This window comes from Anastrepha obliqua, chromosome 1, assembly GCF_027943255.1.
Source record: "Anastrepha obliqua isolate idAnaObli1 chromosome 1, idAnaObli1_1.0, whole genome shotgun sequence".
NCBI classification, from domain to species: domain Eukaryota; kingdom Metazoa; phylum Arthropoda; class Insecta; order Diptera; family Tephritidae; genus Anastrepha; species Anastrepha obliqua.
In genome coordinates this window covers 152802213-152874301 of record NC_072892.1, presented here as the reverse complement: position 1 = coordinate 152874301, position 72089 = coordinate 152802213, and the positions used below count along the sequence as shown (strand labels likewise).

Here is a 72089-nt window from a genome sequence, read left to right as displayed (position 1 = left end):
CTATTCTCAACTTAAAAGCAAAACTAATTAGCTTTTATTTTGAATAAAATTTAATAAAACTGCTCGAATTTTTTACTCAACCTTTACTTATTACACATTTACTTATAAAATCATTTAATAAAATTTCTATTAGCTGCCATAATCTCCTCGATGCGTGTCGGGAAACGATTGCATGATCGAATCAAATGCTTCTTATTCGTATTGACCATAGCGGTATTAATTGCAGTCCTCAGAGAAGAAATGCTGTTATGAAGATGCTTATTGGATTCAAGCTCAACTACGACCCTTGCGTAGTAGGGGAGGTAAGCGGTCATAAGTTCGATGTTGCCTGGTCATGGAAATTTTCAGTCGTCCAATCTTGTGTCGCCTCCGCTTTGTGTGGAGGAGCAGAGTTTTGCCAAAAGATGTATGGGCTGTCAATGGGTATACTATCAATTCAGAGTTTCGCTACTGTCTCTAGAATCCCAATATATGCAGCAGACCTCACTCGGCATCCTTGAGTCAAGAAGTGGTCTTATCTGAAAAAGAGCAAAAAGAAATATAATAGTTTCGGGAAGTTATAGCCACATATAGGCATGTCCTCAAATACCGTATCCACCCTGTATGTGTGTGTATATACAGGGTGTCCGGTGGTAGAATTAGGAATTAAAAGCTAAATTAAAGAAGAATTCCTAACGATAAAAGTTTATTTCAATAACTATTACAAAGAAGGCAGATGCGAATTTAATTTTTTTTTTAGTTATTTCCTTTAAATATACAGCGTCACGACAAATACACTCTTGAAATCTGGTCTCCGTTCTCTTTACCACTCGCTCAAGAAGTTATGTCGAGATGCCATTAAGTTCGCAAACGATGTTTTCTTTTAGGGCTGAGGTGGTCTATGAGTTTGTTTCATAGACTTTACTTTTGAAGTACATCCACAGAAAAAATTCCATTGGCGTACGATCGACAGACCTGGGTCGCCAGAATATGTCACCGAAACGACTTTTCTGTTTGTTAGGGAAGAAATAATGTAGTATCGCCATGGATTTTCTATCATTATTGACCAGAGTTGGGCATTTTCCAACACCACTGAATTGCGCTATCACTAAGAAAGTAATCGTTCAGCATGCGCTAATATAAGACTCCGTCAACAGAACTTGCTTGCCCTCGACGATTTGTAAAAAAATATGATCCAATTATTCCACTGCATGACAATACACACCAAACCGTCACTTTGGGACGGTGAAGTCCCTATTAATATTTTAATAGTGAGTTCTGTCCTTTATGTGATCATTAACGACAATTTTGCTTATTCAAACATCTATTAAAAGAAAGTGGACTTCATCACTCCAAAAGTTAGTGTTTGCCGACGAAATCGCTCCAATATCGTCTCGCAAAGATTCCTACCCAAATTGTAATCGTCAGGTTTACGCGCTTACACGATTTGAATTTTGAAGGCCTAAAGTCTAAGATCCTTCTTTAATATTTCAAGCACAATAGATTTTGGACTTGCGCACGGATTGGCGCGGATTATCGTACAATCTTCTGGCGAGGAATTCAACATTTTCTTTTTTTCTCAATGCCCGTCTAGGTACGGTCGTGGACTGTTTGCCACCGAATTTTCACACCCGTAAGCGAATCAAACCTTCACTTGGGGCAGCACGTAAACGGAATATTGTAAAGTGAGTAAAATCTACGACGAGCAGTTGGCCTTTATTATTATTATTATTAGGCTACTGCGCACTGATCTCTTATGCAAAGCCTACTGAGGTACCCTATATTTAGAGGCCTTTTAAAACTATTAGCACATTCTGGGGTCCAGTGTCCATTTCAGAGAGTCGGAAGATGATGGACTCAGAGAGACCAATTTTGTTGAAGTGGTATCTCAGACACCAGTGGCCTTTAAAGTAACCAGTTAGAGGTCTTAAATCTACTCTGCTGAGTGAAAGTAGCTTATGAAAACATCCTCTGTCCGGCGTTAGGAATTGTTTCTCTTGCTGCTGACCGATAGAACTTCGCCAGTGTTCAACGAACTTCTTCTTCTCCCATCTCCTGAGAAGTTCGTTGATGTGGCCCTTTGTAAATCTATAGAAAGGCTCAGTACCAAAATAGTAGCCTGTTGGTCCTTTTTTTAGCTAGATGGTCCGCTATTTCATTTCCCTCATTATCCTTTGTGTCCAGGACTACGCACCCTAATAATACTGTGTTGAAGTTCCCTAACATGTTAAGAAGGTTCAGGCAGTCATGTACCATTATTGAGGTGATTGTAATTGATAGTAGGACTTTCAAAGCCGCTTGATCATTGGCCTTGAAATACAGGTGATACAAAAGAATGTGTTACTACGCCAGTCACTTCAATTAATAGTCACACCTCGTATACGTATCTTAATTTTGATTAAAGAGAATATCTTTCAAACATTTCAAAAACATTTAAAAAAATATAAATATTTTTACGACACATTGGCGGTGACGTTACACTGTGCAACAGTGGCAGTGCCGGCGCCAGTGACTCAGCTCCAATTGTTGTCATTGAGCTGATGTTTTCTTTTCAGTTGTTATTAATGCCTCACACATGGCAATCGATACGATTTTGCTCGCCACAGACTGCTAACCAAAGCGTTAAAAACATTAATTACCAAAAGCGCAAATTGTACAGATGGTTGCACGTATCGGATGACCGTTGCGGAAAATCGAAAAACTTATATTTACTTTTCTTACTGTATTTTTTAACAATTTTAATTGCTACACTTTCGATTGATAGTAGACTAAAACGATGTTCGCGAAAGTTTTCGGCTCTTCCAAATTACATCAATTTCCTTGGCAATCAGCTTCGCTATGATAAGTACATAATTATGAACTGAAAAATTTTCACGTGTTATTGGAAGTTAATAGGGGCATCTATGGGTAAATTAACACAACAAGTTTGCAGCTGACAGATGCTTGTTAAAATATTTAAATATTGGAGGGACGAAGGTTAAAGGGGGATAAGCATAATAGAGATACCCCGCACGTATTGCATCGATTTTTTTTTTTATTTAATAATCGTCTGAATGGATGTTTCAAGACGTGCCCAGTCCAACAAAAGTTTGTCGCGCATTAAAAACTAAAGAGCACACAATGTTTTTCGATTTATTTATGTCTAATTTATCCGAGAAACACTTGAGAATTAAGAACTATATACTTCTTCTTCTTCTTCTTGATTGGCGCGATAATCGTTAAAGCCATTTTGGATGAGTTTAACGAAGCCCGCCAGTCCTTTCTTTCTCGACCTAACCTTCTCCACTAGATCTTTCCAACGCCTCCTCCTTCCTATTCCTCTGCTGCCACCAGCTGGTACCGGATCGAATACTTTCAGAACTGGATCCTTTACATCCATTGGGACTATATGACCAAGCCAGCGGAGCCGCTGGATCTTAATGCGTTGCATTATGTCTATGCTTCCGTAAAGCTCATACAGCTCATTGCTCAATCGCTTGCGATACTCGGCGTCACCAACGTGCAAAGGTCCACAAATCTTTCTATAGAATCTTTCTCTCAAATACTCCAAGGGACGCCTCATCAGTTGTTGTCAAGGTTCACGCCTCTGCGCCATACGTTAAGACGAGGATGATGAGAGCCTTGTAGAGTGTTAGTTTTGTTCGTCGAGGGAAGAATTTACAGCTCAATTCTCTACTTAGTCCAAAGTAGCACTTATTGGCAAGAGAGGTTCTCCATTGGAGATCAAGACTCATATTATTATCGGTGTTAAAGTTGGTTCCAAAGTCATATAGTCTCATAAACCTGAACACAAAAAATTATATTCAGGTATATTTATCGGAGCATCAGCAGCATAAACTATCCGGTTAAGACCAACAAGAAAAACTTTATAATTATGTAAACTTTTGGAGAAAACGGCAATAAATATTTTTGGAAACGAAACTGACTTGAGAGTCCTTCTATCTGTTAATGATAGTATGATACATGAAGTGTAATCAACTTCAGACCGCTCGCGCAGCTAAATGACAGTCCAGAGTATTGCTTACAATCCCCTACGAAATGTCAATCAAATGGCTGATAATATCTGACCGTAGCATCCACCGCATACTGAAGAATGATCTCAAAGTCAAGGCTTACAAGATCCAAAAGGTGCATAATCTCACACCTACACAGCAACAAGTCAGACTTAAGAGTGCGAAGGAGTTGCTTCGCCTAGCCGAAAGAAGTCAATGTTCGAACGTTGTGTTTTCTGGCTAGACAATTTTTCGAATTGAGCAATTCGAAAGCTCTCAAAACGATAGGACTTATTTGACCGACCGTTTATAGGAGAATTTGAGCCATCGATTGGCCATCAGGAGGCAGCTGTAACCGCAGATGGACGCTCTCCAATCGTTTTCATCGAACCTGGCGTCAAGGTAAATGCGAAAATATTATCGAGAAAGTATTCTGGAGGTTGCTTTGAAGCCGTGGGCAGGCAAACATTTCGGCCCATTTAATTGGTTACACTTCGAGTGCCAGACCCTGTAAACTAGGTATTCAGCAGCGTGATTCGTAGGACGGAATCGGTTGATAAAAATTAAGAGAACGCAGAAAAACCCAGAAGAGGGTGTTTTTGGATGCCTGAAGATGCGATTGATGATAGAGGTGTAAAACTGTGCAAATGCTTGCAAAAGTTTGTTGACCTTCACTTGGAAAATATTAGTTTATTAAAATTATTAAAAATAAATCCATAATTTTCTCGGTAGATAGCTGTAGTGATCTATATCTCGTAAAGTATCGATAATGCATTTTAAAGTTAATGCTGTCAAGGTGGCATTTCACACTTTTCTTTTGTTGTTTTTGCTTGTTCTTTTCAGTTGTGAGTTACAGGGCGTTAATAATGGAAGTCACCAAGAAGAAAATGCAGTACATTTTACAGTTTTTCTTTGATAAAACCAAAAAGCAAGCCAGGACGTGGGCCATACGCTAAATTCAGATCTCTACTATTCACAACTGGACCATTTGAAGCTATCGATTGACCACACATGGCCAGAATTGATCAATAGAAGAGGTGTTGTATTCCATCGGGACAGCGCAAGGCCACCCACGTGTAGTGAGTCGCCAAAAACTTTACGAACATCCACCATATAGTCCGGACCTGGCACCAAGCGATAACCACCTATTTTTCTCATAGCAAAACTTTCTGAGTGATACGAAATTGGTGTCAATAGCAGATTGTAAAAAACGATAACTAAAGTTTTTCGCCAATAAGGACCTCTACGAGTAAGGCATTATGAAGCTGCCCTTAAAAAGGCAATAAATTATGCAACGAACCGGTGCATATTTGACCCAAACATTGACCGAAACATTTGTTTTGAATTTTGCTCAAATATAATGGATTCCATTTTCCCCAAACTAATATTTTGAAAAACAATAATGGCCTTTTCAAATATAAATATTTATTTTCACATGTCTATCCCAGACTTAAACAGCAACCCTAAAAAAAAAAATATACATACAAGGTGAATTCCAAAATAAACAAGACTGAGCTAAAATGGAAACGACAGGAAATTTTGTTCTGATAACTTCGAGTTTATTTATTCAAAATAGTCTCCTCTGGTCTCGATTCACTGTTTTATGCGATCTAAATGCTTTTCGACAGGGTGTTTCAAGTCATTGACCAGAATCCAGAATGTCCTTCAGGATGTCTGTACAAGCCTTTTGGCCTCTACGGGCCCAAAACGTTTTCCTTTCATGGTCGAATACAATTTTCCGAATAGGTAAAAGTCACAGGAAGCCAGATCAGCCGAATATGGTGAGTAATTGGTTAAAATGCGATTTCTAGTCAAAAAATCAGTCACAAGAGTGGATCGATGAGATGTTGCATTAACATGCAATAAGCTTCCTCTTTCGCGATTTTCAGTGCGAATTCGACGAATGCGATGCAATAAACGCTTTAAAACGTCAAGATAGAAAATCGCATTGACGGTTTGGTCCATTAGCACGAACTCTTTGTGGACTATTCCCTTGTAATCGTAAAAAAAATGAGCATCGACTTGATTTTGACTTCTCCAAACGCGATTTTTTAAGTGGTGGCTCGTCTGGGGCTTTCCATTCCGCACTTTGACGCTTAGTTTCACGTTCATTTTGCAAACACCACGTTTTATCGCCAGTTACAATATTGTAAAGGAAGTTCTCGTCTTTTCTCGCCTCTTTAATGAGATCTTTTGAATGTTGAATTCTGAGCAATTTTCGGTCCTCGGTTAACTTGTGCCAAAGGAAACGTGCACAGACCTTTCGTAAACCCAAACGAACAATTAAAATGCGATAAATCGTTGTTCAACTTCGATTCCATGAATTTCAACAATGATTTCGGTTCATTTTGGGTAAATTTGCGAAGAATTTCGATGGAGTTTTCGGTGATTACTGATATTGGGCAGCTCGTATGTTCATTGTCATTTATGTCCTCACAACCATCTCTGAAACGTGTAAACTACTCATGAACTCTGGCAGAAGATAGACAATCGTTGCCATTTACCACCGATTTTAAAACAAAATTTGATATTAGCTCCTTATTCGAAACTCATTTTTGCACCGATGCCACAAATATACTGACACTTTAGACGCAATAACTTCGCTTTCACTGAACCGAATGTTACCAAGCTTTCACTAGAAGTCAGCTAGGAACGTAACTCATTAAAAAGATGGCGCCATCAAAAACATTTTAATGACGCCAGTCTTGTTTATTTTGGACTTCACCTTTTATAACCGCATATTTAAAAAACTAAAATTCCCGTGCCGCATAGAGGAAAAAATTAATAAGATAATTCTTTATTGATACAAATTAAAAACAAAAAAAATTCAGGTATCCTTCAATCAAGCTTTTAGAAATGCATTTTAGAGCTTCTGTATAATAATAATAATAAGTTTCTTGTTACTTTTACTTATACCAATGGGAGCACACATCTCGTTACCTTTGCAACACAACTGCAGAAATTGTTGGGCTTCAGCGAGTTGTCATAGCAACTACTTTGCACTTTTCACTAAGCTCTAAACTCTGGAAAGATCCGCGATAAGAGGATCGATATGCGATGGCCTTCTAAATTACTACAAAATGATTCTATTAACTCTTGTGCGAGATATAATTGATTGAAACCGAGCAATAATTGCTCCAGGCAATGGCACAGGGACCTAGCCAATCATGGCATGCAGTCGCCACGAAGATAAACAAACCTCAGACACATACACCAACTTCATGTACAACTGCATGAATGCATGTATGTTTGTATGTGTATGCATTGTCATTCCACTAAAATTTGTAGTAGTTATTATTAATAATTGTTCTTGTTTTGTTTGTTGTAGTTTTTATGTGGACTGCATTTAATTGTTGGTTTCTACAAAGGTGTACTCTCCAATACGTATACCTGCATATGTCGTATGGACTTGTATGTGTGTGCGATCGGCCTGACGTTCGTGTTTATTATGACCACTTGGCTCGTTTGAACTGAGCGACAGATGACAGATGGACAAGCTCAATGATCATAAAGCAAAGGCTGCAGTGGATAGTTCTATAATTATATTCACTTTCCTTTGTTAATGGGACTAGTCTCATACATACATACGCGTGTAAGTGCATATTTATGTATGTGCTCTTTTGTGAGGCGAATTTTTTCAGCCAGCAAATCGGGAGGCGAAATTTTTTATTGCCGTGGTTTGAGGAGAAATTTATTTTTTTCGTGTATGTACATATTTATGTACTGTGCGAGTACAAGGAAACGCACATGTGTATGTATGTATGTATATTTATGATATACATATGTACATATATGAATGTACAATATATTGTAACCGTTTTTTTAAATAGAAAGATTTCATTTCTGTGATTGAAGTATTTTGAAGATAAATTTTGAACAAAACTTTATAATTTTGAGTTTATTCAAAATTAAATATTTTGTTACACAATTTTACAGTCACATATTTTCGGTTCTTTGAAGCATTTTAAAAATAATTTTTTTCATTAGTTGCTTATGTTCAGTAATAGATTAATCTTAGTTTCATATGCGAAAAAGTTTCATAGCAGGATTCGATTAACTTCTCGAGTAATATACAAATACAGTACTCCCTGGATTATCCGTTAGTCAATGTAACCCAGCTATGACGGATAATCAAAAATGACGGTTAACAGAAACAAACCTCTAGATTATGTACAGAATCGAAAAGTACGCTGAAATTTTGAGAGAAATGAACAAACGGTAAAATTTATATGCATTACATGATTATTTTATTACGAGTTCAGTTTGTTTTTGAAAAGAGTTCAGTTAGTGTATTTTGCTTTAGAGTGGCTTGAGTTTTATTCTTTGCGAAAAGAAGAAATTGGCGCAAACGAATCGTGTCAGCCAAGCCGGCTTCATCTTGCATTTCATACCAGGCGATAAATTTCTCTAAATTTGATGCAGCAATTTTGGCTTCTTGTCTTAGAAATAAAACAGTAGGATTGTGACCATTTTCATTATTGTTATCTGTTCCATCGCAATCATCATTATTTTCTTCTTCATCATTCACTTCATTAACTATTTTTTCGTCAGTCAAAAGCTCATAACCACAATCATTTTTGTCACAATTCAACCATTCATTGATCGTTTCACTATTTTCCAATGGCAAAGCCGAAGATGTACTAGTCACAACATCAGCCTGTGAGGCATCGTCACTGTTATTCGAAGGCGATTCTGTATTTGGCCATAGTTTGTTCCAACATCGACGATAACTCAGACCATGAATCAGCTACATTATCAATTACGTTTTTAATGTTGTAATTCTTCCAATAATCTGCCAAATCAATATGCTCTTGCGAAACGAGGTCCTGAATAATTTTTTTCCGATATCGACGCTTTAAAGTTTCAATTACTGATTGATCCATGGGTTGTAGAACTGCAGTTGAATTCGGTGGCAGGAAATAACAAAAAATATTACCATCATCACTTTTTAAATCTTCAACTGGATGTGATGGGGCATTATCCAGAATTAAAACTGATTTCTGTGATAATCCTTCCGACATTAAATAATTTCGAGCATTTGAAACAAACCTGTTCATGAACCAGTCGCGAAAAATCGTTTGATCCATCCAAGCATTCTTTTGAGCATAATAAGCCACAGGAAGAGCATTCAGGTTTGATTTTGTGTAACAACGTGCACGTTTAGATGGATGAACTACAACTAATGGGAGCCTATAACCACTTGAATTTGCGCTAACCATCAATGTTATTCGTTGCTTTTGCATTTTCAATCCAGGTGCATAGCTATTCACACAAAAATCGAGTGTCTTTTTTGGGAGTGCTTTATAGTTCAGACCCACTTCATCAGCATTGAAAACTTGCTCACGGGTAAAACTATGATTTTCGACGAAAATTTGGAAATTTTTTGTGCATTTTTCGATTTCGTTGCCACCTATGGAGCTCATCTTTTCACCTTGTATCGAAACTTCCTTCACGCCATGTCGATTTTGCCAGCCATACAACCAACCTGACCTAGCTTTGAAATCCTTCGAACCTCCTAGTTTTTCATTAAAAAAGAATGTCTTTTCTTTCAATATTTGATCAGATAATGGAACGCCTTTGCTCCGAATTTGATTAAACCACAGGAATAATGCTTCATCGATGCGATATTTCAGTGAAAAATTAAGATATTTCAGCAAACTCAACGGCATTTAAAAGAGGAAGACTTATAATTTAAAATACCACATCTAGTTTTTTATGAAGAGCAAAATCTTCGTAGCTACATAACCTCAAAAATGGGCAAAAACAGCGTTTTTTGCACTTCTAGGTTAGGATATCTCAAAGTCCTGACGTGATACAGCAATTTAAACCCCGGATTCGGATTCTACGCAAAAAATTACTTCGAAAATGACCCTACACTTTCCTAGAACAAAACGTTGTTGACCTGTGTAATCAATGAATAAAGTGAAAAACAAAAGTATTGCGCAAGGAGTTTTGTTCGAACATGATTTCGACCGTTTCATAACTATTATATTATTGCAATATGTATTGTGGAAAATCTTACAACAGTGACGGTTAACAGAGGTGACGGATAACAGGGAGACGGATAATCCAGGGAGTACCAGATTCTTTAGCTGCAGTTCTCATGCGTCGATATCAAAAACTATGGTTTCACAGCTGACGTTTCTACTCAGTAAGATTCGGCAAGTCATCATAAATCGTTTAACGCCAGAACAACACTTTCAAATTGTGGAAATTTACTTTGAACAAAATAAATCTGGTCGTGAAGTTCATCGAGCGAAATGGTGGAAAATTTTATGTAAAGATCTTGGCTTGCGTGCCTATAAAATATAGCTCGTGCAAGAATTGAAGCCAAGTTACCACTGTTTGCGATGCATATTTGCTGATTGGGCTTACTAAGATTTATTATTCAGATTTTATTGGAAGAAGTAGTCAAAAATTTGGACTGATTGAATGGACCATATGACTCGTAGCCGCGACGGGCATATGCCGGATATCATATTTAAAAACAATATCATGAAATTATTTATCAGATTATAATAAAAAAAAATCATTCCAGCAATACTGTTGATTTATACAAGGTGAAGTCCAAATTAAACAATACTGGTGACATACAAATGTTTTTGATGGCGCCATCATTTAATGAGTTAGAGCGTTGGAAGTTACATCCCTAGCTGACTTTCAGTGAAAGCTTGGTGAAATTATTTTCAGTGCAGGCGAAGTTATCGCCCTGAATACCGCGAAGGACGAAGCTGGCGCTTATTGTATGATAATACACCATCTCGTCGATCCACTCTTGTGGCTGACTTTTTGACTAGAAATCGCATTTTAACCATCAATCACTCACCGTATTCTCCTGATATGACTCCCTGTGACTTCTACCTTTTCGGAAAATGGTATTCGGCTATGAAAAGAAAACGTTTTGCGTCCGTAGAGGCCATCCAAAAGGCTTATACAACCATCCTAAAGGTCGTTCGGGTCAATGGCATGAATCACTCTTTCGAAAAGCTTTTAGATTGCGCAAAACAGCGTATCGAGGCCAGAGAGGACTATTTTGAATAAATAAACTCGAAGTTATCAGAACAAAGGTTCTTTCGTTTCTATTTTAGCTGAGTTTTGTTTATTTGGACTTCACCTTGTTCTATCATTTTCAGTTCTCAAGCTAAACACCCTTACATACAAAATAGCCCTACAACTTAATGGAATTTCACTATAAAACTTTCCGGTATTCTTATGTTCTCTTAACTTAGATGTAATAGTTTCATATAGGGATATTCAGTGGCAGCAGTAGCATTGTCATTAATAACAGCTGATGAGCTAAGTCTTCAAATAGTCGAGAATTATTCCCTATGCCGGTGGAAGTAAGTTAAGAATGTTTCTCTGCCGCCTGTTTTATTCTACTTACTCTTCTGATGTCGAAGTTTTATAATAATATAGCGCAGGCCAAAGGAAACAAATATTTGTTTCATAGGCATAGTTTATATGCTTCCAGCTAAGCTCAAAACACATACACATACCTTCTACTCAAATATGAACGAGACGTTATTACTAAAACGGTCCGCGGATGACATATGGCAAAAATAAATTTTTTGTTTTTTGGTAGGACTGTTATAAGCTTACATGGCAAATTTCAGCGTGATATGTCACATAGTTTGTTTTCTGTGCTACTGTAAACAAGTCAAGCTCGAGTGGGTTCTTCGAATTTAACGATGGAAATTCAAGTTGAACAAAGAATTTGTTTGAAATTTTGTTATTCCAACAAAATTTCGGCTTCAGACGCCTTAAAAATTTTGCAGACAACCTATGGGGACCCTGCTCTATCGCGTGCACGTGTTTTCCAGTGGTACAAATCGTTCAAAGAGGGCCGTACATCAACACAAAAAACCACGCCAAAGTCGCACAAAAATTAAGGTTATGCTGACTGTTTTTTTCGATTACGAAGGTGTGGTGCACTCGGAGTTCCTTCCGCAAGGCCGATCGGTTAACGCTGAATATTATTTAGACGTTTTAAAGCGTTTGCGCGAGAACATTCGTCTTAAAAGGAAGGAATTGTGGGACAACAAGTCATGGTTCTTGCATCACGATAATGCACCAGCTCACACATCACGTCTTGTTCACGATTATTTGAACAAAAATAATGTTAATATCGTTCCGCAAGCACCGTATTCGCCTGATATGGCTCCATGTGACTTTTTCCTGTTTCCCAAGCTCAAGTTGCAGCTCCGTGGAAAACATTTTGAGACAATTGAAGTTATAAAAGAGAATTCGAAGAACAGACTCGAGCTTGACTTGTTTACAGTAGCACAGAAAACAAACTATGTGACATATCACGCTGAAATTTGCCATGTAAGCTTATAACAGTCCTACCAAAAAACAAAAAATTTATTTTTGCCATATGTCATCCGCGGACCGTTTTATTGATAACGTCTCGTTCATATTTGAGCAGAAGTATAATAGAGCTCTAAATACCCTGACATCGAGCAGTCGAGCTCAAATGTTTGCTGTAAATTTTCGAACTCTTAAGGGGAAAGATACCTTTAAATGGCTATATTTTCCCTGATTTTCATTAAATTTATTTAAAATGAAGAAGTCAATATATTTTTTTCAAAATTGGCATACAGTTTATTTATACATTAAAAAAATATTAGACATTTTTTTATTTATTTTAATCATTTAAAATGGCGGATGTACACTCAATTCTTCCAGAAAATTTTTTTTCTTTATTAATGTAATAATTTCTATATGAATTAACAATAAATGGAAAAAAAATTCGCGGAATAAAATGCTTAAAAAAAACAATGAATTTTGGCTTCGAAAAAATTATTTTTCCGAAAAATTTTCGAACTGTAAATTCACATAGAAAGTAATATCATAAAAAAGATATATACAAAATTTCAGGGAGATCGGGCAATAACTTTTCGAGTTATCGTGTACGCCAATTCGAAAAATATAGTTTTGAGAAAAACGCGTCTAAAGTTTGAATACAAGGAATAGAGTCGTCGCGGTTGACGATCTATAATATAAAAAATACTTAAAATTACGTTCTAAAAATTGTATGATATATTCTTAAAGGATTATATTAACATTTTATGAAAACAAAATTTTTTTTTTCGAAATTTTACAGGTATCTGCCCCCTTAAACAATTTGAACAGCTGAACAACGTTGAATTTTATTTATCAGCATTTATTAAGTTTTGCAAAGACGTTAGCACTGCTTATAAGTAATTTGCCCGAACAAAATCGTGAGCTCTAATGATATGCACATTTCAATCAACACTTCAAAAATATTTTCCAGAAATTCAATCGAAAATCCATATACGAGTATAAACAGTACTAAAACAATCCACTTAGAGTGAGCTAATTCGTACAAGCCTTTTTTCTATTTCACCAAGATTGATATTGTATTCAATTCAAACATTTTTATAATTTTGACGTGATAACGTTACCTTGCTTGAACTGCAAGCGAGAGCGCTTAACAAACGACAAAGAGGCACAATCGTCCCCCGCGTTCAGCAAGGTTCGACATCTGGCTCTCTCCTACTTGAGTGAGCATATGTATGTATGTATATGCGCATATGTATATAAATTCACATATTTGTATTTGCATATGCCTTCTTCCTGTGTGCATGGTAATGAACCATTTCTCTGTTGAGAATAGGACGATGATAGGAAAAGTAGTATGAAAGGGAGTGTTTCGAGTGTAAAGGGTCTTGAAAAAGGCAAATCGATGATGTTGCCTTTTAGTGTTGTTGGCTTATTAACATCTGATGCACAATCGAAATTGAACATATCTTTCATGAATTTGATAAATCTTTCGTAATTTTTCACGCTTGTGTAAATGTAACTTGACCTATTCCATTGAGATTCCATTTACCTCCTCCTCTATATCCATACAAAATATCTATCAAACAAATAGAATTAAAATTTTCTTTTGAAAAATGCCACCATTCCATCAGTATTTTCTTATGACATTCTCATGTTAAACTATCGTCAGTAAACCGACTATACAGACAGCCCTTTTTTTTGAAAAAAGTCTTTAACTTTTTTTACTTTAACTCTTTTTTTCCTTTAAGACATTTCTTTAAAGCTTTATCTCTAAAATTTTGATGAAAGGTTATATTATCAAGAGAATTCGTGTGTTCTTTGGCCCATTGGATAGCCTTGTCAAAGGTGGTAATAGAGTCTGACGTCATTATAGCATGGTTTTCATTAAATTCATAATATTTGTTCACTCTACTCAGTACTCAGTGAAAAAAATTTGGTGTTTACTCGATCGGGGAATTCGGTTAAGCCATTCATTCATTCATTCAGGTTCATTCTACCCGGATTGCACCTCACATGAAATAAACTATTGAGTGAGATGGTCAGAATAACTTCAGGGGCTTATATAAAATATCAAAAAACCTTACGAGTAGCTGTCAAACTCGTATGAATTAACAAGTTTTACCTAATACTTTATCGGTGAGGTGGAATCCAGACCACTGATGTAGCTTCAAAGGGAAATTGAAAGCGAAGGGACGTATAACTCTGGCCCGAGAAGTTCATAACAAATAAAAATATTCGGCAGTTTGTGGGTACTGAGAAAAATCTGAGAACTTTTACTAGCTACTTTACAGAGTCTCGAAGACTAAGATGGCATATCAGTGAGATCCAAGAATGATTGATTCGATTGAAGCGGAAAAAAGGACGTAACTTAAGGAGTTATATACAGTTAGAAGGCCAAAAAAAAAGAAAATTTTCCAGAATTATTTCTAAGAAAACTTTTTCATTTATTGATCTAAACATTTTTACACATATTATGTTATCTTTTAACTGTATTTTAAAACTTAGTATTAGTAAAAAAAAGAGGTTGTCTCTAAAGTCGGTTTACTGACGATAGTTTAACGTGATAACGTCATAAAAAAATACTGATTGAATGGTTGCATTTTTCAAAAGAAAATTTTAATTTTATTTGTTTGATAGATATTTTTTATGGATATAGAGAATGAGTTAACATTAACATAACATAATACACTTTAACATAATATACTTTAACATAACATAACATAACATAACATAACATAACATAACATAACATAACATAACATAACATAACATAACACAACATAACATAACACAACATAACATAACACAACATAACATAACATAACATAACATAACATAACATAACATAACATAACATAACATAACATAACATAACATAACATAACATAACATAACATAACATAACATAACATAACATAACATAACATAACATAACATAACATAACATAACATAACATAACATAACATAACATAACATAACATAACATAACATAACATAACATAACATAACATAACATAACATAACATAACATAACACAACATAACATAACACAACATAACATAACATAACATAACATAACATAACATAACATAACATAACATAACATAACATAACATAACATAACATAACATAACATAACATAACATAACATAACATAACATAACATAACATAACATAACATAACATAACATAACATAACATAACATAACATAACATAACATAATATAACATAACATAACATAACATAACATAACATAACATAACATAACATAACACAACATAACATAACATAACATAACATAACATAACATAACATAACATAACATAATATAACATAACATAACATTACATGCTGTTCAAGCAAGGTAACGACACATTTTTTGGTGCGTGCAGCCGGCTACATAGAATTATAAGACGTTATCACGTCAAAAAATAATAATAACATTAAAACAACAGGTATTATTAACGAACTTGGTTTTATTTTAAATTCTTCAAGTGAATCAAATTAATAATAATCAATAAGAAGGCATATGCAAATACAAATACGTGAATTTATATATGTACATATGCGCATATACATACACATATACGCTCACTTAAGTAGGAGAGAGCAAGATGTCGAACGTTGCCGTTCGTTTGCTTTGTTTGCTTTGTCGTTCGTTCCGCGCTTTCGCTTGCAGTTCATTCAATGCAATGAGCAAGGTAACGGCAATGAGCAAGGTAACGACACATTTTTTCGTGCGTGCAGGCTGTTAAATCGAATTATAAGACGTTATCACGTCAAAAAGTGGTTGGTAAAAAAAAATACAGTTACGTTTGCTCACCGTTTGATTCTGCCAAATTCACTGAGAGTCGAGTATCGGAATTGTGATATGCTTAACTTTCTGTGTTATATCAACGGTGAATCAGATTTTTCCCGGAAATGACTGAAGGTTTTCATTTACTATGAATATGAATTCCATAAGTCTACACAGTCAAAACACACAGTAAAAATTCGAAGAGAAAATTAGAATTCGCTAGTGTACATGAATTTCGTATAGAAACGCATGATTAAGGCCTTAAACCGCGTAGAGACGAAGGGTAAGGTTCACACATTAGTCTGGGCTGGTTCACTTTTAAACTCCCGCTCCTGAGTACCTTCATCGGAGTCCAACCACCAACTATCGCAGACAAAGAACTTCAGCAACATCGAGAGACCAGGATAATCTTGACACAATAGCTTTCAGGATACTTAAGTAAATTAAACTTCTGCCTATCCAGAATCAACCCAGATAAACTCACATGTGTCCGACATGCGAAAGTACTACGTGCGACACTACCCACCTATTCACTTGCCCCCTAAATCCTACTCACCTAATACTCCCTTCCTTCAGGAAACAGCATTTTTGGGTCTGCCATTAGATGAGATTGCCGTTTACGACCGGTGGACTATGTATCATATATCGCAGTAACAGGGCCTAGTAAACTGCCACAACAAAAACAACACAGAAATCATTCTACAACGGTATTTATTGTCCATGTCGAATTTTTGAAAAAGATGATGCCAGTTACATACATATATGTTAGTTAATCGGGCAGGTCCTGCAATTCACTTTTGAGAAAAAAGAGAAATGGTCAGAGAAAATCTTTTCTATGGTTGACTGGCTTAATTAGCATTTCATTATTTTTTTATTTTAGTAATTTTCATAGCAGTTTGAATATCCCAGGTACATTTTTTTTCATTTTACCCAAGACTCAAACTCAGCTAAGACAATGCAACACTGTACGCACAGTACGAACGAAAATCGTTTTGCCTTGACGCAACTGCTATATTTATCTCTTTCTCGCACACTTTTGCTTAATTCTCTATGCACTGATTGACAGTTCGCAATTGAAAGAACAAGAATCGTAGAAGGACGGAGGAGAAAAATCTGCAGTTAAAGCTGACACAAATTTATTTGGGAAATTGATAAATTTTTATTACACAAAGTAATTAGAACGGCTTTTTAAATTTCAACACAAAAGCAGGTGAGTTTTCAATCAATTTCGTCTGCTATATAAGCTTCGTGGCAAAAAATGTCTCTGCAGCGAGCAATAGTTACCGATTTTCCACGCAAAAACAACAAATGGATTAGCCCTTCAAAGTGCTGTGCAACGCCTTTATTTAACTTTTTTATCTTTTGCAATTACGAAAACTAAATCGAAGAGGCAAATAATAACCAACGCGTTTTCTTCTCTTACAGAAAAGGGAAGATGTCGCAAGGTTTAACCTCGCTACAGGGCGGTGCTAATAAGGTATTTATTCAACGCGATTACAGCGAAGGTACCTCGGTCAAATTCCACACACGACTGCCCAGCGAACTGGAAGGACTGGTGAGTAAGCCATGCACAAATTTGTTCTATTATGGATTTTCATATAATTTATAACTTTCTTTCTTTGCTTTCATGCAGGTTGAGCGACAGGCATTTGAGTCGACCATCAATAGGCTAAATGAATTCTTCGCAGAGGCGGAAAAAGGTTCTTGCAGTACTTACTGTGAAGGTTGCATTGGCTGCATCACCGCCTATCTAGTGTATATGTGTTCGGAAACACACTATGAAAAGGTATGGGTTTTAGTTGATATAATTTGTTAAAATTAATTAATTGTGTCTACATATTTCCAACCAGACACTTCGCAAAATTTCCAAATTCATTGCTTCCCAAAATGAGCGCATTTACAATCCGAAAGGATTACAAGTGATCGATCCCACGTACCGAGGTTTGCGCGTCATAGAAATATCTGTGTTAGATCGTCCAGGACGGACGTGACTTCCACTTTCTCATTCGACCGAAGAGTTTTTCATGTGAAAATGTGTGCGAGAGCAACGTTTGCGACAGACAAATAAAAACGATAAAAAAACGTTACCAAATTTAACGCCGATTATTCACAGATTTATAATGTTCTAGCATTTTTCACGGCTGTACTGGATCAGCAAGAGCAAGCCAATTATAATTTAACAAATTTAGTTACATCTACTTGTAGTTATATTACGTACGACCTACTTAACATAGTTGAATATGTAGAGTAAGATGCAAATGCGAAACAACGCCATTGGCCGCTGCCGAAGAGCCGGAAAAAATCAAAAAATTCAGATAAATTAAACGCTTAAATCCAATATTTGTATACAAATATAAATTAAATTAAGCAACTATTGCATTTCGTGCGCTGGTTTACATTACATATACTGAATTTATGACCCCAAAAGTCAAGCAGTTAAATAGGTTATGGCCGCATAGATACAGGGGAAAGCCCATTCGTTTATGCTGCATAAAAAATTTCAATAGCAACGTCATATATTTATTAAAAAAATATAACCAGCAAAGCTACGGCTCTTCAAATTGTAAATTAAATTTCATAAGCTAACCATAGTGTTTCATGTAAATCAGTTGTATGCATATTTATACAAACTGTTTAGTAAAATGGTAAACATACGAACATTCAAACGAATAGTATGCGTAAGTCACTAACTAAAATTGAACAGTATACTGGAAAATTTAATGTTTAAGCGTTGGTAGTTAAACGTATGAAATGTGTTTACTACTTAAGCTGATGAATTTATTTAAAAAATATACTAATAAAAATGAAATGATATTGAATTGAAAGTGACAAATGGCAAACTGAAATTGAGAAAGGACGGACATCTCCGAGCCGTTTGATACGAAACGACGTTTCACGTTTCCACGACAGTCGGTTCTACGTTACCGAAACGACCCGGATTTATATCCGACCAAGGACTGTCACTCCAGCAGCCTAGGGTAAGATACGGATCACTAGACAGGGCTAGTGTACTGGGGCGGCAGCCCTTGGTCGGGAATAAAAACCTGAGTCATTCCGGTAACGTAGAACCGGCTGCCATGGGAATGTAGGCGCACATGCTCCCGGTTAAGGAGCACAACAAAATGCTCGGCAAGCAGTTTCTGCTTGGGTGTCACCGTAGGCCTCACCCATGCAGACACCTGCTCGAGCCTGAGCCACCTCCCAGGCACATCAGGAGACATTTCCTCAACTACGTGGACGAGATCCAGGACAAAACGGACAGACCACTCCAGGATCAGACAGTATACAGACAGGCAATTAGCGACATTCATCGGGAGACCCTTACCACCTTCCTAAGCTCCCGACCCCCGAATGCCGTTATCGGAGTCCAACCACCACCTATCGCAGACGAAGAGCTCCAGCTTCCCCGAGAGTCCCGCGTAATCCTGGCACAACTACGTTCTGGATATTGTAGCAGGTTAAACTCCTACCTATCCAGAATCGACCCCGACATACTAAACATATGTCCAGCATGTGAAGGTACCCCGCACGACACTAACCACCTCTTCACATGCCCCATCAAACCCACTCATCTAACACCTCTCTCCCTCTGGACCCAACCCGTCGAAACTGCCAGTTTCCTGGGCCTACCGTTAGATGAGCTAGACGAAGACGACCGGTAATTTACACTACACTGACAGGGCGAAGATACTGCTACAACAACAACAACAACTCCAGCAGCCTTTCCCGCATGTAAGTATGGGGAATGTTTATGCTGCTACAACAACAACAACAAACGACTTTTCAGACCGGGTGACTTCCTGTCGTGTGACTTCTTTAACCTGCTATTGGAAAGGATCGTACGAACCGCAGAACTTAATCGCTCAGGCACAATTTTTTATAAGAGCGTACAACTGTTGGCGTATGCCGATTATATTGACCTCATCGGCCTTAACAACCGCGCTGTTAGTTCTGCCTTTTCCAAACTGGATAAAGAGGCAAAGGGAATGGGTCTGGTGGGGAACGAGGGCAAAACGCAGTACCTCCTGTCTTCAAACAAACAGTCGGCGCACTCGCGTATCGGCACCCACGTCACTGTTGGCAGTTATAATTTCGAGGTTGTAAGAGACTTGGTTTATTTAAGAACCAGCATTAACACCGATAACAATGTCAACCTGGAAATCCAACGTAGAATCTCTCTTGCCAACAAGTGCTACTTTGGAGTAAGTAGGCAATTGAGCAGTAAAGTCCTCTCTCGGCAAACGAAAGTTACACTCTACAAGGCTCTCATCATGCCCGTCCTAACGTAAGGCGCCGAAGCTTAAACGATGGCAACATCCGATGAGGCATCCCTTGGACTATTTGAGAGAAAGATTCTGCGGAAGATTTTTGTAGCTTTGCACGTTAGCGACGGCGAATATCACAGACGATGGAACAATGAGCAGTATGAGCTTTACGGCGACATAGACATAGCAGCGAATAAAAATCCAGCGGCTACGTTGGTCATATTGTCCGAATGGATACAAACGCTCTGGCTCTGAAAGTATTCGATGAGGTACTAGCTGGTGGTAACAGAGGAAGAGAAAGGCCTCCTAAGAGTTAGAGAGATCAGATGGAGAAGGACTTGGCTTCACTTGGTTTGTCCAATTGGCGCCGGTTAGCTCGAGAGAGAAACGACTGGCGCGCTTTGTTAGACTCAACCAAAATCGCTTAAGTGGTTATCGCGCGAATTAAGAAGTTTGACCCTCAAAAGTCGTTCATACTCCCTAATCACTGCAGCATATTTCACGCTGAGATCTATGCTGTGACCAAAGCAGCTGAATAAGCAAAGAAATTTACTCCCTTCCACATTCGCACAAACATCTTCAACGTTAGTCAATCTACTATTCAAGCAATAATGGCCTAGCTGGGAACGCGTGCAACACTGTAAATCCCAGATGGACGAGCTCTGCGAGAATAGACAGATCACAATTTACTGGATACCAGCGCACAAGGGAATAGGGGGAGATGAGAGAGTTGACGAGCTTGCTAATGCAGGCATTCGCTTGCCTAGAATGAGTACGTCTAGCATTATACATCACTCTCAGTTTGAATTAGATGAGGAACTAGCAGTCTATATGGGAAGCCGCGACCTCCCATAGGATTGCCAAAATAATGCCACGAATTTGCTTATTTTACAATATCACTCCCAAGGAAGGAATGTAAAATATTGGTAGGAGTACTGGCGGTACATTGTCTTACTCCATATAACGCAACTAAAATGGGATTGGTCTAGAACGAAACGTGTAACTTATGCGAAGAAGACGGGGTTACTTTAGAACACCCCCTTTGCCACTGTTCTGCTCTAAGCAGAAATCGTTGCAACTGCCTGGGGTGAGTATACTTTTTATCTCTGAAGGATATTGCAGGAAAGAGGTTAAACTGTTAATTGATACTCGCCAAAACATGTATCCTGAACTTCACCAACAATCCACATATCACGAAGATGGCAACCACGATTGCTTTTAGGTTAAATGAAGCGGGTCGCTGGAAGGAAAAAAATTATGGCATTGCCAGTCTATTACTGCGACCAACTCAGTATACTTCAGAGCGGACTGATTATATCATCCCGACGGTAACATTCAGTAGAAACTCGTTCCATCTCAGGAGGAATGGAGTAAGGGATTCTCACTAAACAACTTCGACATTACAGTCTATACAGACGGCTCCAAAATGGATTGCGGTGTTGGATCAGTAATAAATTCTCATAGACTTAAAATTGAAAATCTGTGCGTCTCTCTAATGCCTGCAGTGTCTTTCAGGCGAAAGTACTGGCCATTGGAGAGGTTTGTGGGTTACTAATGGCAGGTTTCTCCTTTACGGGCAATATCGCTATTCTTTCGGATAGCCAAGCTGGAGTCCAAGCACTGAATTCAGCTACAGCAACCTCAAGAAGTGGTAGAACAAAGTAAGAATAGCCTTACGACCTTGAGTGAAAACCATAAAGTTACTTTAATCTGGGTCCCGTGGCATCAGAGCATTGAAGGTAACGAAGAAGCAGATGAACTGATGAGAAGAGGATCTGCCATGAATAACTATCTTGCAGAATCGATTTTAACGCCATTAGGTGGAGTCAAGAATACAATTTCGCTAAAATACCGCCGAATTGTTGATTGAAGATGGAGAGACCAGACGAAATGCAAAATTAGCAGAACGTTATGGCCCATCTACAATCTCAAGCAATCGTCAATATTGATCAACACGAAATGACGGGACGTCTAGAGACTAACGACTTTTGGTCTGTCGGGGAAAACAAGAAAAGGAAACAATCATCTGTGAATGCTCTACCCTATGGAAGGACAGAATGTTAACCCTGGGCAAACCGCGGTTCGTTGAACAAGTTGGTAACGAGGATGTGGTAACAAAATGGTGCGGAGGCGCTAGTTGGATTCTGTACGAATCACCACTTCAACCAGCCAACCAACTCCAACAACACTGGTAAAGCTTCGGACCCATGTGGTCTACAAGGTAAAGTACAAAATAAACTAGACTGGCGTCATAAAAATGTTTTTGATTATATCCCTAACTGACTTCCAGTGAAAGCTTGGTGACATTCTGTTCAATGGAAGCGAAGTTATTGCGTCTAAAGTGTCAGTGTGTTTGTGTCATCGGTACAAAAATGAGTTTCGAACAAAGAGCTAATATCAAATTTTGTTTTAAAATCAGTAAAACGTTTACCGAAATATTTGAATTGATGAAAAAAGTGTATGGCGATGATTGCCTATCTCGTGCCAGAGTTCGTGAGTAGTTTACACGTTTCATGTTGTGAGGTCAAAAGTGAAAATGAATCAGTAATCAGCGAAAACTCCATCGAAATTGTTCGTAAATTTATCGAAAATGAACCGAAATCATCATTGAAATTCATGGAATCGGAGTTGAATATCTCCAAAACATCGATTTATCGCATTTTAACTGATCATTTGGGCTTACGAAAGGTATGTGCACGTTTCATTCCACACAAGTTAACTGAGGACCAAAAATTGCTCAGAATTCAACATTCGAAAGACCGAGATAAGGCGAGAAAAGGCGTGAACTTTCTTGACAACATTGTAACTGGTGACGAAAGCTGATGTTTCCAACATGAACCTGAAACTAAGTATCAAAGTGTCGACGAGAAGGCCACAGATGAGCCACCGCCCAAAAAATCGCGTTTAGAGAAGTCAAAAATCAAGTCGATGCTCATTTGGTTTTACGATTCCAAGGGAATTGTCCACAAGGAGTTCGTGCCAATGGGCCAAACCGTCAATGCAATTTTCTATCTTGACGTCGAACTCGCCCTGAATACCGCGAAGGAGGAAGCTAGCGCTTATTGCATGATAATACACATCTCATCGATCCACTCTTGTGACTGATTTTTGACTAGAAATCGCATTTTAACCATCAATCTTTCAGCGTATTAGCCTGATATGGCTCCCTGTGACTTCTACCTATTCGGAAAATTGTATTTGGCCATGAAAGGAAAACGTTTGGCGTTCGTAGAGGCCATCCAAAGGCTTGTACCGATATCCTGAAGGACATTCCGGACTCCGGTCAATGACCTGAAACACTCTTTTGAAAAGCTTTTAGATCGCGCAAAAACGGTGTATCGAGGCCAGAGAGGACTATTTTGAATAAATAAACTCGAGGTTGTCAAAACAAAGCTCCTGTCGTTTCTATTTTAGCTCAGTCTCGTTTATATGGACTTCACCTTGTATGTGAGATCTATTCAGATCGGCCAGATATATCCAACCTAACCTTTCTTCATCACCACATTTCTTTAAACCCCCTCCACTGCATTGGCAAATAAAACTCGCACATTCATATATTTATCTAAGTGTTGTTTATTTTAATGTAATTTGAAAATTTCGTTTTTTATAGTCCTTAGCTTAAAAGAGGTGTCTCCATTTTGCTTTGCAAAACATGAAAACTATACAAACATATGCCGTACTATGCATAGACCAAATAAAGTCGACTCAAATTAAGTGTCGGTTTTGTGATGAAAGTTTTATTCAACAAAATCCGGAACCTTTTTAAAGTCGGCTTTATTTCTACTGTAGTTGCATGTCATTTTTGCCATATAAATAATTGCATCCATATAACCTTAGGCTGCGTGCTTCTAATCGGAAACTATACAAATATGGTACACACATTTAATATCTAGAAAAATATATGTAAGTATGTAGATATATATTTTTATTTTCCATATACATCAAACATTTTAGAATGGAACTGCATGTAATTTTGATTGCATTTGACTTTGATTAGCATACAAAAATTCATACATACAAAACTCGCGCTTCACTACTAGTTTCAATATGTGTGTGTGTGTGTGTGAATATGCATGAATCCGATTTACTGATTCAGGGTGCGTCAGAATTGGAATGGGAAATTATTGATTTTGAAAAGCATTCAATTGATAGTAGAACCTTTATACCAACTATGGAGCAATTAAATAACGATCGTTCCTCCATCATTGGTAACCAGGGCCTTCAGCGGGATTCTCTCCAACCTTGACGAGGTAAAAGATATTGAAGAGGTGAACGAAGGCAAAACGAAGTATGTCATAGCAAGACATCAAATATTCCCAGCGCATTCCAACGCGTAACTGATCGTTCCCACGACAATCGGTTCTACGTTACCGGAACGACCCGGATTTATATCGGGGCAAGAACTGTCACTCCAGCAGCATCCTTCATACATTTATGGGGTTACAACAACAACAACGCATTACTGTTGGCGATTATAACTTCGCAGTTATGAAGGACCTCGTTGTTGTTGTAGCAGCTAACTAAACCCTGTCTGTGCGATGTAGTCACTGATGTAGACCCAGAAAACGTACTGATTCGACACGTTTCGTCCAGAGGAAGAGAGGTTTCAGGTGAGGAGGTTTGATAGGTATGAGTAGGTATGTGAAGAGATGGTTAGTGTCGTGCGGTGTGCCTTCACATGCTGGAAATATGTTGGGTACGTCGGGGTCGATTCTGGATAGGTAGAAGTTTAGCGTGCTACAATATGCGGTCCGTAATTGAGCCAAAGTTACACGGTTGTCACCAGTTAGCTGAAGCTTTTCGCCTGCAAAAGGTGGTGATTAGACTTCGATAACGACATGCAGTGGTAGGAAGTTTCGGAAGGTGGTAAATGGCTCCCGATGAATGTGGTATACTGTCCGATCCAGTAGTTGTAATTTATTAATGGATCTCATCAGAGTAATTGAAGAAATGCCTCCTGACGTGGAAAGCGGCTCAGGTTCTACCAAGTGTCTGTCTACCTTCGGTACCACCCAAACAGAAACTGGTTGCTGAGCATTTTATTGCAACGGACAATATTGATGCCTCATGGTGTAAGTGTTGTAGTGGGGACATCAGGAGGTATCCCACGGCTGTCATGATTGCAGTATTTTCTCTGCAAACTTCACCCACTGCGCATCACTTGTGCCAGGCGACCAGACCAAACAACATTTCTTTGTCTTTGCCTCAAGTACTGATGGCAAGCGATTTGAGGACCTTGTTGCGATTTAGACGCTAGCAGCAATTGCGGTTGTACGCGCAGAAGAGGTGAGCAAGCTATCAAAGGTAACCCCCAAAAATATTGGGTTTTTTTTACTCTCGGCATTGGTTTGTCATCGACTTTTTACTCTTAGCTGAGGTTTGATCTTCTTCGTCCAGGTGGTAAAGATGGTCGACGTGGATGGAAAGTTGGAGATTCCTCACAGTGAAAAAGCGAGAAAGATTGGTGAGGTAATCGCTTACTTTGGCGCACAGGCCATCAAAGTCTCTTTGCTCGACACCATTATTGAACAATCGTCAGCATGGGAGAGCAGGGAAACTCCTTCTGGTGGTTGGGGGAGCTTCGATATATAGAAGCTGAAAAGCGAGGATGAAAGGACACCACCTTGCAGAACACCCTGCTTTATGCTGCTCGGGTTTGATGTTTGGTCTCGAAAGATGACTCACGAATGCCGACCACTCAATGAATTCGCGGACTTTCGTCATTCTATCTACTTAAGAAGCAGCATAAGTACAAGCAACAATATCAGCGTTGAGATCAGGTGAGAAATAGCATTCAACGGGTGTTATTTTGAAGTCTAGAGAAGAGTGAAACACTAACCCAACTAAATGATGACTCACAAAAATGGTGCACAGATGGCTCCAAAATGCTCCAAGAAGTAGGTGCAGGAATAGTGGGGTCCAGAGCACGCAAGTCCCTAACACTAAGTACAGATACCACGATTTTCCATGCGGAGCTCTTCGCCATAATGGAAACAGTGGGAATCATATCCAAAAGAGGGTTCGAGTAAGTAAAAATTAAAATACTTTCGGTTCTAAAAGCCTTGAATAGATTCACATTCAAGACAAAAGCCCTAATAGAGTGTAACAATGCACTCAACAAACTGGCCACTCACAATCGGGTCTAACTGATTTGGGTACCAGGACATGAGGGACACGATGGTAACGAGAAGGCAGACTTTTATGCCAAAAAAGGGACAGAAGGGCTATTTATTGGACCATTTTTTGGCCTTAACAAAAATAATATCAAACAGGAAACCAAAAAATGGATCCAATAAAAATCAAGGAACACTGGAATCTTATTCACTCCAAAAAGTTGTTGAACTTCAATGTCGATAGATCAACATCTGCTCTAACCCAAGATAAAAAGGGCTTCAGATTACTCTGTGAAGCACTTTGCCTGTAATAAATACTTTAACACAATAGGATTATCTAGTACAAGGTCATGCTGCTGTGATGAAGAGGAGTCCATGGTACACTTAATTGCCAACTGTGAGACATTAGGCCACAGGAGACAGAGAATACTGGGCTCGTACCTACTAGAGGCGGAGGACCTACAATTGGTCCCTCCTAAGGAGCTGGTTCGATTTCTCGGTATACAAAATAATTAAAATTAAGAAATTAGGGGCGCGCAATAGATCAATCTGGGCGCACTACAGAAATGCCTTAGCCTATCCCGCACAACCATTGCCATTGCCATTACCATGGAGCCGTGTCAGTCATCGATGACTGACAAAGCGGTCAAAGTATTAATGGATATTAGGTTGAAGTGCCAGTCTGGCACTCCTCAAGTGGCACTGAAGCGTCGTTTTGATACCATTATGACCTCCAACAGGCTGATATATACAGCCAGTCAGACTTAGGTTGGAGCACTGCTTCAGGCTGTCGAAGAAAGGAGCACCCAGTGACCTTAATCGTCTAGCTGCCAAGCTCTGAAATTTACAGAGAAAGTGCTCAACAGCCTCCCTCTCTGAAAGGTGAATAGTAAATATAATTGATTTATCAAATGCACGGAATCAGGCTATTAATTTCCCATATTTTTTCATTTATTTTTTGACTTTTGCTCTGGTGCGTAGTAGTAATTCTTGCGGTATGTATGGTAATGTATGACTTAAATTAAAAATTGACATGCACATTTATTAGATTCTTTAAATATATATATTTTTTTTTTAATTTTTCAACTTTTTGCTCTGTTTTTTTGCAAGCGTTTACCTTAAATTTCATGTAAATTTTATTTTGGCGCTCCACTCTTGTGAGCCTAAAATAGTTTTAAGTTCACACAAATGTGGCGAAAACACACTTTTGAGAGTCCACCAGCCGCTTAGCGTTAAATTTTGCTTGCGCTTATGAGTTTCATTTTCACTACACTAAATTCTATGCGCTAAATAGCTTTAAAGTGCTTTGCATTTACACTGCTAACCATTAAGTTTTCATAGGTTTTTTTAATTTTTCATACATTTTTTTTTCGAATTTAGAAGTTTGATTAATTTGAAAATGAAAGTAATTGTTTTTGTATTTAAATTTTTACTTTATTTTAGCGCCATTTTCATATTCTTCATTAGCGGTTTGCGTGCATACATTTATAAGTATAATTAATTATTTATTAAACAAACCATAATATTTTGTGTTTTTGTTTTTTATTACTTATTTTTTATTTTCTCCTAAAATTTCACTATTACATTTCTCAACTGATAGCTCATATACATACATACATATACATATATAAATATTAAGTTATATTTGAGATTTCAGAAATATCATCATTTTGTGTGTATTGCTATGGTTGCGGTAGTAGTTGCTACCTTCGCCGCCAACTGAGCGACGTAGCTTGAAAGAGTGCGCGCTCTCTAAAAGCACAGCGTGCAGAGTTCTCATGCATACGCACATACATGCATGCATGCCTATTTGCATTGAACGGTTTTTTGTAAAGTAAATTTAATTTGCTATTTAGTTGCTACTTTGCATATGCAGCGCCTTTCCACGCACTTTTCACTTTTCACTTTCCACTAAATACTAAATATTCTATGTATTATTTCTAAAGCTTAAAAATTATGCAAATAAATTTAATTTAAATGTAAGTAGCTTATCATTTTATACGACTAGAACGAGGACTCGTACTGCCGTAGCAGCAATGCTTGCACATACGTAATTTTTTAATAAAACTTTTTAACTTGTTTAGTAAAATTTGACTAGTTTGTCGTTTATTTAAAATTAAAAAAAAAATAACCAACTTATGCAGCGCGAGTTTCCTTACGTACTTGTAGTACTTAAAGGGTCTTTCAAAAGTGACGCATAGATGCCAGTAGTCGGTACCTTTTTCGTATATCATCTTTAAAATTTGTCACGTTGCCAGCGCGTTGAAATTAATGCAACTTTTATGAAAATGGTCGACCTTTAAGAACAACTAATCGCAAAATTTTGTGCGCCTATCTGTTACTGACGTCATCAATGCTATTCTGAAGCTCACGTACAAAAATAATGTTAGCTATTACAAGCCGATTTCGAAGCTATCGTCTATCTCAAAACTTTTTGAGGCCTCAAATTGTCAAAGCCCTAAAATCTACCAACCAGCATGGCTTCGTCGCAAGCCGCTCTACTGTCGCTAATTCCTCTATTTCCAATGATTACTGCATTTCTGCCTTCCAGAAACGATATCAAGTTGATACAGTTTATACGGACTTCTCTAGAGCGTTGGACAAAATATTGCACCGAATACTCTTGTCGAAGCTGATATCAATGGGTTGTACTCCACGGTTTCGTTGTGGATCAAGTCATATTTGTCCAATAGGCACTTTGTTATAGCCATTCAGAATGCGACATTGCGTCTTCTGGTGTTCCGCAGGGGATTATCTAGGGCCCCTCATTTTTTTCTCTTTATCTATGCTTTTCATTTACTGAACACTTTTTGTTGTATGCTGAGAATCTTAAAATACATATTCACGGTCATTAACAGTGCTCGTGACTCTGATAAGTTGCAATCCGACATACACAATGCCCAGAACTGGTGCTATTTAAATCTTTTTTTACTACTCATGACCTGAGTTTGCAAGAATAGACTTAGATGATCTTTATTTCCAGCAGAAGGGAGCTACACAAGTCACACAAGACGGAAAAACATTGCCTTATTGCGACCTAAGTTTCCCAGCGTTCCAACGTAGAATCTGTCTTGCCAACAAATGCTATTATGGACTAGGTAGACAACTGAGCAGTAAAGTCCTCTCTCGACGATCAAAACTAATACGCTCATCATTTGAGAGAAAGATTCTGCGTAAGATTTTTGGACCTTTGCATGTTGGTGATGGAACAATGAGCTGTATGAACTTTACGACGGCATAGAAATAGTGCAGCGAATAAAGATCCAGCTCTACGTTGGCTGGATCATGTTGTCCAAATCGACACAAACGCTCCGGCTCTGAAAGTATTTGATGCGATAAGAGCTGGGGGTAGCAGAGGAAAAAGAAGGCCTCCTTTGCATTGGAAAGATCAGCAGAAGAAGGACTTGACTTCACTTGGTGTGCCCAACGAAAAACACGACTGACGCGCTTTGTTAAACTCGGAAAAAATCGCATAAGCGGTTATCGCGCCAATCAAGAAGAAGAAGAAATTTCTCGGCCGATTAATTTCACGTAATGGTGACATAAAGTGGCCATAACTGGATCATGGGACCTAACTACACTAGACTACTTCTTGTGGAGTTTTTTGAAAAGTAAGTCTATGTGAATAAGCCAAAAACAATTACAGAGCTAAAACACTACACACGGAAGGAAATTTCTTAACTCAAAGCGATAATCCGTGATCGAGTCCTTGAAAATTTTTATTTTCGCATGACAGCCTATAGACGTACTCATTGGATGTGGATGTCTAAATTAAATGATGCCATTTTATTTAAATGTCAATTTAATTATTAATTTAATAATAATAAAAATAGCGAGACTGGAAAGATTTAAAATTTTCACATATTTTATTTTAAAACAACATCTAGGCGCCTCTTTTGAAAGACCCTTTATTCATCTAGTATAACCAGACAGCGTACAAGGAGATGCAATTCCGGGCCCTTTTGGCTTACAAAACTCGTTTAAGAAATATCACCACACATACACAAATTGGTTATAAATTAATTCTTATTTACTACAGCTGGTTTAGAAGTAGACAAACGGGCTTTTTTGCATCTATTTGCCTTTATATGTCCTTGCCAGTTTAAGCAGTTAAGCTAACTACTCTTCGACTGTTCAGTGATAAAAGTACCATTGGGATACCTATGACCACAAGTAAATTAATAATTAAGAATAAAATTATACAAGAGGCCAATAGGGCATAAAGAGATGAAGAGACATGTGTAACAGCTAGGCTAGCATGGCCGCAAATAAACTAGAAAGGAAGAAAGGAACTGTTTAGCCTCTCAAGTGAAGACATTTCGAAGGTCAGACATTCCTTGAGACTAGGTGTTTTCCTCCATGAATATTGTAGAAGTTGTAAAGATGAGGAAGAGAAAGAAACAGTTGAGCACTTCCCTTGCAATTGTCCAATCTTAGCTAAAATCAGAGCAGATTGTTTAGGTAAATACTTTTTCAATTCTCTTACAGATCTGTCTAGCGCGGAGAAGGGACCAATCCTGGGCTTCATAAGGGCCACAAAATGGTACCACAAAGAAAAATATTTGAGGTTCTCGTGTCGTAAAGATGCATCACAACACACCTGTAAGGTCGAACAGATTTGGTAGTACAGACCGACTACCACCATAACCTAATCTAACCTAAGCTAAGTTTAAACGGGCATAACCTAGGGTTTTTATATTGCCATTGATCATATTGGCCCACGGACTCGATCACGTAAATGTGTCAAGAAACTCAAATTGGAGAAGCACCTTATCTCTGACCTTCTCTCTGCTGAATTCTTGCCACATCATTAGAAATTTCCTTCCGTAAATTAATATAGTAACACATACATATTTATTGTCACAATATTTAGACCTGTACCTATTAGTAGTATTTTAATTTAGAGTACGATAAAACAATGTAAACATTTGACCGTGTTATGTAAGTGCCTCCCAAATAATGGGATGTTGAAACAAAAAAACAAGTGCGTGTAGCGTAGTACACATAACAGAAGTGAAACTTTTAAGGCAGACAGAGAAAGAGGGAGAGACCCGAGAGAGAATGAGAGAGAGAGAGAAAGAATATATATCTAAATAAATTCACAACATTTGCAGAGAATACAAATAGACAAAATTTACAAAAAACGGAGAAGGGTCGACCGATGTAGGTAAACGCCGGACAAACCGTGGGAAAAATTGGGACCAAAACACGCCCCAAACAGTAGGCACCAGGGAAATACAACGCCAAAAAGTAGGCACCAAAAAAATATTTCCTACAAGTTTGGTTTAACAAACAAGCGCCAAAATTAGGAAGTGTTATTTCTCACTAGGAACTAACAACCACAAGGAAAAACTAAGGAAAAATAGCCTAAAGGGTATCTGAGATATATATAATATAAGGTATAGCTTTCTCTCTCCCTTTCCTTATATCTTTTTCTCTCTCGCGGAACGAAAATGCCCAAAACGTTGCATAGCCTTGAAATTTTACTCCCCATTCTCGCTCGTCCATCGACGCCTAAGAAGTTAATGGATTCGAATTGAATCAGAATGTAATTGATGTCAGTTTTTTTTTTTTTTTAGTAAAATTTCCTACCCGAGTTTTGCTAAACAAACGGAGCAGGATTGTAGCTTCTCATTTCTATATTCTCTATGCTTGCACTGATGCTTGCACAAATCTGGCGCTGAAACGTTTGCAGTGCAGCAAAGCGCAACAGTGCTTCCATTTCGAAAAAAAATTAAAAAAATGCTGACGCTATTTAATTTTTCGCCCATATTTTTGTTTCGTCAAAAAGAAATTTATGCATCTTAAAATCTTTAAGATATTATTTAACATATAAATATTAAATTTTTATTCTAGTTTCGATCAAATCCCTTTTTAATAGCTTTTTTTTTGTATTTATTTCGCTATTAAATTGCTGCACTAAAATATTGCTGATATTTTCACCTCAAATATTTTTGGAAAACCAGAAAACTTCTCAATCTGTTTTTTGTGTTTCTTTTTGTGCACTCGTGAATAAACCATTTTTTGTTTTTAAACTCTTTTGATTTTCTTCAAAAATTGTTTTTTTCTTTTTTCACTAAAAATTTTGATTTTTGGTTACATGTTTGGTTTTTTAGCTCTGCTTCTTCTTAATTTCCTATTTTGCGTGTAGCATATTTTGCACGCTGGATTTCATTCTTACTCACAAATTACTTAATTTCCTGCGTTCGTTAAAAAATATTACTTTTCCTAAGCCTCTGCTTGCGCTCTAAACTCCAATTAGACGTCGGTCGACCCCCCACCACTGCTGTTCTTATCTGCGGTGGAGGTCACCAAATTCTAATTGGAGGGCTTACGTCACAATAGCGAACATAGTTTGGAACGTTTCTTCGATTTGTCAGCCGTGCTGAGTGTGCCCGCCGACGATGTGGATGACGAAGCAGAAATATGACCGGGACCCGCCACCGTGGGCTGTGAAGGACTTGTCGGACTTTTATCATCTAAATCTTCGCTCAGATGTGAATCCAGCAGTTTAAATGATGATTTCTGTTTCACGCCATCCATGCTGTTGTATAGAGTTTTGGTCAACTTCGAACGTACCGCCTTACCCAGAGCGCCTGTCTTTTTGATACTTAGCCGCGTACTGCCACGATGATGTTCCGGCGTGGAGGCATCATCGCCGTGCTGCTGTTGCGGATGGCAATTGAGTGTGGTCACAGTGAATTCAATATCCTTGATCTCTTCGTCGGCACAGCCTGGTGGAGAAAAAATGTGTGAGTGTTTGTTATACTAAATAAGGTGAGATTGCGTTGGAAAATTCCAAATTCCAAATATTCTTACCGGCAAACTCCTCCACTGGCTTATCGATTGTGTCGTGATCAATCCAAGTGAGACCCATTTCGACTTTCTCAGCCAAATCTTGCCAATTGCGTCGATTCTCCAGCGTGCCTTCGTACAGTGGCGTTATCCAGGGGAAAGTATCGCAAAGCACACGATAGAGTGGTAAGCAGATGACATCTATGAAGCCCACTTGCATTTTGGGCAACTCGTCTTTGCGCTCACTATTGAAGATGCACATCAAGACGGGTAAGCAATGGAAAATGTTTGTTAATTTCTATGTACTCACCGATCCATCATTGCAATTGGTTGCGTGTTTAGCTGCAGTTTCTCGAGATCACCCTGATCAAAAAATTCATCCGCCACCAGTTTGGCTAAGCGATGCTGGACCTCCCATGGCTTTGCTATGGCACTCACATCACACGCAGTCATCATCATGCCGCATAGTACTAAAAATTCAAATTAGAGAGACTGAGGCTTATCGAAGATGGGTAAGAGAGTTTTTGACGAAACTTACATTCCTTCTTTTCCTCACTTTGCCAATCGAATTCGCCATTTTCGACAAGTTCTAGGAAGGCATTACGCTTCTTGAAATACATCGCCAGATCGGTTGAAAGTATAGCATTTTCCACGGTTTTCATGACGGAACGATAGTCTTCGGGCGAAAGTGCCTGGAGGAAGTTCAATTTTTATTTTTATTTTTCGTATTTATAATTTTTATCAGGACTATTTTTCTTTCAAACATTAAAGTTCAGCTTTACTAACCGAGCTGGGGTCAATGTATGTAAAAGGTGAAGTCCAAAATAAACAAGACTGGCGTCATAAAAATGACTGTGCAAATTCAAAATGCTACTTGGATGAGCACACCAGTAATTCAAGAGAAATACTGCCGCCAATCGTATCCAGCTGAGATTTTAAAAGTCTTACACGAGAAAAGAAAAATAAGGAATAAGTGGCAAATATTACGGTTTCCCGAATACAAAACTAAGCTCAACTTTCTTACAAAACTTCTTACCAACAAGATTATAGAGTTGAAGAATACAAAATTAAATGATAAAATTAAAAGATATCGGCAGACAAAACAACGGATTACTCCCTATGGAAAATGACAGCTCTTATGAAACGACCTTTCTGCCACAATCCACCTATTAGGTTGTGTAATGGTATTTGGGCAAAAAATGATTTTGGGAAGGCAGAGGCGTTTGCCTTGCACTTAGAAAAAATTGTTCAGCCAATTGAAGGTACTAACACCCTTAATGATCTTTTAACTGTGCAGGATTCAACGTGCATCCAACCGATTACAACCGGAGAATTGCTTAATGAAATAAAAAAATTAAAGCTTAAGAAATCGCCTGGCTTTGATCTTATCACATCTGAAGTTTTAAAAAAACCTCTCACCAAAAGCTTTAAGAAAATTGCTACGTATAATGAAATCTTGCTAAAAGCTAAAGTACTTCCCTTCACAATGGAAAGTATCATAAGATAATAATGATTCCTAAGCCCGGAAAAGATACTAAGGAATTAAGCTCGTACAGACCTATTTCATTGTTACCCATAATGGGAAAGCTTTTTGAAAAATTGTTTTTGACAAGACTAAAACATATTATATTATTAAAGGAACTTATCCTCTCACATCAGTTTGGTTTTCGTGAAAAGCACTCAAGCATAGATCAAGTTCATCGGATTGCATATGTTATAGAAGAAGCGTTAGAGAAGAAAAAAGTCTACGCAGCCATATTCTTAGATGTCGCACAGGCGTTTAATAAAGTTTGGCACGAAGGATTAATTTACAAATTAAAGACCTTGCTTCCACCAAAATTTACCAAGATGATGGAGTCATATATTAATAATCGTTACTACAGAGTTAAAATTGGTCAAGAATATTCTTCAAGGAATAAAATGTGTGCCGGAGCACCCCAAGGGAGTGTACTTGGCCCAACTTTGTACTTGTTGTATACAGCGGATATACCCATACCAGTAAACTGCACACTAGCTACATTTGCAGATGATACCTGTATTTTAGCAACTGGTGAAGATGAAACAGAATCAACCGCGAAAATGCAATTGTCGGTAAATGCAATTGTTGAGTGGACCAACAAATGGAGAATTAAACTCAATGAAAGCAAATCAACACATATAAATTTTACAAATAAAAACGTTAACTATACACCTCTAGAAATTTCCGACAAATTAGTACCATATGCAAACACTGCAAAATATTTGGGAATGACACTTGACACAAAGCTGAAATGGAAAGAACACATAATAATAAGAGCAAAAGAGTTAAATATAAAATACCAAAAAATTAAATGGCTTATTGGAAAACATTCCAAACTTTCAACAAGCAACAAACTGCTTATTTATAACCAAATGTTAAAGCCGGTTTGGACATATGGCATCCAACTTTGGGGGTGTGCAATCAAAAATCATATCGATGTAGCTCAACGCATACAAAATAAAATTATAAGAAATATTGTTAATGCACCCTGGTATGTGAGAAATATCGACCTACACAGGAACTTTAAATTTTCAACTGTGTCTGACGCAATAACCATCATGGCAGCGAAACATGCAACACGGCTGCTAAATCACCTCAACTCCGAAGCTTCTATTTTAAATGATGAAGAGCTATACACAAGACGTCTTAAACGGAAAAAACCACAGGATTTAGTGGTTAACAACAAATTTGAATTTCTAAATTAATCGTTAAAAAAATATTACTTGTTAGTTTTTAAGACTAGGTGTAATGATATGAAATGTAAATGAATAATTACACAGTCCTGCGAGGGTGAGTTTCTAGAATGGCTGTACTTGTTTCTTGTAGTTTTTTATGCGCTGAAAACGAATCTGACCTTCAAAATGCTCCATCACGTCAGGATTTTTGGTAAATGAAGCCTAAAAGGTCAAAAAATGGCCATTTTAGCCATTTTTGATAATTTTTTTTGGGATAGAAAATTTTTTTTTCAATTTTCGACGAAAGGTCGCATAGTACAACTCTTTAGCTTTAAAACCCATTTTTTTTAAATTATTGTACGATTTTTTAAAAAAAAGTTATGACATTTTGAAATTAATAGTTTCAGTTACGCCAATAGACGTTATACCCAACGCATACGTAACTGAAACTGTTAATTTCAAAATGTCATAACTTTTTTTTTAAAAATCGTACAATAATTTAAAAAAATGGGTTTTAAAGCTAAAGAGTTGTACTATGCGACCTTTTCGTCGAAAATTGAAAAAAAAAATTTTTCTATCCCAAAAAAAATTATCAAAAATGGCTAAAATGGGCATTTTTTGACCTTTTAAGCTTCATTTACCAAAAATACTGACGTGATGGAGCATTTTGAAGGTCAGATTCGTTTTCAGCGCATAAAAAACTACAAGAAACAAGTACAGCCATTCCAGAAACTGAAAAAAGTTAAATTTCGCAGGCCTGTGTTATTAAATATGTTTTAATACAAAAAAAAGTTTCTATTTTACAACATACACACATATACACATATCAACTCAAATTTATGATTTTTTGTGGAAAGTTCATTTTTGGCCTTAACCTTTTTCATACTCTTTTCCTGCTTCACTTTCTCTGAATAATTATCCAAAACTTTTCAAATATCAACTGAATGCCTACTAAGTATCTCTGTGCTTAAATGCTTTCTAAACTTCTTGCTGTCTATTGATTACTCTTTACTCCAAAAAACTACTCACCTGAAATATATTATTGCCTTCCGAATTCAAAATCATTACGCACTGATCAAAGTGATGATGCTCCATGGTGCTTGTCGTGTAAAGTATAGCCAGTGGGGACTCGGTTTTTGTTTGGAATGCATTATTTGTGCCACGATGATCGAGATCGTGACATAAGCAAGCCACCAAAAGGCCCAGTATTTCCAAATCAGTCATGAAACGTTCCATTTTGCCAGTCTTCAACATAGCGAACATTGTTTGGGTCACATTGAGCGCATGGCGCCAATTGTGATACTTAACGGGACGGTAATTCTTGCGTACACTAAGCACCCAACGACAAATGACCTACAGAAAAATGCAATAGAAAAAATTTAAAATGTTTAAACCAAAAAATAGAAGTATTCGACATACTTCATAGGGTATTTGAAATTGTGCGACTAGATTGCATTGCAGAAACATGCGCAAGACGGCGCGACAAGTGTCATCATCACAGAGATTAAAGTCTGCAAAAGGAACAAGAATGAAGCGAAAAGAGCAAATATTTTAATTCAGATGAGATTTAAAAAAGTTACAGCTTACCTATAAACTTAAAACTATACAGATCATATGTTTCGGCAGAGCCAATTTTATCGCTGACCAGCTTGTTGGTCTGATCCGCGCTGGCGGTCGCATGATAGGACAGACATTCCAATGCCACCTTCTGTTTGGCCATCAATTTACAGGCATTTTCGTACATTTGCGTATTGTGTATGCCTAGACCACAAAATATAGCGAAAGCTTCGAAAATTGAGACATCCGAGTCGGTGAAGGGCAAACCGGTGCTCTGGTTGAATATAAAGAAGCGTCATATAAATATTAATTTTAAATTTAAACACAATTTACGATTTATCGTAAAACAATTTAGGCAATCTTTATGCCCAGCACGACCGGCTCTCACCTTATTGATCAACTGCGCCACACCAATAACCGTCTTCTGCGCATTCGCTATCGGCATACACAAGATCGCCTTGGTCGCATCAATTTCATTCTCAGTACGTATCTGATTATGCTCGCGCACCCACTCGTGAACGTCGCTGATATTCACAATCTGCCCGGTGGTTGCAACAAATTGTGCAATCTGTGCCAAAGTGGAATTGCATAGATCATTGACGGAGGGTCGTGAAATGTTGGCCGATTGATTGGAGGCACCCAGCTCGAATAGCACTGTGAAGCGGGTGCGCGCCTTCTGCTGAGTGACAACAAGCAAAGTAGAAAAGCGAAAATAAGCGAAATATTAAAAAAACCCAAAATTGGGCTCAATCATTTAAATACTATTTTTATTTTACACTTACTTTATCCTCATTTTCCTCGCCATCAACATCTTTGATCGCGCGATTTAGTCGACTTTGCAGTTGATTTGGTTTTTCGATAATTTTTTCCAAATGACTCTGTAATAATTGGTAAAAAAAACGTAAGTGAAAGTCATAAAGAAACCGTGGATATGCCACTTTATTCCACCTACCGCCTCACAACAATCCAAGTCCACCAAAAATACGGCACATCTTTCGCATTTCAGCAACTCACGCGCTTCGGTCATAATTTTCGTCACTAAGCACTCCAAGTTGTTTTGCTCTTCGAATATGTTGCGTGCCAAACTCAAAAGTATCTGATTGCGTCGATATTCCTGGACGGACATTTCGAATAGTTGGGCATTTTGTATGCCAATGCCGCAAAAGGTCAGGTAACGACGAAAAATCTCCACGTCATGCTCGTCGAATTCCATGGAACCTGCGAAAGGGGTGAAATCATTAAAGCCAAAGGTTTGGAAATAAAATTAAAAAATATTTCGAAAAGCGAATAGAAATGGTATTTAGTTCTATGAATTAGCCACTTGGCTTTTTTGTTACGCTTCAAGTCTTTTTTGTAGCTCAAAATAGCCCTTTGAATTCAAAGTTTGCCCTGCTTCTAGTAAAAATGAAATAACATCGCTATACCCCAGCATAAGTTGAAGCATTTTGAATTCTGAAAGCTTTCCATTTCATCAATGCAATAAATATGCGTGAATTTCACAACTTTATATTCTATGACACTGTCCTTTGTTCTGCCGTAGTAAAAGATTCACATCCTAAGAACTTCGGTTCGCTTCGGTAATAGGATTGTACTGATGCTTGTCATCATTGAGTTAGTTCTGCTCAATAAAAAGTATTCTGAATTTGAACCAAAGGGACCTTATACTCGTATACTTAGTCATTTCATAAACTCTGTCACAAATTTTACAATGCATACGGCGAGAACGAATTCGCAGAAAAGAGTTTCGTTATTTTTGCTTTTGTTCGTATGCATTGTCTACTCATAAATTAAGCTCAGTTCCATGGCAAATTTTACTTGTTAACAATGAAGTGGGGAGCCAAGGAAAATCGCATTGCCGTGACAAAAATGTGGTAAAAGTAAAAGTAAGATTTATGAATTGCTCGAAAAACTTAATATTTGGAGAATTTTTGTTTACCGCACGCTTTTTCCAAATGTCTTTAGCGACAGACAGAAGAAGAAGTGGTAGTACTTGCCATTCAAGAAAGAATTCGCAGAAATCCCCTTAGAAGCAGAAAATCATGTCCAGTGAAATGAATTTATCGGCCAGATTCATATCGAGACTAATCAGAGATGATCTCCACATGAAGGCCTTCCGTCGCTCAACTGGTCATCTTTTGACAACGCGCTTGAAGAAAATTAGACTTAAGAGCTGCAAGCAACTTCTTCGGTGGCACGCGGTTAACGACCATGAAAATGTTCTTTGCACAAATGAGAAATATTTCACTGTTGAAGAAGTTTTTGAAAAGAAAAACTACAAAATCTATGCTAAAACTTCTAAAAGAATATTTCTGGGTTTATAGCCGCAGAAGATTGGTCGTCCGGAAGTCCAGATCTGAATCCATTGGACTACAGTTTGTGGAAACCGTGCGAGCTGTAATAGATGAATGGCCTAATCGTTTGAATTATAGTTTTTTTTAATACAGGGTGGGTCATATAGCTTTTGCTTTTTGAACCACCTATTTTTTTGAGAATGGTAACACAAATGACATGTCAAATGTGTGCATAGTTTACCTAAAGGTTTGACATTTACGAAATGGGACGCTATGCACTTGAACAAAATTGGGAAATATTGAAAACCTATTTCCAAAGTGGTGAGCCTTCTTCTTCTTCCGAGGTTACACTAAATGGCGAGCGTTACCGTGACATACTCAACGAGTTTTTGTTTCCAAAAATTGAAGAGGATGACATGGGCGACATTTGGTTTCAACAGGACGGTGCAAATTGTCACACTGCCAAAGTTACACTCGAACTTTTGGCTACCGTTTTTGAATTCCGATATCAATTGGCCGCCTCGGAGCTGTGATTTAAGCCCGTTGGACTATTTTTTGTGAGGAGCCGTTAAGGACGAATGATATGCGAACCATCCAGAGACGACTGATGCTTTAAAACACGAAATCGAAGTTGCCATTCATGAAATTGGAGCCCAAACAATCGAAAATGTGCTTGAAAATTGGGTTGATCGAATGGCCTACTGTAAAGCCAGTCATGGCAGTCATTTGAACGATATTATTTTTTATTCATAAGTGACAATGTTCAATGTTCAAAATAAAAAAAAAGTTTGAAAAAATATTAATTAGTTTTTTTTTTATTGCCGATTCAAAAAGTGATTAAATAAAACTAACTTCATTACAAAAAGTATTATAATTTCATATCTTTACCTGAATCAACTTGTACTTGGACACTGAATCGAGTAGCAGATGAACGGCGAAACTTATTCCATCAATTGACAAATGGGTCCAAAGGAACTTCGGGGAAGTGAACTACTTTTTAACTCAGTTTCTCTCGGGCCACGGATACTTTCTTAGCTACCTATACCGCATGGGCAAGGTAACCGATTCCAAGTGCATATATTGCGAAGCGCTGAGCGATGACGCTGAACACACGTTTTATTGTTGTGACAGGCGACTCGCGGAAAGAAATGCTCTGAGAGAGCAGAGTGGCGACATCGCGCCGAGCAACATAATCAGCAAAATGTTCGAACGTGAGGACAGCTGGAACGCGGTAAAGAAATATGTACATCGAGAACGTACTACGAAAAAAAAAGATTGACAGTGAAGCAAAGCGAAGCCGCAAAGATAGAGATACAAGAAGACGAGCCTATAGCATGAAAGCTGGCTACAAATATGGCGAACCCAGACGTAGGTGAATAGAATTGGTCCTTTATGGATGCCGTTCTGGGTCCTCCCGAAGTAATATAGAAAGCAGTTCCGGGAAAGTGTGTCTCCCAGAAGGAGAGGTGGGATCGTTTTAGTGGCTACACCACACGACGCAGTAGACGACGGTCGCTGTAAATGCGGCATGAAAATAAATAAAAATGATATGAAAAAAAACTTGTAACAAAACTTATACCAGGACTAAGCACATTTTTTAAAATATCTCGACCCGAGCACCTTCCAACGTGTAAATTTTTAGCTGAGGTATGTTTTTCCATGAACATTCTGGTATTTGGGCGAGCTTCTCAAATTTCTAGTATGACTCTAAATGTTGTTTGCCTAATAGGGAGACCTACACTTTTACGTCGACTCCGAACGAAAGTTGATTTTTATAAAAAAAAATACCAGTCTAACGGTTAGACGCGATAGAAGTGAAACCTTCCGTAAAACAAACTGAGAGAGAATAAGACGAAAGCAGCATTAGGAGCGGGATAATTATAGGTTCATTATAATATTGCTATAAAGTTCATATTTTATTTTCTTCATTTTATTATTATTCATCCTCAATGTTTTCAATTTCAACAAATGATACGAGTGGCTTATGATAGATAAAATATGATACAAATGCTTTGGTTTCGATGTTATCAAAAAAAATACCCAAACGGACCGAAGAAACAGACTTACAAATTTCTTCCATTTTCGTCTACTTGTATTCATATAAAAATTTATGTCTCTTCCCACCAAAGCTAAATGTATTAGTATATTTCTTCTTGTATTTATTCAAGGCCGAAATCCCGGCGGTACTGCAATACCGGGCCAACCCGTGGCAGAGGTGGAGCAAGCCCCTAAAACACTCCGCCCATTTCCAAAAATCAGTTTAACATTTGTTGTCCTCCGATGGAGGATCTATCAGATGTTAAGCTGATAAGAACAGATCTTAGCCATAAGGCCGAGAAGCGATAACCATACACAACCAACAAACTACCTTGTCAATACATTTTCTAATAAACCTTTTGAAAATTACACGCTCACAAAAATTAATGTACGAAATATTTATACCGATTCACTTAAACTGACTTTCAGTATCTAAACCAAAAATAGAAAAGCCAAAAAACTGTTTTCAATAAATAATCAGAAATGTCCTACAATGCAAATTTCAAAAAAAAAAAAATTTTTTCTTGTGATTCGAACCAAGAATTTTGGATCGGAAGCTCACATTGCTAGCCGCTCGGCTATCGCGCCATCCTGTCGGCGCTGGCCTAAAAGTTATTTAGTTCGTCGCTACGTTTATATGTAATATTCGTAGCCAAGAAGGTCGCTTTTTTCGTTTCACTTTTTCTCAAATCACTCCCAACGATTCTAAAGAAGTTTTCACTTCAAAAAAAATTTCATGGCAAAAATACATTCGGAGATTTGTCATTGCCTGCCGAGTGCGACCGTGTTAAAAAAATGTTAACAGTTTTAATTTTGTGTTTGATATTCACAACTGTCTTCGAACCCAGATCGTAACCACAATGACCGCTATTTTTCCTTGTACATGGAAGCATTTTGAATTTGAACTAAAACGCTCGAGATACAAAAGTTTGTGATATATCTCGCTTCGAGCGCCAACAAGCGGTTGAAGTTTAGGAAAATTATTTGTTTTCAATATAAAGAGCTTTCCAATAAGAGGTGTTATTTTGATATTTAAAGAAAAATGTTATTTTTTAATATAAATGATCGGATGTTTATTTCATTATAAAGAGGAAGGTATGCCGTTAATAGTGGAAAATAACATCAGGCAAATGACTACCATGGCCACGCTTACAGGAGTTCCATCTTTGCGATCTTGAATCGGCCCTGGGCTGTTGGCGTAGACCTTCTCTTTCACGTGGCCCCAAAGAAAAAAGTCACAAGGTGTTAAATCACAAGATCTCGGTGGCCAATTGTGATCACTTCTTCGAGAGACAACACGGTCCGGAAATTTTTCCCGTAAAAGATCAATGGTTTCGTTGCTTGTGTGGCACATAGCGCCGTCTTGTTGAAAATAAACGTTGTCCAGATCATCACCATCCAATTCCGGCCATAAAAAATTGTTAATAATCTCTCGATAGCGCAACCCATTCATTCATAACGCCTGTTATTGGAAAACCCTGTAGGTTTGGAATATTAGATGAATCGTATCTTAAATAGGTGAAAAAAAAATTTAACTCCGATTAAAATTTCGAGCTGCCCGATTACAAATTTTATGTCATTACAATGCTTAAAAATACACTATCGAAAAAAGTAATTTAAAAAAAATTAAAAAATGTTAAAATAAAGCAATAATAATTTGTTATTGCAAATATTTCGAAAAAAAACCAATTTTTTAAAAAAGTGTTTTTCCTATAAAAAATTATTACTTTTATTAGCATTATTATTATTATTAGAAATTCCTATACGTTTAGTGATTTGAAATACTCATTGCTAAATTTGACGTGAGACAAGAGCTTACAGAAAACTTTCTTCTAATTCTAAACAAAAGTGTGAAAACGTAAATCTTTGATCTGGGTACAATTGGCAAATTTTACCCCATCTTAGCAAATTTCAAAAAGCTATAATCGAGACTTTCAACTTCTTAGCAGAGGCTTTAGAAAATTTCTGGGTATGCAGTTTCATAGCCAAAAATTTGGGTCTGACAAAGTGTAAGTTGATTTTGACAATTTTTTTGCATGCGATATTGACAATTCTCACGGCACAGGTCGGATGTCTTTCACATATATGGAAAAGAATTTTTAAGCAGTTTTTGAGCAACTTCAAACATCAACTGCGAAATACTGGAACTGAATGAGCTGCAAAAGAGCATACCTAAAAAATGTATAAAAATTCAGATAAAAAAATTTGAAATTTTGCGATGTTGACAATTTTCACAGAAACTGTAAAAAATTTGTTTAACAGTTCAACCAGCCCTAAAATCGCATTGATTTTCGACAATTTCTTATGCATGCGATGTTGACAATTTTCGCAGCACATGTCGGAAGTTTTTATATACAAATTTGTGTATAATAAAATTGTTGAGCAGTTTAAAAGCGACTTCAAACTTAAACAATGCGTTACTGAAATTCAATGAGCTAAAAATGTGCATACCTAAAAAGTTTGCAGAAATTCTCATGAAAAGTTTGAAATTTTGTTGATATTCTTTTTAGAATTTTGTTAAATTTTTTTGAATTTTGAAAAATTTTGGAATTTTGGTTTATGAGATTTTTGTTAGAATGAGCTGCATTTTTATAAAAAATTAATGAAAAATACTTAGCACGAAAAATATTGCGAATATTGTAAGAAAATTAAGTGACTTAATTATTTGAGCACTTTCTTCCTACCATGACCTCGTATAGATCACTTAAGTAATTTGCTTAATTCGTAATATTGTTTTTTTTTTGTTTTAATTTTTGAATTTCGCCCGTTTTCTAATTAAGTCTTATTGGAGGCTCCTTCTATTATTAAAAAACGAAAAATCGTGCGCGAGCTCCGGTTTCTGCTTATAACGCGTGACGCTTTCTGCTATCAATTCTACGAGTACGCTTAGACTCTTATTTCCTTTCTTACAATTTCTTAAAGTATTTTTACTCTCTCTTACCATTCGTTTTATTAATAATTTGCGCCACTCCTATAACATCCCCCTCGTAATTGCATATGGGCATCGATAATATCGCATTCGTTTTGTAGCCAGTCTTTAAATCTATCTCACAGTTGAAACGCGCATCCTTGTAGGCCTCCTTTATGTTGATCATCTCTTTTGTTTGCGCTACCATGCCGGCAATGCCCACACCAAAAGGTATTCGTATCTCTTCTAATTTAGCCTTCTTAACAGCATCCTTCAGCGCTGCAAATGGCAGATGATTCAGTTGCAATGCATTCAATGAAAGTTAGAAATTAAAAAGAAATTCTAATTTACTTTTGATTTGATGTTTTTCTCTTGTGTACTGTGTGTGGTATTCAACTTCATATGCATGCAACGCCAAATCCATTGGCTCGCTAACAACACACAAACTTTCACACACACACACACACAAACAAAAGTGTAAAGAATACAATGTGGTTTCAGCTTACCTGTCTTCTGTGTCACATCGAAGAGCTTTGCAACCAGGTATTTATTGTTCGGTGGTCCCTTGGCTAAAAACAATGAGCCACGATCCGCATGAGTAAGCAGTCCCACATTGACGAGTATTTTATGGCACAGCACATCAATATCCAATTCATTGGCCACATCACGAATCAACTCCATGAATAGTTCACCTTCGTCCAGTTCCATTAAATGGCGTCGACTATCAAATAATGAATTTCCAGAGGATGCGGATAGTGAACGGCATTTGGATTTCTGCAAATGCATCAAACAGAAGACAAAAGAAAACGAAATAGTAAAATAGAAAATGGAAAATATTCGTATTGCTTGGAATGCAGGAATGCAAATGGCAAAGTTATTGAAAAGAAATTGTAATTCTATCGAACGAAGTGTGTGTGTATATACATAGAGCAAGAACAAGAAAATCATGTGTCAAGGATTAGTTTCAGTTTAGCACTTGTCATAAAGAAGATATTCAGTTGGGGGTTGGTTAATGGTTAATGGTTGTTAGGCTAAGGCCCTTATGCACTGCGACCAGATTGATCTATTGTGCGCCCCTAATTACTTAATTATAATTATTTAGTATACCGAGAAATCGAACCAGCTCCTTAGGAGGAAGCAATTGTAGGTCTTCCTCCACTAGTAGGTACGAGCACAGGATTCTGTGTCCCCTGTGGCCTAATGCCTCACAGTTGGTGATTAAGTGTTCCATGGGCTCATCTTCATCACAGCAGAACCTACATAAACTTGTGCTAGATAGTTTATTGTATTGAAATGTTTATTGTAAGCGAAATGGCCTGTAAGTGCTCCACCGAGTAATCTGAGTCCCTTTTTATCTGGGGTTAGAGCAGATTTTACTCTTGGCATTTTTTTTTTTTTTTTCATTTCTCTTTATTTATTGAATCTTTCTTTTATAAGAAACTAACAATAAGTTTACAAATCTTATATACTAGAGTAATATGTTTCCTTGCCAGTGCTAAGAAACGAATTATTGGCTCAAATGAACATATATTTACATATATGATTAAATCGGTTGTGAATCTCCAATTCTTCATAGTTGGGAGCTGAAAAGGACGGGTTTCCAGTCTCCGATTCTTCGTAGCTGGGAGCCGGAAAGGCCTAGTTTCCAGTCTCCCTTAGAACTTCCGTTGTCTCTCATGTCGATTGTGAAAAAGATGTTGTTTTTTTTGTTTTTGTTTCGAATGTGATAGATGTGGTTGGAGGAAGTTGTGGACGGACTCTGGCGTGAGATGAGATCATTAAGATACTGCAGACTTGAAGATGTCTCTTTTTTTCAATCTTGTGTGACCTTCATCTAAAAGTAGTTGGGAGCTGAAAAGGACGGGTTTCCAGTCTCCGATTCTTCGTAGCTGGGAGCCGGAAAGGCCTAGTTTCCAGTCTCCCTTAGAGCTTCCGTTGTCTCTCATGTCGATTGTGAAAATGATGTTGTTTTTTTTGTTTTTGTTTCGAATGTGATAGATGTGGTTGGAGGAAGTTGTGGACGGACTCTCGCGTGAGATGAGATCATTAAGATACTGCAGACTTGAAGATGTCTCTTTTTTTCAATCTTGTGTGACCTTCATCTAAAAGTAGTTGGGAGCTGAAAAGGACGGGTTTCCAGTCTCCGATTCTTCGTAGCTGGGAGCCGGAAAGGCCTAGTTTCCAGTCTCCCTTAGAGCTTCCGTTGTCTCTCATGTCGATTGTGAAAATGATGTTGTTTTTTTGTTTTTGTTTCGAATGTGATAGATGTGGTTGGAGGAAGTTGTGGACGGACTCTCGCGTGAGATGAGATCATTAAGATACTGCAGACTTGAAGATGTCTCTTTTTTTCAATCTTGTGTGACCTTCATCTAAAAGTAGATTTCGCGCTAGTTTATTGGGATGGTCTTCTAGCTTTTGTAGGTATTTTTTGCTCAACCGTACTATTTCATCGGCTACACGAGGTATGCAAATATCTCTGTGAATGTTAACGTTCTTTATATACCATGGCGCTCCCGTGATTATCCGCAAGGCTTTAGATTGCACTCTCTGAAGTTTTTCGATATTTGAGGGCGTAGCCGTTCCCCACATTTCTATACCATATGTCCATATTGGTTTTAGCATGGCTTTATATAGTAGCACTTTGTACTCTAGAGGTAATGCTGATTTCGAATTAAGCATCCAATATAGGCTTTTCATTTTAAGCTTGATATTCGACACTTTCTTTTCAATATGATTCCGCCATGTGAGTCTTCTATCTAAGTGAATTCCAAGATATTTTATTTCGTTTTGCTGTGGTATATTCTGACCATTTATTGTAACTGCAGGGCAAGTTTCTTTTCTTAGAGTAAAAGTAATATGCACGCACTTGGTTTCATTAACCTTTATTCTCCAGTTTTTAAGCCATACTTCTGTTTCAAGTATATGCCTTTGTAATATAGACGTTGCTACTTTTGGGTCTGTGTGAGTGCAAAGTATTGCAGTATCATCGGCAAATGTTGATGTCATTGTTTGGCTCGTCGTTGGCATATCAGATGTGTATAATACATATAAAATAGGGCCCAGAACGCTGCCTTGTGGAACTCCAGCGTCTATTCTACAATGCCGAGAGAAAAAATCTTTTTGCTTTACAACAAATTCTCTATTAGTGATATAGTTTTGCAGCAACAGGTGTACATTCGTAGGCAGTAAACTAGTAATTTTGTGAATTAGGCCGCGGTGCCATACCTTATCGAATGCTTGTGCTACGTCTAAGAACAGTGCAGTGCAGTACTGATTTTTCTCAAAGGACTTTCGTATAAATGACACAATGCGATGGACTTGCTCAGTTGTACTATGTTTTGCTCTAAATCCAAATTGGTGTTGAGGAATAATATTGTTATCTTGAATAAAGGGCATTATTTTCTGCAAGAGCAACTTTTCAAATAGCTTTGAAAGTATGGACAATAGACTAATTGGCCGATATGAGGATGCTTGGCTTAAGTCTTTCCCAGGTTTACCTATCATAATGATTTGTGATAATTTCCAAGCTTTTGGGTAGTAGGCAGTACGAGAGATGGCGTTAAATATGTGCCTGATATGAAGAACGGCAATATTGGGAAGCTCTTTTAGCATTTTTGGGGTGATTTTGTCGTAACCTGGTGCTTTTTTAGGTTTAAGTTGATTAATAACTGAGACTATGTTATTTTTTTTAAACTTTATTGGCTTTTTTGGTGGTTGCAATATGTCTAGTGGTAAGCAAGTAGTTGCAGAAGACTGATTGGGAGTGAAGACAGATTGCAGATGTTCAGCAAATACACACCCTTTTTCAGAATCCGTACGTGCCCAATTACCATTACCTAGCCGAATTGGTGATTCGTACTGTATGGGCCGATTTATATTTTTTGTGGCTTTCCACAATGCGTAATCTGTTTGGTCCGTCGGAGTAAGATTAGAAAGGAAATCATGAAGATGCCTCTCCTTTTCTTTTTTAAGGGCGCAACGCAACTTAACTCTGTATTCATACAATAGTTTCTTGTATTTTGGAGAACGATATTGTTGCCAAGACCTTCTCAGCTCTCGTTTCTTTTTAACTAAATCTTCTATAGTCTCATCAATGTTTCGCTGAGAGTTAACACGACTTTTATTATTTGTGGCATTGAAAAACTTTTTGGAGTGATTAAGGTTCCAGTGCTCCCTGGTTTCCTGTTTTATATTATTTTTGTTAAAGCCGAAAAATGGGGTTGGTCCAAAAAATAGATTTTGCCCCTTTTTGAAGTGAAACTTCTTAGGCGTCGAGCGACGAGTGAGAATGGGGACTAAAATTTCAAGGCCATGCAACGTTTTGGGTGTTTTCGTTCCGCGCGAGAGAAAAAAGATATAACGTAGAGGAAAAGGAGAGAGAGAGCTATACTTCATATATATCTTAGATACACTTTCGGGAATTTTTCCTGAGTTTTTCCTTGTGGTTGCTAAGAAATAAGGCTGCCTACTACTTGGCAATTGTTTGTTGGTGCAAACTTGTAGGAAATATATTTTTGGTGCCTACTGTTTGGGGCGTTTTTTGGTCCCAATTTTTTTGGCGTTTTTTTTGGTGCCTACTTTCCGGCGTCGGATTTATTGGTATTGTCTTGCGGTAATTTGTGCCGTTGTGCGGTCCTGGAACCGCTGCGTTTGTGCGGGTGATAAACTCTCGAAGTAGTGCGCGTTGTTGCCACGGTTTGTGTCCGGCGTTTACCGACACCGGTCGACCTTTCTCCGTTTTTTGTAAATTTTGGTTATTTGTATTCTCTGCAAATGTTGTGAATTTATTTAGATATATATTCTTTCTCTCTCTCTCTCATTCTCTCTCGGGTCTCTCCCTCTTTCTTTGTCCAGCCTTGAAAGTTTCACTTCTGTTATCTGTACTACGCTACACGCACTTTTTTTTTTTTTGTTTTTTGTTATAAAAGTTTGCCTCCTCGTTTCCTTTGTGCCCCTCATGGACTTTTGTCTTGAAGGTGAAGCTATTCAAGGCTTTTAGAACCGATTGACTGTCCGAAAGTACAGCATTCACCGAAATTCTACAAAAAATATAATAAATGCAAGGAAATTCAGTGAAATAAATTTGTTGTCTATTTTGCTTATTTTATGATAAACCTTTGTAAAGCAGGGTACGGATTGTCAATTTTTTATGAAATTATTAAGTTTTATAACAATCAATTTCGTTCTTCTTATTTGCAAAATAATATAAAATATAGAATTCAATAAAACCTAAATTGAAAATCAGACAGAAATTCAAAAGAGAATTAAAATTTACATTTTATTCAAAATTATATATTAACTAACATAATTAAAATTTAAACTAAAATTATGGATTTATGAATTTTTCTTTGCTATTTTGTATTCTTATTTTATTTCATTTCCCTTCACTCTGATAAATCAATAGAATAATTTCCCGGCAGACACTTGAGCACCAATCTTCAATGCCACACAACTTTTGCAAAACACAAAAACAAATATTCAACAACAGTTTATGAGTGATATTCGAAATACACGCATGACAGTTACACTGACAGGTCATCAATAATAAATGAAGAGGGAGAAATGCGGAATTACGCGCAGTGAATGCCAGGTAAAACTTTTTCGAAGTTTTTGAAGTGAGGTCACGTGCCGGTTGCTGATTGTTTTCGTTGCAATGTCAATAAAAGTCAGTAATGTATTTTTAAAAAAGTTATATTTGTACATTTGTACGTAAAAGCTTACACACACCTATGCAACTAAATGCTTTTATTTTTTTTTTTAAGTGAATGAATTTTACAAGCACACGTTCGACTATTCGAAAATAAAAGTAAGTGACAGAGTGCAAGCGACTCATATTGGGCTGAGTGGGCTCACTCATATTAAAAAGAAATGCTGTATAAAAAGTTGATTAAACACTTTAAATTTCATTGCCCATGAGAAAACTTACCAAAGGGGATTACAAATCATGTAATTTAGTTTATTAAACACTTTTAAAATACATAAATCCCATTTGAACAATTAATGCGAATTTAATGGTGAAGTGCCTGCGTGCTTGTCTACTTTGTCTTTCCTCTACTTCTTTGATAAGAGCGGATAAATTATCCTTTCCTGGCCAAGATTAAGCTAACGAAATTAATAAAATAGAGTCACGTCTTACGAAAAAGAGAGTCGCTCAAGAAAATGTCGCACTGAACTAAAGCCTAAAGCTCCATGACTACTGTAAATAGTTCACAGCAATAAGGGAAGCGGCTTTATATGATAGCTCGAGAGCTTCCCTTTTTAAAACCATATATCACAATTTAATCTGATAGCCTGCAATTAAATACTGGCATTGAAATTCTCCTTCTCCCGCAATTTAATGTCTCCTCGCAGGAATTTCTTGAATAATCCGCTATACACACTTGGCTTACACAAAGCCGTCCATAGTACTTAGGACAATAAATTTTGTGATTAAATTATTATTAATTGATTATTTAGTTACTTTTACCCAAGCTCAGCAGGAACTTCCTTCTGACTATATATGTAAGTCGCGGGCGTCAAAGAATATTTTATGACTCAAGAAATATGCGTTATCTTTCTGTGATAAAAGGCAGCTAATAAACAGCTTCTAAAACTCACTAAATTATATTAAATACCGTACGACATTTGGCGGTATCTGAAGTACTGTTGAGAAAGGCACACACCCACCTATTTGAGGCAAAAGATAAATCGTTCTCCAAAAGTGGTATTGAAATGTTAGAGCGGCGCTGGATTGATTGCGTTGCTCTAGATGGAAATTACGTTGATGAGTAAAGCTAATTTTGAACAACAACAAAAAACATGTTTTTTTTGTTAGGCCCGGGCCTATTCAGCCCATGTGTTACGTATGTATATTTTTCGAATAAACAGTGGATTTCCGTGTACACTTGACATTTTTAAGTCAGTTTGCTTTATAAACAAATTTCAGAATATTAATAGCCTTCAACATTTTTGAGGACTTTTGTATATAGCAAACTATTTTTTTTGTAAGCAACTAATACAAAAATTACAATCAGAGAGCCAAACTAACAGTCGTCACATTTTTCGAAAATAAAAAAAGTCAAACAGAAATTATTGTACACAAAAAATGGTCGATGTCCTAGACGTTGTTATTGTTGTTGTTGTAACAGCATAAACATTCACCATACATATTTGAGGTATGCTACTGGGGTGACAATCCTTGACCGAATTTATAATAAATAAATCCGGGTCGTTCTGGTAACGTAGAAGCGACTATAGCGGGAGCGATGTCCTTGAGATCGTCGAGACCTTCTCTATAAGAATTGTGCATGCTTTTTATTTGTATCACATAACTTTTTGAAGAAAAATTTTATATATCCTGTTGAAAGTAATCGTCTATTTTTCAAGTCAAATAATAACGGTTAATATGTTAATTTTGTTTGGCAAAAATACTGCTTTGGCTAAATATTAAAGAAGATTTCTTTTATTTTAATTAAAGTTGGTACTAATCGATCCATCTTAACTTCTAGACTGATTAACTTGACTTCTGCTTCTAGATTTCTCGGTACTTATTTAATTAATTTTATTTTTAGTTTAATTAATTTGATGGCCGATTCAATTTATTTGTTTCTTATTTAGATATAGTACTTTTTTATAATCTTGCAAAGATAATAAAAATCCAAGCAAATTAAAAAAATAAAAAATTCAACAAAATTTCTTAAATGGTCAGAATTTTTATAAAAATCATTTGGTAAAAAAAGGGAGTTGCCTGGAAAGTTTTCCGGGAATTTTGAAACTAGGTAATGTTTATAGATTTTGGCATGCTCTTTTCGAATTTCAATTTTGCCACCTCGTATCTACGACGTTAGCGCCGCCATATTGAAAAAATGGCGCCTAAAACGGTTTTTTTACAATATCTCCATTCCGACGCATTTTATGAGAAAAACATATGTATGCAAAATTAAACTAGAGATAATTTCCTACATTTTATGTTATTACGATTTTTTTATTAAATCAATAGTTTTTGGCGTACGAGCGCCACAAGGTAATATTCACCTACACCACCACGTTTCTTCGTATATTTCTCTACAATAATCTTCTACTATAGCAGGTTTTAGAAAAGCAGGTATAAGGGTAATGTGTCGCCTTTGTTGAAAAGTGTCTCTCTCTCTCGACCTTCAACGAAACATCTGTCGGTAGAACTGAAGAGAAGTATCTAGTTTAGACTGAGTCATCAGTATACATCTATCGTTTTACAGTGTAGTTTATGTTTTTAGAGTCATGGCTTCTGATGATGAAATTGTTTTATTTGCGATAATCCATTATTAGAAAATGAAACAATTGAAGTGAAGGAAAAAGGATTGGAGACTTTTCGTAAATCAAGTGTTAAAAGAAATGACAGTAAAGTTAAACTTTTGGCGGGAATAAAATCGATAGTGGTTCATGATGTATGTCGAAAACGATACAACAATGAAAGGTTAATCGCTGCATTATTGCATAGAGGAAGTGATGTCACGACACCTCAACTACTACTAGGATCCTCGCACCCAACATTTTCTTTCAAAGATCATTGTTGTGGTTGTGTTCAAAGATCAAGATTGCGGTTGTGCAAGCGTAGCGTTGTGTACAGTGTGCGAACATTATCAATGAAAAATAGTATTTCTGAACTTGCTAGAGCTCATAATAATGATTGGGGTCGAGCAATTGTTGAGCGTCTTCAGCAGATTGAGTGAGTGATTTGTATCAAGCACCACCAGCTGAAAATATAAAAAAAAGGTCCGTATGCGAATGAGATAGATACTGCGATGCAGTTCATTTATTCTATCTTGAGCAGAATTCCGATGAGTGTCAGTTTTCCTTGGACGAATTGGTAGCCAAAATTGAAGGTGATTACCGCCCACACATAAAAACAGTCAAAGCACAACTTCTCAAAAAGAATTTTCTTACGTACGAATTTGCTCCATTTCCTTTATAGCTTTTCAATGATGAAGGCATGCGTAAATTTGGCATCGTGGTGAACCATTTTCATATATTTGCAGTAACTACATCACGTACGTTCGATCTAAATATAAATCTAATGCCATAATCGTATTCGACGAATATCCTGAAAGTGTAGCAAACTGTAGTACTAAATTTGCGGAGCGATCCCGACGATCTCGAATAACTGCTTCAGTAGACGTACTTGAAGCTGAGAATTTCATGGACTTACGAGCCACGAAAGATGCGGATACGCTAATCATCAATACCACAATACGTGTTCACCAGCGTTCGACACCGTAATAGTGGTCTGCGAAGATATAGATCTTCTCTCAGATATGATTGACGTACGACGCTCTGTACAAAAATTATACATTTTCGGATAGTGTGATGAATTTTGCGGCATCATGTAAATTACCATAAAAAAATTATTAAAATAAAAAAAATTATCAAAACTTTTCAATAAATCCCTGTGCAACGTTAACCGCTTAATAAAGCCCAAAAGAGACTTTTTTCAAATGAATAGAACAATTTGGACACTCACAACGCAATACCATGTGAAGTGCCACACTGCGTATGCGTTACATTTTGCTTGTTCGTACTTAAAACTCATTTATTGAATTTCCACTTAATGAAATTTTTTTCAATGGTACTAAAGTTATACTATAAATTGTTTATGGTTTAATACTATCAAAATGAAATGCAAAAAAAAAATATAAAATATCTACTCTACCGTCCGCGTGTATCTCCGCACCCAGCTATCTTCCTTCGTAAAGCAATTTTCTTTTTATTTGCGATATAACTTCAATTCATAACAGAAGTAGGTTAGGTTAGGTTAGGTTGTAGTGGTTGTCCAGTATAGGACACACTCAGGCTCATAGCTCACTATGATGCCAAGTAGAAAACTTGCCCTTATCTCTCCTAAAACCAGTGTGATTTTTTCAAAATTTTTTGGAGATCCCTCAAATACTGAGATTTCCAACTCATTAAAAAACGATCTACCTAGAATAGTAAATCTCGGTACGAGTAGACCAGGACAGTGGCACAGGCAATCTCTTTCTCTTCCTGTTCGCCCAACCTCTGGGCGTGTCTACCCATTAGGCAATTGTGGGGCGATTTTGTTATGGCATCTTGCATTCGCTACTGTTACAATTTTCTGAAAAATATGTAGCTTACTACTGTCTGTGTATTGATAAGTCAACTTGGTGCCAAGTCTCGCTAGTTTAGGCACGAAGTTCCCTTCAATGTTCCAAAGGCAAGGAACCCCATGTTTTTACGTGAAATGGATTACCTATCTCGTTAAGAGATGTGCGGCATGTCATAGTCTACCAAAAAAATTTAGATATCATCTTCAGGCATCGCATCACTTTCCACCAGTATCACGACTTTTCTTATCGCCATCGATTCAGCCTGAAAGACACTGGCAAAGAAGGAGATCCCCAGCGGGCAGCCGAATCCTCCGCAGATTCAGGAAGCCGAACATTGAAGTAGATTCCCAGATGTTTGGAGTACCATATATAGCTCCGCTCACACTACACCCTCTGAGCCATCTGTGTATACAAGGATGGACTCACCTGTCACCCTGTCTTACACCGTTTCGTTCCCACTCTTGCCTTCAGGGTAGGAGGGTCGTGAACAATGACAATTGCAGGCGAGAGGGCATAGTCCACTAGTCCTGGAAGCTGCGTACGCTAGTAACTTATTATTTATAATACATTTATTGTTTTATAAAAATACATTGCTTGCTAGTAAAGGGCAGAGATTGAAGGTACTTTTTTCAATAGCGTTTTTTGACAGATTACTTCTTGTTTACATAAACCCCACAAGAAAAAGTCAGGTGCAGTAAGGTCAGGCGACCTGGGGGGCCAACAAAATTCGGAGTTTCTTGAAATCAGTTTATTGGGAAATTTTAGTCGCAACTCTGTCATAACAGTCTGGGCTATGTGAGACGTTGCCCCATCTTGTTAAAACCACACAGAGTTGAAAGGAATTCTCTTTCGGCGTAGTTCTGGATAGAAAAATTCTTTCAGCATTTTCAAATAACGGTCTCCAGTAACCGTAACGGTGTGACCATTTTCTTCAAAAAAATAAGGCCCGACAATACAGCGTGAAGAAACCGCACACCACACTGTCACGCGAAGAGGATGCAATTCCGTCTCGTGGAGTATCTGTGCGTTAGAAGTACTCCATATTCGACAATTTTGTTTGTTCACATTGCCGTTTAAATCGAAATGGGCCTCATCAGACATGAAAAGGCAGTTTAACATGTTTTGGTCTTCTTCCACCATTTGCAGGATCTTCTGGCAAAATTCCAAGCGAATCGGCAAGTCTGCTGCATTCAGTTTGTTAACCATTTAAATTTTGTAGGGAAATAAGTCTAAATCTTTGTGCATTATTGTTTGCAAAGACTGTCGGCTGACACCAAGTTGAGCAGATAAGCTTCTTGTTGAAACCCTTGGATTGCTTTGTATAGCTGCAGCTACAGCAGCGATCGTTTCCTCCGTCCGAACTGGTGGGTTTCGATGATAAGGCCTTCTTGCGACTGTTCCTTGCTCAGCAAAATTATTCACCAGTCTCATTATGGTCCATCTGCTCGGGGGATCGCCGCCAAACATCCGCCTGTACTCTCTCTGTACCAAAACTACGGACTCCAGTGCGTGATAGCGGCGGACTATCCAAATTCTTGTTTGCGTGTCTCAGTTATTCATTTTAATAAATTTTAATGATCAATCTGCAAATTAAAACAAAAATGGAACAGATAACTTAAAAAGAAAAAAAGTTATTCAATTTTTTTTTGGTAGCGGCTTTCATCAGCCACCCTGTACATAATTTTTTCAGTATTTATTGACATTTCATCGTAGATAAACTTTCGCCTCTATAACATTTACAAATCGTACAATTATACAACGAAAATCAACGCTCTGTGAAAAGTGTTCATCGCGCGCTCAGCCCCATTTTTGGCTTAATGGCTACCTCAAGAAGCAAAATTGCCATATTCAGGTTGAAAACCAACCCGAAACCATTAAAGAACAGCCATTACATCCATTTAAAACAACCGTTTGGTGCGACCTATCGGCTGGAGGATTCATTGGCCCATATTTCTTCAAATACGAGGCCGGTGGCAATGTAATAGTGAAAGATGAAAGCCATGATAAACGACTTTTTGATGCCGGATGCCGGAAATTCAAATCCATTATCTCCACAACATTTGATTTCCACAAGACAGCGCTACTTGCCATACAGCCTAGGAATTAATGGATTTACTGCGACGTAGTTTCTGTGAGCAATTTATCTCTCGTCTCTGACCAGTGGCTTGGCCACCAAGATCGTGCGATATCACACCTTTGGGCTTTTATTTGTGGGGTATCTAAAGTCCAAATCATTTGTGGATAAACCAGCTTCAGTTGAGATGTTACTCAAGTTATTAACGAGATATCGACCGAAGTCCTCCAGCGAATCGCGGGTCATTCAAAATTGGTGCCTACGGATGGCCAAATTACGGCATAGTTGTGGCCAACATTTGAAAAAGATTATCTTTAAAAAATAAATGTGACGAATGGTTCTACGCAAACATAATAAAGATCGCCCAATCAATTTGAATTTTCGTTGTTGCATGTCAATTTAAAATCCGATACTTCTAAATTGGTCACACTTTATTATAGTTTAAAAATTTTTTAAATTTATAATTTCAGCAGTTAGCCTCTCACACAATTTCCTGCTTTGGATGTGGACTCCTCATTACTCTTTGTATGTACCTATCTTCCGTCTTTCTCAAATTCCAGCGCGGGCCCACCGATAACATTTTTTGTGTATTATTGTAGCATGGCATTCGTCATCATGCTAGACCTTTTATCCTGTTTCGAAAAACCCCCATCAGCAGTGGACACGCATGTGATTTACTAATGCGCGTTGAGTTTTTGCGGTTATGATGCCTATCAATTTACGCTCAAGTACTCTTATAAACTTTAGCAAATTTTAAATAATTTAAGCATCCTTTGCAAGTTTCGGAAATGCCAATGACATTGTGTAGGTATGTGTGCACATTTGTTTGCGAAGGAAAATGTTAACATGCCACTTAGCAGATGTTTTAATTTAAAACTATCTACCGAGACCATAAAAACTGGCTGAAGAACTCTACGCGAACAAACCATAAAATCTACGAATAAAATTTATGAATCTCGTAACCAATTTGTAACTAAAGTACATACGTACGTAAACTATGGACTGGTCGAAAGTGCCATAAACCGCAGTGGATGGTGAAGAACGCAGTAAGCAAGAAACTACATTAAGCCGCACACCAAGCCAACAACTGGCAACATGCCAAGTATATTAGCAAACATCAACAGCTGGCAACTTATACAACTCGATGGGCATCATTTATGAAAATGGGTACGTATTTAAAATTATAACGATAATGTAAGTATATACATACGGGCGCGATGTTCGTACAAAACAGTTGGAGTGAAAAGCGTTGCGCAGCAGTAAATACTACTTTTCTTCTTCTTCCATATGCGACGAATTTTGTTGCTACTACGGATGAAAAATTTCTGACGGCAAGTAGTTATGGTTAAAACGAGTTGCTTAACGTTAAGGGCATTGTTATTGTTTTATTGGTTAAGTTGCTGCAACAGCACTATAATGAGGCCCTTTCGCCATAGGAAAGGTGTAATTTTAATGATTTTTCTCCTTCACTTATTTTCAAGAGCACAGTTTTGTCAAAAATTATAGCGCGCCCGTCAATGTACATCATTTCACGTAGTAAATTTTACAGCAGATATTAAGTGTTTAGCGTTGCACTGCACAGTGGGTCAAGAGCATCAAGCAAAGTTTTCACTTGTTCTCATTTTATATATTTTAGTATTTTTCTGTTGATTTTTGATAGCTATCGAAGCTATTCAAGCAAGCAGAGCCAGCCTATATTGGGCCAGACCAACTTTGCCGAAGACAGACTACGTCAAAGAGTCTGATTTTTTCAAGCGTCGTTATAATTTTATTATCAAGTTTTTTATTTTTAATCATTTGAGTCGAAAGTGCAATTAATTTATCGAAAATACCAAACATAAAACGACTTCAACTAAAATATCTATGCTCAGATTTCTATGTATAATAAAATTTTGTTAATTAATTTGGAGTATAACTTAGCCCTCTAACTCCTACTTAAGGGGTTATATACAGTTAGAATTTTCAAACAATCGATTTTTTGATTTTTTTTCTTAATGTACATATGTTCAAGAATACACACAGAACATTTAATACTCGTATCATTCCGGTGAATATTTTTGGAAATTACACGTAAATTTGAAAAGACGTTTCAGAGTGCTTGAGCGGCAGCGCTTATCTGGAACTCTGTCCCTTTTATGCACCTGCCTATTGTAAATATTTCCTTCTAATTGATTTTTAGATGCGTAAAGCAACAGCGTGTTATTGGTTTTTTATAACTGAAAGGTAAATTTTTATTTTTCTCTCCTCAAACTGAAAAATATTTAAGAGTGGTAATCACTATAAGCAGCTAAGCCAAGCAGTAAACTTGTGAGTTCATTCATATTTTTTCTGTAATTTTTTCGTGAAAATGATGTCTTTTAGAGAAATGAGAAAATCTCTTAGCATACGTAAGTCGAGAACAAAAAAGCGCAAAAATGTTTTTAATCCAAAAACAACTGAAATGGATGAGTTGTTGAATATCGCATTTTAAATTTTAAAACAGTGTTTGCAGAAATTTCTGAATATGTGAAATGTAAGATCTGTAACAGAAATATTAAGTTTCAAACTACTTCTGAACGAGAACTGGGTTTTAAAATTATTTTGCAGTGTGGTAAATGTGCAGATCGTAACATAAATTCTAGTCCTTCGGTAGCGCACTCTTATGAAATAAATCGACTATTGTTATTTGTCATGAGAGTCCTCGGCTTAGAGTTAAAAGGTGCAGCAAAATTTTGTGGATTAATGGACATGCGAGCTTTTACTTTATCACATCCCACTTACGATTTAAAAATGAATAATATTTACTCCAGTGTAAAAACAGCCACCGCACAAAAATGCCGTTACATACATGCAAAGATTCCGTTACATACATACAATCCGAGCTAATAAAAGTGTGTTAATTATTCTATTTGTGTCTTAATTTTTGTTATAATTTTGTTCTGAGGTAGTTGACTATGACTGATCGATCGATTTGCTATTACTTCATTATAGGTCTCTTTGTCATTAAAATTTATTTTCTACTTTTTAGTTCGATTAGCAAAAAAGCGTGTTTTTTAGTTTCTTTAAACTATTTTTTTTTTATTATGAATGAAAATTATTGTTATCATTGCAGTCAGTGAATAAATGATTCGATATATTCGTGTTATATTTAATTCCTTTCTTATCGACTGTGAGTCTAAAGCTATGCAGTTATCGGCCGTGATAAAGAAGTAATCGGGATGAAGAACTTCTTTCGTTTACAACCAAATTCACCTTACTTTTTGCCCACAGTAAAAAAAAGAAAATATTAATCCTGGCAATCCTAATAAGGATAATCGAAAACTTTTATCAAATTATTGCATTGTCATCGGTCCTTGATAGGTGTGCAAGATTTCAAGTCGATCAGATTCTTAGAAGCCAGTGAAAATTAAACTCAAAGATTCCATTACATACATACATACATACATACATACATACATACATGCATACAACCCGACCTAATAAAAGTGTGTTAAAAATAAGCTTGTTAAGAGGAAAAGGGGCTAAAAACTGCATGGGTTATTCAACTTTTCGTGAACACCACAGTAAAATACAAGATGGCGTAGCGTTAATCAAATTTGATACTTGGGAACAAACAGACAAACAATGGAGCGCGTAAAGGTCCAGATAAATATTTCTATCACTTCAAATAATTTTTTTTTATTTAGTAAAAAAGCTAGCAAAAACAAAAATGGGTGATTAATTTTACGCCGCCTGTTTTTGAGAACAAAGCACAGTGCCATAGAATATAAAGTAAGTCACAACTAAATTTGGATGATTAATTTTGAGCCACCTGGTAATATATGTTTATACAACTCAAAAATGTTTGTTTAAGCGTTTTAGTTTTTTTTTCCTTTTTTTTATTCAGCATCATAAATTTCTCGTTGTACGCAAACAGCTTTGAAATTTTGCACCGGTCGAGTTATGTTTTTATAGCGCCTATCTTTACAGATTTTTATCAATTAGTATTTTGTCTAATTATGTTGAAATTGAATGCTAGAAATTTGTTCATTTTTCGTTGAAATCGTAGCACTGTGCACCGTTGAGTTGAGTGTCAAATAATAATTAACGATTAATGAGAGAATAAAATGATGAAATTGAAAGCCAAACATGAGAAAATGAAAGATGAAGCGCAATACACCGATGGAGGGTGCATAAACTACAGTTGTTAATTAAGTACCACAATTAACTTTTTCCTTTAAGATAAGTTATTTTATTTCACTAGTAAATCATAAAGTAAGTCATTCAATTTAAATTAAATTATTAACTAAGAAAAATAATAATAAGTTAATTATTATGTAAACGTATAAAATGTATCTTTTTCATTTTTATGACTTGCATATAATAAGAAATAAGTAGGAAGATTAAAAAAAAAATCAATAATTTTAAAATTTATTTAATGTTGGAAATATTGGTATGGAGTTTTTAAAATTAATTATCTCGGATATTTTTAACATTTTTATAAATTTCCTAAAAAAAATTCTGGAACAAATTTTTAATTTAAAAACTTGTTTTATTTAAATTTTTTTGTTAAAATTGTTTTATTAATAACTGATACTATGCTCAGTAATCTATGATTTTTTTTTTTTTTTGGAAAATATTTTTAATATTTTTATTAAATTTTTTGTTGAAGTTTTTTCTAAAGGTTTTTACTAATTTTGTGGAAAAAATTTGGATTTTGTTCTACAATTTTTCGTCCAAAAAATTTTTTTGTTAGAGTTTATTTCTCAATTTTTTTATTAATAGTTGCTTCTATGCTCAATAATCTTTGATTTTTTTTTTGTTTCTTTAATTTGTTTTGTAAATATTTGTATCTATTTTTATTTTATTATTTTATTTTTATTAGGTTAGGTTAGGTTAGGTTGACCTGGCTGGCTGAAAGCCATCACATAGACCTAATGATCCTTAGTGTTACCAGATGGAGCTAGACCCTTACGTTTCTTTGTGGTAGACATCTTGTAATACGTCTGCGTCTTTTGCGAATCTAAGTAAACTTTGGAGCTCTATCCCCGAGAGGTACTCTCACTTCTCATATTGTAAAACTCCTAAGCATTTTAATCTGGTTCAAGCTAATGCAGGGCAGGTCCATAGAAGGCGTTCAAGAGTTTCGCTCTCTTCTAGTTCATTGCATTTATTTTTGTTAAATATTTTGTGAAAAAATTTTTTGTTTAATCAAAGTTTTTCCTAAAGTTTTTTACTGATAGCTGAAACTATGCTCAGTGATTCAGACGATTTTTTGGAAAAAAATTTGTAATTATTAAGTTTTTTATTTATTTTTTGTTGGAGTTTTTTCTAAATTTTTTCATTAACAGATGAAACTATGCCCATGCTTTTTTGAAAAAAAAATTTAAATTTTTTTGACAATTTTTCGTAAAAAAAGTATATTCGAGTTTTTTACATTTTGTTTTTATTAATAGCTGAAACTATGCTCAGTAATCTCTGAAAGCTTTTTTGGAAAATCTTTTTAATATTATATTTTTATAAAAAAAAAATGTTCGTCCAAGTTTTTTACTAATAGTAGAAACTATGCTCAGTGATCCAGAAAATTTGTTTGGAAGGAATTTTTAGTTTTTTATTTTAGTTTTCTGGGAGCTTTCTCTAAATTTGTTTATTAATAGCTGAAACTCAGTAATCTATGATTTTGTTTTTTTTTTTTGGAAAATTCTTTTAATATTGTTAAATATTTTTGTTAAAGTAATCTATGCAAATTTTTTTTTAAATATTATATTTATTTAGTATTTTTATTAATTTATTTGTGAAAAAAGAATATTTATAGAAGCACTGAATATTTGTACTTATAATTCAAATTGTTTTTTTGGGAAAAATTTAAAATTCGCTTTTATGCAAAAAATTTTAAGTTTTTTTTTACACTTTTTTATCAAAAAAAAAAAAGTTTTGTTAGAGTGTTTTTTTTTTCATTTTTTTATTAATAGTGCTTAGTAATCTATGATTTTTTTTGGAAAATCTTTTTTATAGTTTATTTTTAATAAAAAAAATTTTTTGTGGAAGTTTGTTACTAATAGTTGAAAATATGCTCAGTGATCTAGAAAATTTGTTTGAAAAGATTTTTTTTTTTGGAAAATCCTTTCAATATTGTTAACTATTTTTGTATATTTTAATTTGTTATACAATTTTATGCCCAGCAACTATGCCCAGTAAACCATGAAATTTTTTTTTCAGAGAATTTTCTAACTTTTTTTATTAATAGCTGTGCTGAGTAATCGATGAAATTTTTTTTTTTGGAATATTTATGGTACTTTATTTATTAAATTTTTTGTGAAAAAAAAATTTTTATCGAAGTGTTTTCGGAAGCTTTTTACTAATAACTGAAATTATGTTCAGTGATCCAGAAGTGGTTTTTTGGGAAAAACTTTTAATATAAATTTTCTATATTTATTTTTTTTCAGAATTTTTCTAGATTTGTTTACTAATAGATGAAACTATGTTTAGTAATGTATGATTTTCTTTTTATGATACTTATGGTTGAAACTATGACCATCAATTAAATTGAAACAAATTTTTAAGTTTAAGTTTGAAACATATTCTTAATTAAATTGTTGGTTAAATTTTTTTTTTCGAGGTTTTTTTAATTTTTCTTATTAATAGCTGAAACTATTCTCAGTAATCCATGAAAGTTGCTAGTGGGATTCCATGAATTTGTCGAGTTATATAAAATGTTTTTAGTGCTGGTGAGAATACGAAAATGGGTTTATCGGTATGTCAAATGTTAGTTTAGAAATCTATCCTTAGTGAAGAAAGTAGAGAATTTTCAGTATTTGGTTGAAATAGCGTAATGGTTGACCTACTCTTCTTCTTAATTGACACGATAAACGCTTACGCGATTTTGGACGAGTTTAACAAAGCGCACCAGTCGTTTCGTTCTCGTGCTAACCGGCGCCAGTTGGACACACGACAAGTCCTTCTTTATCTGATCTCTCTAACCCATAGGAGGCCTTCCTCTTCCTCTGTTAGCACCAGCGGGTGCCGCATCGAATACTTTCAAAGCCGGAGCGTTTGTATCCATTCGGACGACATGACCCAGCCAGCGTAGCCGCTGAATCTTTATTCGCTGCGCTATGTCTATGACGTCGTAAAGCTCATACAGCTCATCGTTCCATCGTCTGCGATATTCGTCGTTGCCAACGTGCAAAGGTCCAAAAATCTTACGCAGAATCTTTCTCTCAAACACTCCAAGCGTCGCTTCATCGGATGTTGTCATCGTCCATGCTTGTGCTCCATACGTTAGGACGGGCATGATGAGAGTCTTATAGAGTGTTTGTTTTGTTCGTCGAGAGAGGACTTTACTACTCAGTTGCCTACTTACTCCAAAGTAGCACTTGTTGGATTTCCAGGCTGACAGTGTTATAGGTGTTAATACTGGTTCCTAGATGAACGAAGTCTCTTACTACCTCGAAATTATAACTGTCAACAGTGACGTGGGTACCGATACGCGAGTGCCATTCGCTTTGCCTCTTTATCCAGTTTGGAGAAGGCAGAACTAACAGCGAGGTTGTTAAGACCGATTATGTCAATATTATCAGCATGCGCTATCAATTGTACGCTCTTATAAAATATTGTGCCTGAACGATTAAGTTCTGCGGCTCATACGATCCTCTCCAACATCAGGTTGAAGAAGTCACACGACAGCGAATCACCCTGTCTGAAACCTCGTTTGATATCACACGGCTCGGAGAGGTCCTACCCCATTCTGATGACGCTGCTGGTATTGAGTCACGCCATATTAGTTTTGCATAGCCGTGTTAGTTTTGCGGGGATACCAAATTCAGACATTGCGGCATACAAATAACTCCTTTTCGTACTGTCGAATTCAGCTTTGAAATCGACGAAAAGATGATTTGTGTCGATTCTCCTTTCATGGTTCTTTTTCAAGAATTGGCGTATTGTGAATATTTGGTCAGTGGTGGACTTTCCAGGTCTAAAGCCACACTGATAAGAGCCGACCAGTTGGTTGACGGTGGGCTTCAGCTTTTCACACAATACGCTCGCTAGAACCTTATAGGCGATATTTAGTAGACTAATCCCGCGGTAATTGGCACAGATTGCAGTATCACACTTCTTGTAGATTGGACAGAGCACACATAAATTCCAATCGGCAGGCATGCTTTCATCCGCCATGTTTGAATAGCTCAGCCGGCAGTCCGTCGGCGCCCGCGGCTTTGTTGTTCTTTAGCCGCTTTATCGCTATTTTCACGTCGTCATGGTCGGGTAGCGGAACGACTATTCTGTCGTCGACGATTGGGATATCGGGATCTTTACATTCTCTGTGACATGCGCAGCTAACACTACTCGTACTCTTACACTACCTCTCAAATAATTGTTCATTTCATTTCCTCGCTCTTGATTAGAATACGTAAGAAACATTTTTCTGGAGGCTTTGCCGCTAATTAGTAATTAAGAGCATTGAGCGTGCACAGAAACTATTCAGTTCGCTAAAATTATCAAATCATATCTCTTCCTATAACTCCCGTTAGATTTTATTTTATTTACATTCCTCAAGTCCTCCTCAGTCAAGAGAGGTCTTCATTCTCAACGTCTTTTTTAGTGTAGTTAATTGATTGTTCATCTCCGTTACGGGACATTAACTTTCATATTCCTACTAGAACTCACGTAACACCCATCTAAAATTGCTTAACACGAATTATGCACAAAATACTTATATTGCCCGCTCACTTAGAGAATTTAATGAAATCCTGAGTTATATTTCGCTTGCCTTTCGATGTTAAAAAAGAATTTTATGAGTTTTTAAACTCCTTGTTTTTTTTATTATTAATTGTATTTAGTAAATTAAGCTCATATTAGCTTTAAGATGTCTGTAAAATCGACTACTGTGTTTTAGATTTGAAATAAATGAGAATTAATAATGAACAAAATTCACGCATTAATTGCCTTTGCTGCTCCCCTCATTAAAGGCAATCATGGCACAATCTTCAGTTTTGAAAAAAACTATGGATCCGTGGCATCTTCACCATTGTAAACTACCGCAAGCGGGACCTTTCGGAGTATGGAGATTCGTCCGAGAAAATTCACTCCAAATACAATTTCGCTCATTCACATAACTTTAAAGCACTGCTTGCGGCTTTGAAGGCGAATTTTGGAAATAAATTTCCTCAATTCATAAATATTATTCAAGTACAAGTAGTTACTTGCATTGTAAATTGCCAGCCATACTAAACAAAAATGTAAAAAAAAAAAAAAATAAAAGTTTGTTTTGGGAAAAGTTTTTTTAGTAAATCATATCGCAAGTTCTATACGTCTAAAAAAAACACCCGCTACAAACAGAACTTTTTTTTGACTATAAATGCATGTATGTGCATAAATTTAACCGACTTACCGGTACCGGCGACGCTGCCATCCATTGCTGAAATATATCGGACGTCACTGACGGCCGCTTTGGCGGTTTTCGTGAATCGATGAATTCGTGCAATCGTGCCAGCGCCTCTGGTGGCGCACGCTCCATCAGCCATTTCTCGAATGCTTCCGGTTTCTCCTCGAACAAACGCGCCACCTCGTCTACTTCTTGCTGTGTGGCCTCACGACGCGCTACCTTGCCTCCATTATTGCACGCTGCCGCCGCGGCTGTTGCTGCTGTCGTCGCCGTCGAATTCACTGTCGGACTGCAGCAACTTACCGGTGAGTTGAGCGCCGTATTGGCTGCGCTGTTGTTGCTGGAATGCATTAACGTTGCCATATCGCAAGCGGAAATCGAATTAGTTGTGCTGGCCGTGATGCTGCCATTGTCCGTGGATTGTGTGCGCCCACGTTGAACTGCCATGGCAGTTGTAGGTGATTGAACCGAACGATTGCTGGTCAAGCTGGTTGCCATGCCGTCACTGCCAACTGCTCCCTCATTGTTGTTTTGACTCAAGTGTTGCTTATCAGTTTTTATAAATGAAGTCAATTTCTCTGCGTGATGGCCATCCCCATTTGTAAAGGATTTATTTATGCTGTCAGCTGGGTCATCGATAGAGCCAACTTTACGGTTGGGCAAGGAGCCAGAAGATACGTTAGCATCTGCTGCCGTAGCAACCGGAGATGTTGTAGTACCTGTTGTTGCTGTTGCTGTTGCTGTTGTTGCAACTGTATGTGACACATCTGTCATTTTGAATTGGGTATCTGAAACGTTCTTGCTATTGCAGTTGCTGTTGCTGCTGTTGTTTATGTTGTTGTTGTGCTCATACATGTAATTGGTTGAGGAAATTATTGGCATGAGCACAACCGGTTGAATAGCCGTTCATTCACATGACGCACACGCACTCACAAACGCACACACGTACACACTTATTTTGCTAGATTTAAGATATGTCCGTATTTAGTATATCTGTGTGTATGCGCATTAGTGCGTACCGTTCAACTTGTCATCTAGTTGCTGGAAACTATCTTCAATCGGCTGTAAAATTGGTCCGTAAATGGGATACATGCACAGGGATATTTGAATTTGTCGCTTCCAGCGCCTCTATTCAACTCAAGTGATTGACATTTGTGAGCTCATAATTTGCTATGCGTAACGCCCTAATGCTTCCGGCTTGTTACTGCCCGACTCTACCAGCCACACATTCCCACACTGTCAACAACTGTTTTTACTGTGCTCAACGTATCTCTACTTATAATCCAATTTCTTTGTCTTGTCGTTTTTCCACTTACACTCGTGCAGCAGCCAACAAGCTCAGCGTCGCTCAAGTGTTTGTGGCTAACAAGCAACCCGTTGTGTTTCTTATCCTGATGCCCAGCGCCTGGTTATCCTGTCGATTCACTTGTACACTGTACACCTGCTGTTAAGCAGGTAATTGATGATCGTTTTCTGATTTACTTGCTACTGACGGCGGGCTGTTGCATTTTAAGTTTGCTAATTCTTAGGAAAAATCTCAGCTTCACTTTCTTGTTATGCTGCATTTTACTATTAAGCAGCTGTGTTCTTTGGTGCTTTTGTTTGCTGTAAAATAACTTTTGCTCTGCTTATTTTTAATATTACTTTTAATCTGTATTTATATTAGCGATGCTTTTCTCTATTAAGGAACTATATGAATCTCTCTTTTGTGTGCTGGCCATATGTTACTTAATTGTTATTTCTGCTTTTCTGCGTGCACGCTTCTAACTTGGGCAACTCAATCAAAAAAGTTTGGGAACAGCTGGTAGTTGATTAAGTTGGACTGCAAAAGAAATACAGAATATTTTGATTAGTAAGGGTGCATTCAATATAAAAGTTTAATATAATTGCTTATTTAAAAATGCAGGTACGCTCATAAAGGGTGATCAGATTAGAGGTACTTTTTCCAAAGAGTTTTTTGACTGATCACGCGTGACTACTGTCAAACTAAGTAGATAGTTTTTTTAATATTCATTGAAATTTCATCACGCTTCAAGAACGTTCACAAATCGTGCAATTGAATTACGAAAATCGACGCTCTGTGAAAAGAATTCGTCCCGCGCTCAGGGCACCACTTTTGTTCAACAATAAGGCCCATTTTCAGTTTAATGACTACGTCAATAAGCAAAATTGCCATATTTGAGCTGAAGAGAAACCCAAAGCCATTTAGGAACAGCCTTTACATCCATTGAAAATAGCCGTTTGGTGCAGCCTTTGGGCTGAAGGAATCATCGGCCTATATTTCCTCAAATGCGAGGCTGGCACCAATGATAAATGACTTTTTGATGCCATAAATTGAAGCCCGTGATCTCCACAACATTTGGTTTCAACAAGACGGCGCACGGCGCTACTTGCCATACAACTCATGAAACAATGAATTTACTGCGTCGTCGTCTCGGTGGATAATTTATCTTTCGTTTCGGACCAGTATATTTGCCACCAAGATCATGTGATATGACACCCTTGAACTTTCATTTGTGGGGTATCTAAAGTCTAAAGCTTTTGTGAATAAACCAGCTTCGATTGAGGCATTGAAAGTCAACATTACTAAAGTTATTAAAGAGATAAAAGTTCTTCCGCGAGTCATTCAAAATTGGTGCCTACGGATGGCCGAAGTACGACGCAGTTGCGGCCAATATTTGAAAAAGATTATCTTTAAAAAATAAATGTGAAGAATGGTTATACGCAAACATAATAAAGATCGCCCAATCAGTTTGAATTTTCGTTGTTGTATGTTCATTTAAATCCAATACCTCTAAATTGATCACCCTTTACATACAAACTTTTGAATTCAAATGCTTTGTAAATGGTAGATAAGAGAAATTCAATAAATATTTTTTTCATTGTATACTCCTCTCGGGAGCATAAGGCCTCGACAAGGCGTGTCTGGCGTTGGTTTCGTTAATCTATTTTGATTTCTGACAGGGTAGATGATTAGCCTGCCGCTATCAGTCCTAAGTGGCGGAAATGTCCACCTGTCGTTGCCTGGGAACAACGCCTTCTTACTGCTTTCAGCGCCATCTGTGTTTCAGATTTTTCTGGCAGAAGGATCACACAGATGGTTGAGGACTTCGCTAAATTTGGTTTGTCTGCGCTATTATCGCGATTGTCTGCTTCCTCTTGCTGGCGCCTCTGATGCATTGTATAACTGTGTTTTCTTGTTTTGTTTGTTTTTGCTTGTTTTAGCAGCCACAATGCAAATAATGCGCTGACCATTGAGCGGGAGTAAGGATGGGAAGAATAAGGGTTTTGGGTTGAGGAATTAGAATTTGTCTTAGTACGATCCACACTCCGGTTTCCTTAATTACTGAAAATTATCAAATCTCAAAGAGTACAAATTTTTCGAGTGCGAAAGATTAACGGTAGAAAAAGTGAAACTAAAAAATTACTAAAATATTATCAGATATATTTTTCTCCATTACTGCCAATTTCACCTAACAATTGCCATTTTCCATACACTTCTTCTCTAGCCGCGACGGAATTCTGCTGCTCACCAAGCGAGCGATTTTTATGTGTAAGCAACAACAATTTAGAGATGATCACGTAATGTTGCTTTTAGCCACTTAGTTCACAAGCGACATGCTTAGGTCAGTGCTTCCAAACATAAGAAAGGAAATTTTTTTTATTATATTTTGAAAAGCAATGGAATTAAAAAATAAAAGAATTATGAAATAACAGTTTTAGCGACATGCCTTTTGACCGCCAAACGACGGGTCAAACCATTTTTCATATTTTCAGGAGGGACGCTTTCTGAGAAATTCGAATTACATAACAGTTTGTCAAAACGAAAATAGTCCAGTGCTGTCGAATTATACGCAACATTGGATTCAAGGGATCTCCGCTCGTTTGATGAAAAATTTAGATACGTAAGCAACAGAACAGCCTTCGAGCACGATGTTCCACTAGCGAGTGAGGTTATACCGCATAAAACTCGCATAACTCAATATATTCAATGCTGCCAACTCTCTTTTCTGATATTAGGCAAGTTTCATTAGAGCTTGCATGCAGGACAACTTTTGTTGCTTCAACTCGTAACTTGCAGATGAGAAGAAGACGAGAAAAGGAAAGGAGCAGCAAGTTGCTCGTACTCGGTCAACTCGCTTTGAGTTGTCGTTCTGCTCAATATTATAATATTATTGACTGTGAACTAGAAACTAAATCAATGCAAAACCAACTGGCTTGGTCTCGTACCGTATTATTGTAATCGGCAACAAGATACATACAAAACACACGCAAATTAGTATAGTATTTTTGGCAGCCATACATAGTTTTGGACCGCATTGGAAACAGACAGCGCTTTTGTTAGTTTCGTTATAAAATTATCAACGCTGGCTGTGTTCTAATAAACAATTCTGATGCCGTTGACACTATTTTTTCGTGACAGTAACGAGTCCTTGCCGTAGAAACAATACTATTATCAATGACCATAAAGCGGAATTTGTAGTCACTCGTAGGAGTTTTGCGTTAATATTTTGCCCACACATCGATCGATCAAACGCAAATGCATTTGATTTCTAAACAGTGGACAATACCATATTTTACCACCTTTACTAATACGATAATTATTCATAAGTCATCAAATTGATTAAATTAGCAAACCGATTGATTGCATCAGCATTTGAATCAGAGTTTTCAACATCGTCGCACAGCGCGTCCACTACAGTCTCCTGCTGCGATTGTATTAAACAATTACGACGACGAGTCATATTTGTCATATCAGTTGAAACGATTTAACAACTGCAAAATATAGCAAATATTCCGCCAGACCACCCCACACAAGACCCTGTAAAGGACACATTAACAAAACAGCTTGGGGGAGCTCATCATCCAATATTCAAGTTGATCAAATGGGGATGGTGACGCGAATACATAGCCTCTCCCTCCCAAATGTCACCCTCTCCTTCACGTGGAATCCCCAGTTTAAACCGGATGAGACCCTGACGACCTAGTAAAGGCGTGATAACCTTTCTACAAGCGAGGAGGAAATCCCTACGCCATGCCAGCCTGGAGGCAGTCCGGCAGCCTCAGGATCGGATGCAGAAGGCCAATCCTCTACTCATCTTAAAATAACGGATTACAGAAACCAACATAAACAAAGCAACTGACAACAATACCAAAAAACTGATGACGACTTTCAGCTTGAAAAAAGGATCACGAATAGGAACATGGGCTCACTGCTAGAGCCAAGTAAACTGTTGCAATTATGAGGCCCTATGCCTCATCTAGGAACTATGAGAAAATATACCATATATATAAAAACAGCAACCTGAGTGTATTTTATTTTTGTTTTTATATTTAAATAAATAAATAAATGTATTATATTTTTTTTAATTAAGCGGATTTACTTAAATTCTCTTTTCTCTGTAAATGTTGGCCGATGGAGCGGAGCGAGTTAATGTCCAGGCTAGACAGTTTAATTTATATGTACAACGGACCAATGAGTGAAAAATGTCCCTTAAATATCTCCGTATGGTGAAGAATTTGGAATTTTTTAATGGAATGTTTCTTTTTCTTTTTTTTTTTGGGAAGATTTTGTATACATTTAATTTAATTTTAAAACGAATTTAATTATTCGCCTGAATTTTACAAAACATTTCGTGCCAAAATTAAATCCGTACAAAATTTTCGCAATTTCTATTCACAATTTGTGATTGGATATTCTACCGCCTTAGCCGAATGAGTAGGTGCGTTACTACTATTTGGGAGTGCGTAGGCTCGAATATCCTTACATGAAACAGCAAAATTATAGAACAAGGTTTTTCTAATAGCGGTCGCCCCTCGGCAAGCAATGGCAAACCTCTGAGTGTATTTCTCCTCA

At 37.0% G+C, this 72089-nt stretch overlaps 3 protein-coding genes and 1 pseudogene across 3 annotated transcripts; 1 reads left to right on the top strand and 3 right to left on the bottom strand.

The window, feature by feature from the left end:
* Nucleotides 1–8229: 8229 nt before the first annotated feature.
* On the bottom strand, nucleotides 8230–8992 carry LOC129237814 (jerky protein homolog-like). The gene is made up of 2 exons (XM_054872760.1): nucleotides 8843–8992; nucleotides 8230–8718 (listed from the first exon to the last, which is right to left on the bottom strand). Exons 1-2 carry the CDS (start codon nucleotides 8990–8992, stop codon nucleotides 8230–8232), a joined length of 639 nt encoding a protein of 212 aa, XP_054728735.1.
* Nucleotides 8993–17318: 8326 nt separating this feature from the next.
* Nucleotides 17319–18898, top strand: LOC129253179 (golgin subfamily A member 7). Its single transcript, XM_054891452.1, has 4 exons — nucleotides 17319–17399; nucleotides 17499–17628; nucleotides 17707–17859; nucleotides 17924–18898. The coding sequence occupies exons 1-4, from the start codon at nucleotides 17332–17334 to the stop codon at nucleotides 18062–18064; spliced, it is 492 nt and encodes a 163-aa protein (XP_054747427.1). The 5' UTR covers nucleotides 17319–17331; the 3' UTR covers nucleotides 18065–18898.
* Nucleotides 18899–32358: 13460 nt separating this feature from the next.
* Nucleotides 32359–68000, bottom strand: LOC129238752 (cGMP-specific 3',5'-cyclic phosphodiesterase). Its single transcript, XM_054874299.1, has 13 exons — nucleotides 66239–68000; nucleotides 45240–45507; nucleotides 44767–45012; nucleotides 38450–38715; nucleotides 38280–38375; nucleotides 37886–38173; nucleotides 37528–37771; nucleotides 37360–37451; nucleotides 36970–37293; nucleotides 33785–33938; nucleotides 33557–33716; nucleotides 33271–33491; nucleotides 32359–33185 (listed from the first exon to the last, which is right to left on the bottom strand). The coding sequence occupies exons 1-13, from the start codon at nucleotides 67112–67114 to the stop codon at nucleotides 32788–32790; spliced, it is 3633 nt and encodes a 1210-aa protein (XP_054730274.1). The 5' UTR covers nucleotides 67115–68000; the 3' UTR covers nucleotides 32359–32787.
* Nucleotides 41948–42132, bottom strand: LOC129236644 (U2 spliceosomal RNA; annotated as a pseudogene).
* Nucleotides 68001–72089: the final 4089 nt, after the last annotated feature.

Excerpts from the sequence above, each read along its gene's own strand:
- LOC129237814 (XM_054872760.1), bottom strand. The coding sequence starts at position 8,992 with ATGTCGGAAGGATTATCACAGAAATCAGTTTTAATTCTGGATAATGCC. Across the intron at positions 8,719-8,842 it reads TACAACCCATGGATCAATCA|CTGATTCATGGTCTGAGTTA; the intron begins GTAATTGAAACT and ends TTGATAATGTAG.
- LOC129253179 (XM_054891452.1), top strand. The coding sequence starts at position 17,332 with ATGTCTCTGCAGCGAGCAATAGTTACCGATTTTCCACGCAAAAACAAC. Across the intron at positions 17,400-17,498 it reads AAATGGATTAGCCCTTCAAA|AAAAGGGAAGATGTCGCAAG; the intron begins GTGCTGTGCAAC and ends CTTCTCTTACAG. Across the intron at positions 17,860-17,923 it reads CGGAAACACACTATGAAAAG|ACACTTCGCAAAATTTCCAA; the intron begins GTATGGGTTTTA and ends ATTTCCAACCAG.
- LOC129238752 (XM_054874299.1), bottom strand. The coding sequence starts at position 67,114 with ATGCCAATAATTTCCTCAACCAATTACATGTATGAGCACAACAACAAC. Across the intron at positions 38,376-38,449 it reads ACTTGGATTGTTGTGAGGCG|AGTCATTTGGAAAAAATTAT; the intron begins GTAGGTGGAATA and ends CAATTATTACAG. Across the intron at positions 37,452-37,527 it reads GTATAGTTTTAAGTTTATAG|ACTTTAATCTCTGTGATGAT; the intron begins GTAAGCTGTAAC and ends TTCCTTTTGCAG.